This window comes from Argiope bruennichi, chromosome 7 (assembly GCF_947563725.1).
Source record: "Argiope bruennichi chromosome 7, qqArgBrue1.1, whole genome shotgun sequence".
Taxonomy (NCBI): domain Eukaryota; kingdom Metazoa; phylum Arthropoda; class Arachnida; order Araneae; family Araneidae; genus Argiope; species Argiope bruennichi.
Window position 1 is genome coordinate 110,567,243 of NC_079157.1, and position 72,089 is coordinate 110,639,331.

Here is a 72,089-nt window from a genome sequence, read left to right on the forward strand (position 1 = left end):
TTTCCCTTCTCATTATTAGTGCGTTTTTAATTGCGTATTAATGAGATGTGAAACACAACCAGATCCGGCAAACTTTGAGTAAATTTATTAATATTAAATTGTATGAACCATATTTAGTATAAAGTGACTGATAAATCTCAATGAATCATAATAGAAGTTTTAACTCGATTAAGTTTGGACAGATACTGTTCTACATTCCTTCAAATTTAAGACATGCTTGGAATCTGAAATATGGATAATTAATTTATTGCATTTTATTGGAGCAAGAGCTAGATTTGGATAAGCTGGACCAAAACTTCTGAAGTAAGATGATATGATACTATAATTACACTCAATATTTAAATCTACATTTATAGAGCGATTAATTGACAACGGTGGGATAATGAATTGTACTGTTTTTCTTACTAATTAAATTAAAATCCAAGGTTTTCAATTTTCACTGGACCGTGCTGTTGTAATGGCATAATCTTGAATTCGCACCTGTCACTGCTTCGGGAATAGATTTCACTAAAATTTAATTACTGCAAGCAACTACAGTTAATGAAAGAGTAGAAACAGGAATACCAGTTTAGATACCCTCCCTGTTATCTAATCGCTACTTTAAATTACAAGGCCAGTCCATGAAGCTTTGAAACGGAACTTTATTCTAACTTCATTAAGCCAAATGACATGTTTGAATAGCTACAAGAGATCAATAGAGAAGGCTTATCACAAGTTTATTTAAGACTTGTAAAGCTAATTTAAGAATAATAAAATAAAAATGCCTTATATTCATTTCTTACATAAAAATTCATTTCCAAATTAGTGAATAAAGAGTAGATGGCGATTTATGATTTTATGTTAAAGAAGGCAAATTAAATAAAAGTAAAGTTTATAAATTTTAAAAATTTCTTGATTTAATTTAATTAATTAAATTAGCTCTTTTGTATGATTTTATACAAAATAAGATCAATAACTGGCATAGAATGTTCACTTCAGGAAGCCGTGATTATCAATTTTAGATGATTTTACTCTACATAGGGCTAATACAAAACCAGTAAGAAGAGCACATCTACAAAATTCTTTGTCAGACGCCTTAACATTTCCTCCTCCATCTTTCATCTCACGCTTATTTTGACAAAATTAATGCTGACTAGCTTAAAAGGACGGAATTTCTTTTATCTGAAACTAGATAGCATATAGAAATTATGATAAAAATTCATATTCATACATTACTCTGCAATTGTGCAGTACTAATTTATTTTTAAAACTCATTGATCATTTAATCGCAACGGTAAAACATAAGAAACATGCAGCTAGATGTTAGAAAGTGTGCACATTCGCATATGTTCATATGATTTGAAATCACGTGAATTAACTCCATTACATATAATTGTATACCGTAGAAATCTTGCGAAAAATTATAACTGAATTTCGAATATTTAGTGACAAAAGTAACTGACCCTGCTTCTAATAGTAGATCGAATTTTTCTATGTTCAAAAGTATTATAAAAATATGTAGAGGACATTTTATTAAAAATAAAATCTATATTTTCAGTTTGAGCGTATTGGGATAGAACTTTGGGTGAACGAAATAGAAAGCCAAACATTTCACATGTTATTTTACACATTAAAAGATACAAAGAAGTAAAAAAAGAAAGTTTGTGTTGAAGATTTTTTTCAATAATTACTATCCTTTTCTCTAAATCCATATAAAGATATTTTGAGGTTAAAATTACTGTGGGATACATCACGTTTTCTTAGTTTTCCAGCAATCTCAAAAGGTTCTATTGTTACAATGTTTATTTAAAAAAATGTTTATTTAAAAAAATGGTTTTAATATTAATAATTTAGCAGTATCTTGGGTCAAAATTTAACATAGGGGTTGAAATGAATTGTATTTGTGCATTAATAACAATTTCAAACTGTACTTTTTTTTTCAAGTAGCACTCTACTGCAACATTAACCCAATCATATAATAAATTAATAGATTCCAGCCTTTTCGAATTTTGGATCTAACTCTCTACATATTTCATTTCTATATCATTTTCAATATATTTAACTTTTTAATTTTTACTATCTCGTACGCTAAATGTAAATAGAGAAAATATTCTAATCACCAAAATATTTGAACTCAGTATTTTAATGAATCTCCCCTTTACAGATCTCCTTCTGGTCTAAATTCTTACAAATATGACTGGAAATACGATAATTCAAAAACGTGGAAAACTACGTGAAAAAAATTGAGAAAAATAAATTTTGACGTGATCTTTAGCTAAAATTGTAGATATTTATGAAGGTTTTGGCTAAGAAAAATCTCCCGCATTTCCATTTGCATGTGAAAATAATTGAAAAATTGAGTGAACTAGAAGGATGAAATTTGGCATTAGGTTTTATCACCCGAATTGAGTATGTACTAAATTAATCGGGTGTCTGACGTATTCATCTTTAAGTGTATATGAATGGAAGGATTCAGAAGCTTAGTACACCACTTGGCTTAAAGGAAAGAGATATAGATTGCTCTTAATTCGCTATATAAAGAGATCAAACGCGTGACACTCGCCCCAATAACACAAAATCTTCAGTAATATCTCTACAATATTTTCACAATTTTGTACGACATTCGAAACATTGAACAACGTCATGAAGGAATTGTACGATATTGTGTGCAAATTTTTCCTTGAATTTATCATGACGATGGAATGCTCTAAAAGGAAAAAAAGGATTAAATTGTGAGATAAACTTAAATATTACGAGCAACATTAAATAAACTGGAGATTATACTTAAGCATAAAAAAAAAAGGTGTCAAGTGCCTCGTTAACTTTGTACAAGCTATTCCTGATTTAAATCTGAAGAGACAATCCTGTGTCAATACAAATCCACGCAACTTTCAAACTATCCAATAGTAATAAACTTCTAAGCGCCTCACAAAATTCATGTTGGCTCATAGCAGTCAGTTATTAGTATAAATAAATGTTTGTTTTGTTTAATAATCTACAGTTTACTTTTTATGAACACAAAAAAATATTACCACTAAATTTATCTTGTGGCCATCTGTTTGGAATTTATAATTTTTAAAATTATTTTTTTGGAGCTCATGTAATCATTATCAAAGATTTTATTACGAAATTTCTTCTGCATGATATATTAACTGTATTTGTCAAAGTTTTTCTGTTTGTTTTGGTTCCATTACTTGTATCGCTTTCCCTCCCTTCTCTTTGCTTACATCACTGCACTGAGACGAAGCATTATAAGATTTTATTCAATGGATAGTGTTTAAGGTTTGACAGACTTTTCTGGAATATACTGTATTAACAGGGAAAAGAAGCATATCAGGTTGGACATTATATGGAGTTTTAACTGCGACATCCTATATGAAATAAATACGTGTTTATTTCGTCCATTTCAAGTAAGTCGCTTATGTTTAACTACTTTTCCATACTGATTTCAGACCATTATAAAACTCATTGTCAACTCTACATATTTAGAATATTGAAGTTTAATTGTTTATTATATATTTTTATTTTTGTATTTTACAGATTCAAAGTTCTTGTAATTTGCATGAATGTTTAAAATGTCGTGTGACGGCTGTAGTTTACGTTTTACTATACTGAAAAGGAAGGTATGTACTATTTTTATTCGTAACTTATATGAAAGTTGACTGAACTTTTTTTACAAATTATTCTAGCAATTCTTAATTGTCATCTCTCTTAATAAATCTAAGCAATTGTTTAAAGTACAGATCGTACTTCTTAACTAAGCACTTTCTTGCTTAGTTAAGAGTTTAATAATTTTTCCCGGATAAAGAATTTTTAAATCAATATAAATAGCCTTCATTTTCTTATTATAGTTTTTATCCATTATTTCCTTAGTCCCAACCCCCTTCATCTCCTAAATGGGATGTTTTCTTACTGAAAACAGAATTGTTTTCTTTAGATTTTATGTTGTAAAGTATTAGATATTTTCGTTTCAATTTTAAAACTTGCTCATACTTTCAATAAAAGATGCTGGCCTCCAAATAATTTGTTTATTTACAATAATAAAAAGGCAAAAAAAAAAAAAAAAACTTCAGATATTTTAGTTTAACATACGTCTTGGCTTAGTTATAAACATAATGTTCTTAGGAAAAAAATGTGGTTAGTGATGGAAAATATTCTTCAATTTCTTGTTTGTTACAAAGTTGCCATTTGTTTACAAATTTTCATAACACATGTTAGAAAAGGACTTGAAATTTTACTGTTACCATATGTTAGCTGTTAGCATAAGAACTTGAATTTTATAATTGTTAACAAAGCTTGCTCTAGTATGTTTGTTTCTTATAATTTTCTTTTACATAAACAAATTTTTTATCTTTATTTCTTTGTAAAATCAATGAACCAGTTTATTGTACATATAAGTTACATTGATTTTTTTAAAAATATAAACTTATTTTCTTATACATATTTCAAAGTAATAAAGCTTGATTTGACATTCTTATTTTTCTTTTAATTTTTTCACAAGTTTATTTTGGTATCTTTAGTTACCAATGTATGATTTAACATTAATATAATTTTATAAGAACTGCTTAAGTTTAGAGTCTTGTTAATTCTATATACAATGGTAAACTAATTCTTTCTTCTATATATTTTTTCTGATTGTTTCCTTCATTGTTTCATTTTTATTATTTTGTTTTTTGATTATAGGAGTTTTGACTCTTTAAAAAATATGCATATGAAATTTTGAAATTGTACAGATTTTTCTCTTTATATGACATTATTTACTGTTAAAAGAATGTATAAGACGTCCTTAAATATCTGCTGTCTTTTAATTACAATTTTCATGAAGAGAAATTTTGATTTAGTAGCTAGCTTAAATGAAAATATCTATATATAGTATCAGAATAATAGTATATATAGTATGAGAAGTAAATTAAATGTAAAAGAAATTGCCATTTTTTGGGGAGGGGGGGGATAATGAGTTTGACTGAAATTGTGTCAGATATAATAAACATTCTTATTACTGTTTTATTAATATGAAATTGCCTTTTTATCTTATATTTTGCAAATATAGTTTTTTCAGGTATATATGAATTTTATACACTAGAGGATTGAAGAAATTTTCTTGATGTCACACTTAGGCTCAAATCTTGATATTTTAATTAGAAATTAACTAAATTAATAATTGTAGTTTGTTTTTTTATATAATTACATCTCTATTTTTAATTGTGCTTTTTTTTATTTGTTTCTTTTTTTCTTTTTTCTTTTTTTCAGAAAAAGTGTGAAGATTGTGGATACATTTATTGCTCTGAATGCACTACGACTAAGGGCAGGCTGTATCAGTGCTATAGATGTAAAATTTTTACACATGTGCCTTTAAATTCTTATGATGTTGCAAATCTGAAGCTAAGAGACTTACAGTGGTTTGTAGATCTTAAAGGAATAGATGTGCCCTCAAATGATCGTAGAGAACAAGCAGTTTTGGTAGACTGGATTATGAATTATTTCTCACGTCAGAGTAATGCTCAACAGTCTGTTCCTTCAAATTATCAACCTATATATCCAACTCTGCACCCAGGAGACAGAAATATTGGAGGTCTATTTGGAAGTCAAGCATCATCAACTCCTGTTAGTTTAGATTTTGTTTATTTATAAATTTTGAATTATTTACTTATTCAACCCTCCAATAAATTTTTCATAGAAGTGGACAAACACTACTAATATAACTTTGAAACCAAAATAAATAAATATTAATAATAATATTGGCCTGTGAATTCTGCATAAAACATATAAATAAGAGCGATTTCTTTAAGTTGAAATTGTAAAGGGAAAAAAACTGGTTTTTTAGCAGTTTTGGCTATTTAGAGGTTTAAATATACATTAATGCATGCTTATTTTATTTTTTATCTGAAGTAAAAGAAAGTTATAAATAATGATTATTTAATATAAAAATTGAAAAACCTAATTAAAAGAATTTTATTATATTTTAGCTTTATTTAATATTACTGGTGTTATATGAAATATCTACTTTATTTTATTAATTTCCTTAAAATATCAAATTTTATATCGAATGCAAATGTTTTTTGTTAAAGCCTATGAAAAAAAAAAAAAAAACTATTACTAAAAAATGTGAAAGTTTATTCTTTTGTTGCATAAATTTTGTAAGTATGGATGTCCATTTTATAAACTTTAAAAAAATATTTTAGTGAAATAATGTTTCTACAAGAAGCACACCAGGTATCTCTTGTATTAGAAAAGCAAAATACAGATTTTTTTCAAAAGCGAAATTAGAAGCATGTCTGGAAAGAAATTTAAAATTGAATTATTTATATTCACAGTTTATTTTGATAACAATTTTTGTTTTATTTATGTACAATATCTCAGAACACTTGTTCCCTTAAAAACACCTCAGCCATATCTAGGGAACGTAATGAAATATTGCAATTAGCCAGGACATTCTTTCAAATTTTTGAACATCTTATGTTAACATATAATAATTATGAACTATTAATTATGAAAATTCATTAATTATTAATAAATTTCATTTTAAAATAAATATATAAATTTTGTAACATATTGGCAATTATTGATGTAGGTTAAGCTTTAAATTCTTTGTAATTTTGACTCACATGAATTGACAGTCTTTATTAATTGTTGAGAAAGAACTATACTATATTTCTACATAATTCAGTTTTTAGATCTAAGAATAACTATAATACTTTTTAAAAATATTTCCCTTGCTGTAATAATCATAAATTGTAGTATCATATATATATATATTTTTAAACCTTTATAAAATGTGATTTTCTTCTTACTCTTATTAAATTTTTTTATTACGGAATTTTTATTTAAATTGCTAACGAATTTATTATTTACTATTTGTGTCAAGTGATTAGCTGATTTACCAAAAACATTGTTAAATTTGATTTCAGTTAAATTATTTGGATATAATCATAACTGATTCCACTAAAATGTCTGACATTGATGTTATTTTTTTAAGTTTATTTATTATGTTCATGAGCCTTTCTAATAGAGAAAGTCTTATAACATTTTAACTCTTACTATTGAAAACATAAATATCATGTTCATTTATTTTCTAATGTCATGATATTGTATCTTCACTTTTTATTTGTCTTGTAAGCTATTCATATATTAAACAGAATCCTTCTTTAGTTTTCAGCAAATGTTTGACAAAATAGTGAAATCAGTTTGAATTTCAGAACAATAATATAATCTATTTTTAGAAATGTGGCAAATATATTTCCAAAATTCAGAAGAAGAAAAAAATTTGCAGCTATTAAATTTGTGTCATTAAAAGTATAATCTTTGAAATGGTGAGAACTTAATTTTTGTTCAACAATATTTTCAGAAGTTATCTTGGGAAAACAGCAAAATATTGATTAATTACTAAATATCAAAATTATTTATTATATTATTAATTTTAAAAATTAATATATTTAAATATTATAATCAAAATACTTAAATATATTAATTTTCAAAAAATATTCCTATGAATTGCATGTTTCTACCATTCAAATTACATATTTGCCAAGCTGTAAGTAAAACAGTTTGGTCTGTAAAGATCCAACACATACACAGATACTAATTTTTATTAAGTAATAAGTAATTTTTTTGTGGTTATAATGCTTGAATTTTTCTTCAGAAGGTATCATTTTTTATTTTAGTTTTTTATATTAGGAATTAAAGGAAAAGTAAGCAACTATGATTAGTTTTTAGTTTTAGTTTTTATTTATATCCAATTGTTTCTGTTTTCATGATATAGATATTTTGATATTTTTCCTAGGGAATTATTAAAATATTTAATGCAGCTTATGAAATAGTTATTCACAAACTGAATTAAATATTTTTATTTTAATATTGCACAATAAAATGTTGCATAGTATCAGGCTCATAACATGTATAGAGTTAATTTAGACAGATTTTATTTGTAGGTAAAGTTTTATAATATTTTAAAAATAGACAATCAGTTTTCTTAGTCAAAAATTGATTCATTTTTAGTTATATAGCATATAAATCAGCCTTTCTTAATGTTCAAAATATTACAACTTCACTGAAGAATTTTTTTTTTTTTTAATTTTTCCCCCTTTAATATATACACTACTATCCATTTGAAATGAATGTGATTTTTTAAATGACTGGAAAAGTATAACTTTTATTTTATCACTTCCTTAATACTTGCAAAAGTGTACTATTAAAAGTGATTAAGGCTTCTTTAATAATAAATTTAAAATGCCTTCAATTTAAAACAATTTATAAGGCACTATTTTTCTACAGAAAGAAAGTAATATTAGTTTTGAACAGCTTCTTTTTTACTAAACTGGGCTAGGATTTTGAATTCTTTTTCATTACTATAAACATACTAACATCTGTATTTGCAAGTATATGGTAATATCCACTCTCTCTTCTTTCACAACTGTAATGTTTTGTTTTATAAAATTGTCAAGAAATTTTAAATTACATAATTCATTGCATTTTATCATGATTGTGAAGTGTAAAAATGTTATGTATAAAATGTGTTGTGTAATCCTATTACTTTTCTGCTAATTTCTATAGCTTTGTTAATTGAAATTGATCAGGATGTATAAAGGTTTTCATAAGCTATTTCCTATGTTTTTTAAGAATTTTTTTTTTAATCACTAGAGATTGGAAAATTTTCTTTTCATAAAATTACTTGTAAATCTTTTCTCAACATAAAACTGTTTAGTTTAAATTCAGTTCACTTTAATTTCCTTGCTTGTTTGAGTTTTGGAAGGTACTGCAAAATTATGAAAATAATCAAATTGAGTATATTTATATTGGAAATTAGATGCAAGTTTTCTATAGGAAATTTTGAGGAAAATTCTCTTTCCTCCTCTTCTTATTTTTTCTCGGTATTCTTGCTTCTATAGAAACATAATTTTGTTTTCCTTGTAAATTAATAATGATTGGATCTTAAAAGCAACTGTGACATATAGAGATCTCATTTTAAAAAGTTACGAGATGGAAATAAAATCAAAATAATTCAGTTCGTGTATTTCAATTGAGAAAACATTCTACTTAAAGTATACAATTAAAAATAATCAGAATCATTTGATAATTTTTTTTTTTTTTTTTTTTTTATTAGGATAACTGCGCAAATGTTAAAATAGAAAGGGTCATTTAGGTTTTATCTCTCTCAACTTCAGTAAATCGTCATATGATTTAAATTTCTTTAACATTTGCTTTGTGAAGTGTAAATGATTTATTTATCTAATTTTTATTATAAATGTGGAATTATATTTAGTTATTTTAAGTAGTAAATGTTTTGTAAAGTTTAATTTTTATTTTTGTAGACAATTCCATCCGCTGAGGGTATTCAGGAACAAAATGAAAGTACAAGCCATGATAAAAAAGAAGATAAACCCAGTATCAAGAATGGAACTGTAAGTTTTCTTCATGTTTGAAAGCATTTTTAAGTTTAGATGAAATGACTTTGTCATTATTAAAATTTCCTTTCCTGATTTAAAAAAAAAAGTGTTGATAAGGAAACCAATATCAATCTCTGCAAATATAATTGTATTTACTTCTTTTGTCTTAAAAATAATTTTAAGATAATATTATCATGCTGTTGCAATGGTTAGCCTATGTGCCGCATTTATGTGAATCTCATATCTACTGTGGCAATCTTATATACAATGACTTATTATTTCTTTATTATCTAAAAAGTTAATAAAGAAATTATGAACTTCCATATCATTTAATATATATTCATGATTTCATAATAAATTTCTTATAGTCCTTTATTATTATTATTATTATTTTTTTTTTTTTGTAAATGATAGTTTGAATTGATAGTTAGCAGGAAGAGAAAGTCACCAAAATATTACATATTAATCCATGAGATAAATGACATTTTTCAACTTTGGTAATTATTCTTTTTTTTAAATTTAGATACTTGTTCTCAATTAGTTATATTAGGATAATGATAATTGAAAATGGATTTTAGAATAACTGACATTTTAAATGGCTACCAGAATGTTCTTAACAGAAAAAAAAAATTGTGTACATTTTTTTATTTATTTTGTGTGTGTGTGCGTATTTAGAATAAGAATGAAGTATCAAAAGGCAGATGTACTTTCTTTCAGCAACAGCTTTTTAAAATTTATTTTGAACTTCGTCACATTATTTTATTTTATTTTTTGATATTTATATGGCTGTATTTGTTAATTTTTTTATATAGATTGACCACTGCCCCAACGATATGCATAATGCGAGAGGGATCTAACTGTAAAAATTCATTTAACATAAAGAATTCTAAAAAAATTTGTATCATTACTAATGGATTCCTATTGACATTGGCTGATATTAATAAATATAAATCAATACTTGTTCTTTTATAGCTATGCATTGTTTATGAGAAATATATTAAATTCACTATCTTCTTTCTTATATAAAATTTACTGAATCACAAATTATTTTCATAGTTACTTTAAAATTATTCAGCATCACAAAAGTATGAAAATAGGGTACAATTTAAGGTACTAATTTTTGTAAAATTTAAAATCTGTTTTGAAGTATTTATTTAATAAAGATTTTAATTTTATTTTTAAATTCATTTCAGAAGCATCAAATTATCAATTTAGACTCGGTTAATGACAGAAATCATATCTTTTCACTTACTACTATGCAGTTGAAAGTACTGCTGACAAGAAATTTTATATCTTTTCGTGGCTGTTGTGAGAAATCAGAATTGCAAGAGAAAGTGTGTTGGCTGTGGGATTTAAAGGAAGCAGCTAAAAACAAAAGTAATATTGTATTTCTCTTTTCTGTATGTTTAAAATTATGTGTTATTAAATGATGATTTTTTTTTAATTATTATTATTTAGATGTTTAAAATAAATATTTTCTTCAGATTTTTTTTTTCTTTTATTTCTTGAGTATTTAATTTTTTTGCATTGGAGTTAGATTTTTACTTTTTGAAATTTTTGTTCATATGCAGAGCTATTGTTAAATTTCAGACAAAAGATAAAAGAAAATTTTAAACTTCTTTGTTATATTTCAGTTCTGAATTTATAAGAAATGAGACTTTTTACCAGATGCTTTCAAATTGAAGAACTGATCGATTTGAATAAAGTTCCATTATTTATTATTTTAAAAACAGTTTCATATTTTAAATGTATAAAAAATTTATAAAGGTTATTTTTGAATTTTAAAAATTTATTTCCTATACATGAATAAATGTTTCATTTGTATAATTTTTTGATATATCTAAATAACTTCATATCTGAAAATAAAAAAAGCTATATTTACATTAATTACCTGCCTATCATTTTTCTATTAGATACCATACCAGATGAAAACCTGTGTAAAATCTGTATGGAAGCCACCATTGATTCCCTTTTCCTAGACTGTGGACATATGGTTACCTGTCATCAGTGTGGGAAATTGTTGCATGATTGTCCTATTTGTCGTCAAATAATAGTGCGAGTGGTTCGCGCTTTCAGATCCTAAAGAATGGGAACATTTTATCATACATTTACCAAAGAACACATTTTGATTCATTTTTTTTTAAGTTGAAGGAAGAAATGTTAAAGTTGTCTTAATATATTTGTAAATACTAATTTAAAATGTTATATTTTGTTAATAAATTTCATTTTTCTATATTTTGAAGAATATTTATTACTGTTTAGTTTTAAAATAGATCACTTTTACCACCGATTTGTTTGAATGCCTGTCACATTTTTAATGTTTTACAGTTGGAATGATTAAAAAAAAAAAAAGAAATAACCATTTATCTTATGAAATTATTTGCTCTAGATTGGTTTTTTATTAATTTCAAGCACAATTTTATATTACAGGATTTAGTCACTTATTTTTTCCCCTTTTATTTATTCTGGAAGTTTCATTTAAAAAGATACTCAATGTAATATTTAAACAAGTATTCATAATAATGTTATAGATCGTGATTTGATGTGTCAGAGTTAATTGTCTTTTTTTCTGATATATCAAAATCGATGTTGGTGCTATGTCTATGATCTTTGATGTACTCTATGAATGAAATATCATAAATGTTGTTTATTTGTGTATTGTGTTGTGATAAATATTATGTAGATGTTTGTGTTCAGTTATGAGAGACTTGGAAAATAAAATGGTTTTCAGAGCTTAACCATCTGTTAAAAATATAAAAGTAATTTTGTCCATCTCTGAAATCAAAGATAACAATTATTAAACTTGCATTAAGATAAAACTATTGTACTGTTGCTAATTTAAATTATTAATTGCATGAGAACTGTTAAAAATTTGAAATTTGTAGGATTATTATTTTAAAAATCAGTTTGAATTAGAAATTATTTAATGCATGTTCATTGTCTAATTGTTTTAATGTATAAATGTAGAAATAGGTGTTTACTTTTTGCACTACATTTAGCTTGATTTCTCGCTGATATTCTGTGTGAGTTTCAGTAGGTTAAAAAAAATGCATAAAACAATTTTTTTTTTTTCATTTTTGAACTTAATTTACAAAATGATCATTTGCTTATTAAAAACATAATGAAATACACTGAAATTTTAACTTGATCTATCTAATATTTTTTTAGTTTGTTTCTTAATTAAATTTATAATCTTTTTTTTCTCATATGGCTCTTATGTGCCTCATTGATATTGACAGAAATTATAAAAAAAAGATTAATAGCTATTAAAAAATAATTTTATGTATTTTTATGTGCATGACAGAGACATTTTATCATTTTTTTTATTGATAATCATGGATGTTTTTAAAATTATCATCATAACATTTTTAGAAACCCTTTAGCTGATACTGGATGTTGCAAAAAAGAAAAGTAGCCAATATTTTAATGGTTATTGTTTTATAACCATATATGTTTTTAGCTTTCATAATAAAGTTTATAAACGTATTTTTGCTGTATTTTGCACCTGTTTTTGAATTGACTTCTTTGATTGAAACATTATTGATAATGCAAAACAGTGGGAACACAAGCAACAAGAATAATTTCTTTTGGTTTCAGGCATATTTTCTTTCTGTGGCTGTTTGTAATTGATCAGCAATTTTTGATTTCGTAGCTATCTAGTGGTAGGAAGTTTTGTGAATGTGGAGAATGATCTTACTATATATAATCCCCCCCCCCTCTTCTATGCCCTATGTAATGCACTGCAAACCATCTTGTTTCAAATTGTTGTTAATTGTTTAACTAATGTAATCAGATTATAATTGTTTTGTGACTGCAGATCATATTGATTTGTTCAGGGGGGTGGAACCTAATTTTTTTTATTGTTTGTTATTCCTGGTAAAAAAAAAAAATGTGCATTTCTCCATTAATTTTTTATTGGAAATATTGTAATTTTAATAAATAAAACTTGCAAGCATGCTTTGTCAAGTACAAAAAAAGTTAAATTTTTTTACAAGTTGTAAAGAAATAGGAGTTTTGTTTGCTTCAATTAAAATTGCAGCTAATTTCTAAATTGATCTATAAATATTATGTTGGATAATCTAATGCAGGGTATTTAAATGTCATATTCAATTGTAAATCTGCTTAATGTATATTTTTTTCACTGTGATCTTTGTCATCTATATATTTAGTTAGTGTTCCGTAGTTATACAAAGCTGTTTGGTCTGTGAAAGATTTTATATCAGTGTTGTAAATGTGAAATGTTTTATCATGTAAATTGTTTTCGTACTTTAACAATTAAATGTTCAGCAGAACATGAATTCATCTGTTGTTGACTTAATTATTTTGGAACATCCATCTGAAGTAAGAAATTAATTACAAATCACTTTTTCTGATGCAAATTTAATAAAATAAAGTCCTAGATTTGCTTCACTTTTAAAGGTAAATGTTTATAAAAAAATAGTTATTTTAAAGAAAACAATATAGGATATTACTGATATTAATAAATTTTTTAACTCTGTGCATAAGTATAGAAGACATAAAAGTATCTGTATGTAAAGTATAGATCTGTAGAAAAGAAAGCTATGCACTCATATTAATATAAGGAAAGTGTTTTATAATACTTCTTTATTAATATAATGAATGAAAATTTAAAAATCTAATTAAACAAAATAAATGATTCATTGTGTTGCACAGCATATTTTTCAATTATAAGAATTGTGAATTTGCATCAATATTCATTTTCATATAAATGATAAAGAAAAGGAAAGATTGATTGATTTTAGTTTGATATAATTTTAGATTATCTTTTGATTTGAGATTTAGGAAACGAATACCTTATTTCATGAAGTTAGAAATGCTCTTAATGAAGGTATTTTTTAGCAGTGGCTAGTTCAGGACTATAACGCTGAATATCATGGATTTGAATAAGTTTTTTAGAATTCAGAAAAATCAAATTTCTTAAATCTATCCTTTGTAACAGAAATATTAAAAATATATTTATTATATTATGAGTATAATCTTTTTATTCTTATTATTTCATTCTTGATATGGATAGCAAAAATTACTTTTCTTCATCAAATTTTTTAATAGTTTTGATAATATTGATATAAAGGTTGATAAAAAAAATGGTGCTTCATGAAATAGCTTTTTTTTTAGATTCAAAATCATTTTCCTTCAGTAGTAGCATTTGTTCTATCCTTACTATCAGATAAGAAGTATTATAGTGAAGCAAAATATCATTCAGTGAAATTGTAGAATAATATAAATTTCAATTTAGATATTTTAATATAGTTCTTGGTTGAATTAACTTTAATGTCAAGTCGCTGTACATAAAAATTTGTGAGTGACTGCATCATTGTGAGAGATGTAATGAATGTTTCAACATATCTTGCAATAAAAAAAATCTGAAAAACATATTAATTTTAAATACACAATTTTATTAAATAAGATACTTATTACTGGCATTTGGAAGAAGAAAATGTTTGTATGCATTAACAAATTTGAAATACTATTGGTGATATTCCTATAATGATGTATCATGGAGCTTTACTTATACTGTTGACGTTAGTTAACACTGACTTATTTTCATAATAATTGTTTGCAAAAAATAAAGAATAGATGAAAAATGAAATTAAAGTAATGCAGCATATTATCAGGTTTGTTTTATTTCCTACTATTTTAAATCCAGTTATTTTAAAAAGTTTTTTTCAGAAACTTTTACCTTTTTCTAAGTGCACTAAGATACATAAATATCTAAACATTCTATGTATCTACCGTTTTTTTTCAGTTAATTCTACATGTATTAAATATCTTATTGAAAACTTTGTAATAAAAATTTCCGTGGAATAAAAATAGATTATTTAAGATTTGAAAAGGCAAATTGCGGGCATTGATTTATTATTTCTATTTCCCTATTGGGGAATGAATATGAAATTTGAATGACAATATTTTTAGGAAATTGAATTGTAATAATACACATTCGATGTCTCTTTTCAACATACTAAACTTTTTTTTATGAGAAATGTATTCATTCTTTTTATGAAATAGCAATGTTTCATGTTGGAATACTATTACAATAAAATATTTCCATGTAAAAATGAAAAAAATTGCAGAATTTCATGCATATGGTTGAAAATTCAGTTCTGTTATAGAGAAGCATTTTATTTTTAAAAAAAGTGAAATGAAAGCAATATAAAGACATAATACTTGTTAAATAATATAGGAAAAATCAGAATTATCCTTTATATTTTAAACTTGAATCTTATTAGGATGTGGAATTTTCTTTTACTCCAATTTAAATATAATGAAAATAAATTTTATTATTTTACGAAAATTTTCTAAAATCAAGCAAATTTTGCAGATATTCAAAGGGTGGAGGAGATTAGCAGAAGCAGTAGTTTCAGCATAATTTTTTATATAATTAGACCTTTATATATAAACCTTTCATTGTGTAAAAAAATTTGCTGAAGTTATTTTAATACCTATTATTTCAAATTAAAAGAAATACTTTTTTAAGATTTTGTAAAATTTAAAAATGTATTTTCTACATTTTAAAAATCTCTATAAATATAAAAATACACTTTCTTTAGTCTTTTTTTAAAAAAATAACTCAAAAATCTCGAAATTTTCATTTTATTTAAAGTAAATCAATACTAGAAAGAAAACAAGAAAAATTTTGAAATGAAAAAGAAAATCATGACAAATGTGTGCTATTAATCATCACTGTAATCAAAATGTACACATGCACTAATATATATATATATATATATATAGATATATTAGTACATAAGTTGCATTAATTGAAAATTAAAGTTCTCTTCTTCTGAATGCTACTTTAATGATCTTCATACAATGTTTTATGAATACATTTATGTTAGTTGGTCTATTAGTAACTTCTTCAGCAAAACATTTTTAAGCTTCAAATTTTAAAACTCATAATGTAACTCATAATCTTATAGAAGCCTTAAGCTATTCCATTCATTGTACTATCTCTCTAATTTTCTGTCAATGCTCACAAAATTTGAACTTTAAATAAAAATTGAAGTGATTAAATTTCAAATAATATAAAAACGTATTTTTTTAAAAGTACAAAAACGTTTTAAAAAAGATATATGAGTGCCTAAAGCAGAATCGTTCAGTATTAAAGCTTTATGTGCAATGCAGAACAATTTTCATAATTTATGTAATATCTCAAAGAATTATTCAATAAAAATTTCTCAGATTCATCATAAAATTCAGTTTTTAGTTTTATTTTCAAAAGAATTTAAATGACGTGAATAACAATATTTTGTTTTATTTCGGTCTATAAATTTATATCAAAAAATAATTTTTATACTCCTTATTATTTTATTAAGGAGTATAAAAATAATAAATTTTATACTCCTTTGGTCCTTGGGAATCATATTCTATGAAATATTCCTGACACTTCAACTTTTAAATAAATAATAAAAAAAATTTTTCTATCTTCTTCTATCAAATCTGACCGAATTATAAAGTTTTGAATATTACGATTTTAGAATAATCCCTCCTCCCCATCATAATCTTAGGCCAACGAGAATTAGAGAAACTGCATGCGTAGACTGACGTATCTTCTTTGAGACAGTTGATGGAGTGGTTTAAAATCGCGCATTTTTATTAAATAATAACATTCAAATTTTCATAACTCATTCAATTTTAAACGAAGTAGATTGTATCTTATTTTTTATATAAAACTATTTGCCTTTGGGGACCAGTTGGGTCCCAGGAAATATAGGTTATGTTTAATTTAGTTTAAATCAAGTCGATATAACTTCATGTTCATGATTCCGCCAAATTATCAGACATTAAAGTTGAGTTATTTTGTTTCTTACATATGCTCTGTCTACTGTATACATGAACCTTATCTAATGAAGATAGTTCCATAACATTTATTTCCATCAGTTCCATAACTATTAGAAACGTGTATATTCAGTTAATCTATTTTCTAAATTTCACGACACTGTAAATTTATTTTTTATATGTCTCATAAACTACACAACTATTAAATAGAAACTTTATTCTTTAAATTTAAACAATGCAAAAAAAAAAAAAAAGCAATCAATCAAATAATTGCGAAAAATGAAAACGGTTTGACTTTCAGCCTGCAATATAGGTCTTTTGTTAAAAATCAGGCAGAAAAAAAATCTTTTAAAAATTTTCCAAAATTTAACAAAAATTCGCACGATTATTAAATTGGTATTACGAAAACGGTAATTTTTAAATTTTGAAATGGTGGAAAATTTACTTTTTGTTGAGATAATATTTTCGGAAGTTACTGCGAGAAAACGTTGAAATTCAGCTTAATTTTTAATTAATTAACATTTTAAAAAATCGTCCCTAGGTACACATTATCGATCTCCGAGGTATACAAGTACCAAATTTAGTAGCTGTACATAAAAAAAATGTCTGGACTTTAGAGCGCCATAACGCACGCACGCATCTACATTTTTACACAAAATATGATTTTCTCAAAATTTTGAATAATATATATTCTTAAAGAATTTAGATTAAAGTTTGAAAATTGCGTACTCTTTGATAAGTAGGGCATATTTATTCAGAAATGAAATTATTTAATTGTGACTATTGATTTCATATCGATAGAACGCGAGTCTAGAAATCATTAAGAAGCATTTATTTACATAATATTGATCGATTAATAACGTAAGGATAATAAGATTCAATGTTACTAATTTGTTGTTATTTTATTTGTTCATTTTCATTTGTTTGATATTTCAATATTGGGAAAATGAATGATAATGTACAGTAGAAATACTTGCAATAATTAATCTGTAGCTAATTGTGAATAATTTAGGCTCTTATGTTTAACTACCAAAAAATTTAATAGAATGATGTCATAAAAATGAGTCTTAATTAAGATTATTTTTCATTTGGAAGAAATATGAAACTGCAATAATTTTACACTGTATAGTTAATGTAGCACTGTATAGTTAATGAAACTGCAATAATTTTACACTGTATAGTTAATAACTGAATAACAGATTAATTACCACAGATGCTTTCACCCTTACACTAAGAAAATAATTATCCAATGAAATACAGAAATATATAATATAAATAGAAAATAAAAAAAAAAAACGACAGCGACCATCTAAATCGTTTATTTATATAAAAATAACACATCACATATTAAATATGATTTTAAAATATCAATGATATGCTCTTCATAACAAAGAAAAAAATTCATAAACTGAAAAATGTCGTAAAAAGTTACATTTTTTGCCGAAAAAATATATAAATTTGTTTAAAAATAGATAATACATAATTGTAATAACCAATTGATAGATTATTCAATTGGTTATCACAATTAATTAAAAATTACATCGCATTTCCGAATAATAAAAAAAATAGCTACAGGTAATATTAAAATAAGAATTGACAACTTCTTTTTGAAATGCCTTGAAAAATGTCTATAGCTTTAAACGTTATAAAAAATCTTCAAAACTTTTATTCTAAATGCAATACATCAATTTTGCACCTATGGTAATGGTGCCCAGGCACGTACTTTACTTGCCCCAACCGAAGTTACGCCACTATATGGAACTATCAATCAATTTTCTTTCCTTTATACAAATTGCTCTAATTCCTATAGTGCATTCTCCATCTGTGTGCGTGTGTTTATATATATAAGAATTGAATATACTATTTAGTTAATCGAACATTAGTTCAGAAACTTGGAAAATAGTACATAAGCTTTCAAAATAGTATAGACATGCATTTCTAGAATTTCATGAATATAGGTTTGAATCCTTGAAAGGAATTTAAACGAATTCGATCGAAACTTTCCTTAGCATTAGAAGGATTAACTGCAATGTTAAAAGTTTCTATAATCCTCTAAAGGGGGTGGAATTGGTTTTTTACGTTTTCTTGCCATAACATCTAAACAAATAATTGCGCAAAAACACACACACACACCATCTTAAAATTTAAAAAAAAAAAAAAATCTTTATAGTGACACTAATTTTATTGTCATAATATTTTTCTCAGATTTTTAATCAGTTTTCAAAATTAACTAAAACAATATTTGTATCAGTTCCATTTTCTTCTTTATATACATGTTGAATTATTTCAGTTTTGATTACACTTAACATTAATTAATTTCTGTTAATGTTAATGTGTTTCTTAATGCGATTTTTATTTTAACTTTGAATGCTTAGAGTAAAAAGTAAAAATTTTAATATGCGTATACATTTAATAAACTCTTTCTTTAAAAATTATTGCTATTCTTTTAACTTTAATTTTAAAAAATTAATGCATTCAGTCAGTTTTCTTTTTTAAAACTGTTTTTTACTCTTTTAGTTTTTATAAAATATTGTAATACACATTATTATCTTATGTTCAGAAATTTAATTTTTACTTAAAATGAGAATATAAGTATTGCTAAATAACTTTTAAATTTCATAACTCTTCAAAAAGTTACTTATTATATAAATAATTTAAAAAAAACCTAAAAGTAGATTCTATTTCGAAAAAATATTGATACAAAATTTACCCAATTATGTAATTCCTAAGCAAAATAATAATAACAATAATATAAAAAAAATGATTAGATTTTACTCCATAAATTAATCTCTTTTATCTTCACTGTTGCGACCAATGAGAAACAGATGTTCAGAATTTTAATCTTTTTGGCCATAATACCCATACACGTACAGCAGATAGAATTTCATTCCCTTTTGAGTGAAGAAATTCTATTTTTACATGAGTTATTATAGAAAGATCCATTTTTAAATGGGATTTAAAATTCTAATTGATAAATTGAGTAGACTGGAAATAATCGTTTAAAATCAAACATTTTGTAGATGTCATAAACTGATGCTAAAAGATGGAATCCCAAACAATTCAAGAAGATGAAGCAAGTCAAAGAGGAAATTCTATCGATTCTGATTTGGATTAATTTGACAATAGGTGTCATGCAATCCGATAATAAAGGGAAACATAATCTGTATCCAATATATTTCTTTTTACCACGTTTGTTAGATGAATATCCCATTTTGAAGTAATACAAAGAGTTGATTTGAGATACACTATGTAATTTTCAACTGTATTTAAGTTAAGAAGGTGCCAAATGAACTGGAATTCTTCTTCAAACTTCCACCCTATACCAGTGGGAGCGTTCACCATAATCTAATTAAAAAAAAAACATTTCTTCGATGAGCATTCTACCATTTTTCTCAGGAGGATGAAATATTTACTTCAATGTAAATTCATAAATATATCCTACTATAATCTTGATGAAACCATTATTAATATTTTATGCTCTATGATTCAAGTCTTAAAAATCTATCGACTTATATTACTTTTTTTTCTTAAGATTTAGTTGCCTACAATTTAAAAAAATCATTGTTACTGCTTTAAAATATATTTTCTACCTATTTTTCCATTTTTTTTAACAAAACAATCCATAACTTTTTAAACATTGTTTTTTAATGTCATAGAAAAGAAGAATAAAATTTTTTTTTCATTTAGTTGATATAATGCAAATTTTTTTTTTACAAAAAAACTAATTAAATTTTTAATATAAATCTTATTCAATTTGCTTACCACTTTCATTCACGAAGTATGAAACTGAATATCAAATGCTTAAGATTATTTATTGAAAATGTATTTATTTAATTAAATAAAGGTTACAAGGTCGATAAAAAGTGTTACAAAATTAACTTTTGAAAATCTTCGATTTTTTTAAATGGATTTCTATTAATCAACTTTATTTGATATTTATCATATATTGTTGCAGGTATCTGCCATTTAATGTGGTTAATTCAAGACTTAAGTAATTTGATAATTTTAATCGGCTGATAACAATAACTGAATTAGGTAAACATTAACATTTTTAATAGATCAAATGAAAGGGAAAAGTAACATCTCATGGCTATGGATAACTTATTTCAAAAATGACAAAAAAAAAAAAAAAAAAAAAAACATTAATTTTTTATTATTAATTATTCTTTAATAATTCACACTTGTATTGCCTTTTAAAACTTGTTGAATAATGCTGTGCACTAAGTTTCAGAATATCAAGTGCTTGCCTTATTTTGGCTTCATTAGAGAGCTTTCTTCAATACATTTGACCTTGTCGGAATCACAATGTTTGGTCTCGCCCAGAAAAAAAAGCTCATGATGTTTCAAAATTTTAATATGAAAAGGCTTTGAAAATTTTAACTGCACCATACCATTCATTGTGTTGATTCATTTTACGTAAACTTTTGTACTTGTTGTGAAGTTCAATCTTGTCTTTAACACTGAAATCAGTTTTCTTTTCTTTCTCTTTTAACATCTCTTTTGATTTCAAATGACTCATAATTTTAAATTATAAGTTTTTATACACATCATTTTAAATTTTCTTTTCTTTTACACTGATGGTTGATTTATATTAAAATTTGAATTTGAAGTTAATAAAAAAAATATTAATTGTAATAAAAAATAAGTTTAGCAAACTATGCAGGAAAAATTGATTCAACACTATTTCAGGAATGGTATGGAACTAGAGTAAACAATATTGAGTGTATAAAATATAGTTAAAATTATTAATGTTATTAAAAACAATAAAATACTTTATAAAAGTAATTGTTACTATGAGAGTAAATTATTTTTATAAAAATTATTTTATAATTATATAAGGAATAAAATTACTTGGAACTGCAAAGTACATAAAATTTAAAATTTTCAGTAATTTTTTTGTTGCATATTACTTAAAACTTTCGTCATTCAATTTTATTAATAATCCTACTTAATATGGAATTTTATATTAAAGCAGAAACACAAAACTGCATTAAATCTAGCAAATAAAGATTAAGAACCATTTGTTGCAGCAGATGCACAAGAATCGCTTCATAGATCATAGCACTCTTAAAGAAACAAGAGGATAATCAATATCGGTGAGCTACTACTTGTTGTCTATCCATGGTATCAGAAATATTCCCAATCAAATTTCAAACATTATTATTACAACTTCAATTTAATCACATTTGTTTATAGGAGTAGTTTTAAAACAAATTCTTCTTCCAACATAAGTCTCAAGCATTTATACAATAAAAAAAATTCAATATGATTTAGAAATTCAATATAAAGTGTGTGATGCGTATAAACTGTTTTCTAAATATAGTAACAAAAGACAACAAATTTATTAAACAATAATGGAAAAAATTAAGCATAAATACTATAACTATTTATACAACATTTTATTTAAAAGACATTTTTTTTCAATGTTGTAACAGCGAGAAAACATCAAATATTTTAAAACCAATGAGTATATTATAATCTTTTTATACAAATTTTGAACTGATGGCTATAACTTTTGAAAATTCACCTCGACCTCTTAATGCAGAAGGAATAGGTACTAAAACTCTAGTACCAGCTGGGTTACCATGATCATCAAGCAACACAATATTGTTAGAGTCAAATCGTGGGATAAAGGCTTCTTGTTTTTTCCCTTTCACACCAACAATCAATGCTTTCTTTTTCAGTCCTTTAATAGCTACCAATACTTTATCTCCTATAGTACCGACACCGGTCTTTTTATAAACATGTATGCAACGAGGTGGTTTTCCGTCCAGCATAGCTTGCTTTCCAAGGTTACTATTATCAACTACTCGTAGTCTTGTTAGTTTCATGATGTGATTTAAAGTAGCTGAACAACTGAAAGATCTGAATTCATTTAATGGCGTTAATTGTTTAACTGGAAATAAAAGGTGAGAAAAAATACCACTCATTTTATTATTGCACGGTATCGCAAAAATGTAAACAAATAAGGTACTATTGTTGCCAAATTGGAAATAAATATCTTGAAACGAAATTGTAGTTAAGATTGTAGTTTCCCCTTTATTTTAGGAAATACATAAAACATTAAAAGAAAATAATATTTTAATGGTTTTATTGGGGAGATATTTCTATACATTTATAACGTGCTGAAAATAATTTTAACTCAATATTATTTTGGAAACCCTGAGGGAACAATATATTTATTTATTTATTTTTTAAATATCATTAGAAGCAAAACCTGCTGATAATTAGATTAGTTTCAACAAAGATTCCTGTTTCACCAAATTTTAAAATCTTGGATGTTTTAGCTATATTCTTCTACGTATGCTTTTTCTTTCTTTTATTTAAATATCCAATGTAAAAGTACTTTCCAAATCATTTGGCAATATAGCAGTACAAAGTTGATATAAAGTTATTAAAGTGAATTCAAATCTTAAAGTTTTCAAAATAAAAAAATCAAATGAAAATAGAAGCGCGTCTTACGCATTTGTTATATTGATAAATAAAGTATTTATTAAATTTTTTAAATATATATATATATATATATATATATATATATATATATATATATATATATATATATATATATATATATATATATATATATATATATATATATATATATATATAAATCCGAAATTCTGATCTAGAAATTGTCTTCGTTTTAAATATATTTATGAAAGTGGTTCAATTTTACTTTTCTAAATTATGTACCATTTATTGCTAAAATTATTTTACTGCATACTAAATGCGTCATTATTGATTGTATTTTGATCTATTTTTTATTTCGTTGAAAAATGAATTTAAAATAACATATATTCAATTTCAATGCAATGACATATTTGTGTTAACTTTCTACAAGTATTAGCTGGTGGATTATTCATTTGCCATTATTTTAATAATTAAAATCTTTTGAAGGGGCTCAATTATTACAAACATAGCTACTGGATAATTCTTAATATTGCAGTACAAATTTTACTGGGGTGTGATTTAATTTGTTTCTGTCATATTGAATTGTGAGTTTATATTCTTGTTTTACTAAGTTTTGATTGTCTTTACCTTCTTCTGGGGAGTTCTGAATTATGTTGGTTTGAAATAAAAGTCCAATGTAAAGCAGAATTATGCATTTTTGAAAAACAAATCTGAATTTGATAATTCAGAAATCCATGTGTAAAGCTAGCTATTGTTTTATTACAGTTACTTACAACTATTATTAGGTATGTGATATAAATCTCTTAATAGCAACAAAGTTATCATGTAAATTTTCATTTTCAGCACACATTGTCTGTTAATGCACGCCTATTATGTGTGTGTGTTTATCTGTTATTAATTTATATAAGAATTTATTTGAAAAAAATTAAATATATTGCTTGTTACTTAATCTCCCCCAATTTTAAATCAGCAGTGACACATCATTTTTTTGATTAAAATAAGAAACTGAAAATAAGAAAGATGGGAAAAAAAAAAAAAAAAAGATTCCAGAAACTGTTAATACAGAATTGCAACTTTTTCTTAATGAACTAAACTAAATTTCAAAGTAAATAAATCAATAAAAATTGTTTGATTATCCTAATCTCCATGTTTGAATCTGAATCCTTGTTTTAATCTTCATCTTGAATCTGAAAGAGCAATTTTTAGACTTATTCCTATCTATCTGCCAGGATGTGTATGAATATGATAACTTGAAAAGGAAAAGATTACTGGATGAAATTTATATTCAAAACTGCAGATCAGATTTTGGAAAATAGTCAATCAAAAGAATGAAGTTCAGTTTCAAAAAGCATGCTGATTTCTCTTCTGTAAAGAATAAAATTGGACATAATATGTTTATTTCATCTTATCCAAGAAATTTGAAGAGAGAGCATTTTATTATTAAAGTAAATATGCAGTTATATTATCAAACGGCCAAAATATATTAGTGCATGGTGACTCAACTACTTCTTTGGGAACAAATGAAATTATTTTTAGCAGCATTTTTAGAATATTTAATTCTAATTTACCGAAGGCATGAAATAGAATTTATTCAAATGACAGTCTGTTATCAATTAAATTTAAGAACATTATTATTTTTTTCGAGCTTACAGATCAGTGTAGCCTAACATTTTTTTTAAAAAGAGGCCAAATTTTTTGCTATAGTTTTTGGAATGTTTAAAAAAAAAATGCTGTATTGTTTTAATTAATTATGATATTTATGTAAAAACTGTTGAAATAAAATCTGATTTTGAAAGGGGACTACTAAAAATAATATTGCCTTAGTGTCTTTACAGAATTTAACCCAGTTCTGTTTAAAACTAAAAGGTCAAACTATATTCTTCTATAAAAATTATTGTAAATGAAATTTTATAAGCATTGTAAACTTAGTAATTTAGTTATGCATTTATTAACTCTGACAACCAATTAATTTAAAATCATTATTTAGGTGCAGTGTTTGCTATCAAGTTCTGGTGCATCTAAAATGAAGAGAATTGTTATTAATGCTATTTAATATCAGCATCATATAGCTCAAATCTGTGATAATTAAAAATAAATACATTAGCCCACGAAAATAGCTGGATGAGGGAAAAATAGGCCGACATCTAACTTGTGGAAATCGCTGAAAATGCAGTTGGAGGATTAATTATTCTTTCATAGAATAACTTCAGGCTATATGATGTCTATTAATAGCACAATTTGCTATAAATAGACATGAGAGCTTCAAGTAAATTTTGATTTAAAAAAATGCATGAATTTTTGATCTTAAAAAAAATGTTATAAATCTAATAAAAATTAAAAAAAAACATTCTTTTGTGCCCATTTTAGAATTTTCAGTATTAGAGTATTAGAAAACAATATTAACTTAGAAAAAAACCATGTTAATTACAATATTTCATAAAATTTTTTCAAAGGTTCATTTGATTTTGTCATTAATTAATTAATTAATTTCTTATATTTCTTTATCCTTGTCATATATTTGCTTGGGATTGCAAGAAAAGAAAATTTTATCATAAATGGGATTGCAAAGTTTTTGAAGCTGATATGTAATAAAGAGTCCAAAAGTTTTAAAAAATCAGTATTGCATCAAAGAAAAGAATGTTAACCTCTTAACCTATGCATTTATTCTAATTATATGGTCTGGATATCCTATTGGGTCTATTCTAATTATCCTATTTGGGACATGTATTATTTTAATTCCTATAATAATATAAAGGGAATTTGAGATATTGAAGCATTTCTAATTGATTTTTGTAGTTTAAATTATTTTATAGTTTCAATTGCAGATTTCTGTTTTTAAATCTGCAATTGTAATTGCAAATTTAAAAAGCAAAAAATTTGTTGTACATGTCAGACATGTTATTATATGTAAAGAGGTTAAGGAATCATTCTATGAATGTATTATGTGTAATTTTGTTCACAAAGAACAATAATCATAAATTTTAGCTTTGTGATTATCTGGGTGTTTTTGATGATTTATTTTATATGAATTTTAGGAATATTAACATGTCTACTCATTCATGGGAAGCTATTCCTCGCACCTATGATCCTCTTAAAGCTGGTAGTATCGATGGTACAGATACTATACCTCATGATCATGGAATTGTTCGAGCGATGCAAGTAGGGCCTTACGATTTTAATAATAGTTTTTCAGTTTTATATTGTATTAGGAAACTATGTATGACTTTTTTTGTATTAAAAGGGATAAATTTTGACAATTAAATATCATTTATGTATAACTTTGATGTTATGTTACTAAAATGAATATGAATGAAGTGTATTTATATAAAAATAAGTGAAGGCTAAAATATTGGAATGATCTATATGATCTATAAAACCTATTCATGAATAAAATTATTTATATTTATTAAACAAGGATATATTTTAAAATAATTCTATTTGCAAGATTTATTTATAAATTTTAGATTTTTTTTCTTTTCTAAATGTACTTTTAACTAGCTGCTTTGTCAACTATTTGGAATTTATGGTTGTTAAAATTTTCAATTGTTTCCTTAACAAAATATTTTTAAACAAATTTTGAAGTCTTATATCATTTTGTTCTTTTTTTTTTTTTTTTTTGCATTTCCCTAATTGTCTACATCTTTATACAGACAATTATATCACAGGAAAGAATAGCAATGTTTAAAAATAGTCAAACTTTAAAATATGTCACTGTTGCTTGATTCTGAGCTTAAATTTTAATTTTAAATATAGCAGAATATTAAAAAAATATTATTAAATGCATTATACTGAAATTTACTCAAATAGGAAAATAAGCCAATCTTCATATCTTGATCACAGTGGGTGGTTGTGTTGGGGAAACAGGATGAAATTTTAGTATCAACAGTTCAAAGTTGCAACTAATATTAGTAGTAACTTTGAATTTAGCTTCATCAATGAAATATATACTAAAATAAGCTTAAAATATTTTTTTCTAAATTTAATGAAAAATAAAAATAAAAATTATATGGAAAAAGTTTAACATCATTGAAAAAATAGGATTTTTTTTTTCAATTTTAAGAAACTATAATAATTTTTTATCTGTAATATTTCCAAAAATTATTGCAAGAAAATACCAACATATTGATTAACTTTCAATTAATTAATATTCTAATTGAAATTTCAAAAAAAAATTGCTATTTAATTTAGATAAAATAATATTTTTATTGAAATTGAAATGAATATAATCATATTTTTATATTGGCCATTGAATGATAATGATAATGTCTTACGGAGAAAAAGCTAAAATGTTAGCCATAAAATAATTTTTTAAATATAATTTTAGTTTTAAATTTTTTACATTTTAATAAACAGTACAATAAATCATTAATTGAACTTCAGTACTATTGAAGAAACAAAATAGGACAGATTACAGAACTAATTTATATAAGAATATGGGTGGAATATTCTGTGCACCAGATGAGATTTTATGAAACAGTGACAAAATGTAATAGGTTAAAATGCTGTTTTCAAATTTAAACACAAATTAGGAACTGAATGGATTTTGGAAAACTGGTTAATATGATGCAGATGTTAGTCATGTGAGTATTTTAGAATTCACCATTATCATTTCACTGGGTGGTATATGCAGTACCCTGTCTGTATTCTTGAAGATTAATTTTACATTGTTACTGAGAGATTCAAAACATTTAAACAGTTTCATAAAATATTTAATCATTTAATTGTTTCCATTGTTGAAAGCTAAAGATGAGAAATTCTGTTTATTATCTGTGTAATTTAAATGATGAATAAAAAAAGTCGTTATAATGTTCCGAAAGTTAATAGATGAACTAGACAATTACATTATTAATAGTACTATGAACCTTTTTAATGGATTGATTTCCATTAAAAAGGTTCATGTACATACTGACAGAACATATGTAAAATAGTATGATGCATAAAAATAGTTTATTATTGTAATCATGTACATGAAAGTTATGCACAAGAGATCTAATTGGAATTAAATTCAATCAGTATCCTCAGCAAACCAGTTGGCCACCAAAGATAGCTAATTTTAAGTATTAATGACTTGTAATTTAAATGTGCCCTTTATATTCATAACTAACAAATCAGAATGTTATATCTTTTTTTGTACAAATATAATTTAAAATAATACCGTCATATGATGTAATTCATAATGTTATTTGCCGTTGCCAAATTAATGTTAATGATATGCTGGACAAACAGCATATCATTAAAAACGCTCTGTAAAAATTGTCATAGGAAAATCTGTTGTTAAAAACTGTCTGTATATAAAAATTTTTTTAAATTTTTGTTACAGAAATGTTTGTAAGTAAATGAAAAGGTAATTTTTAATATTTTAATTACATATTTTGAGACAGTATAGATGAAAGATTAAAGAAAAGAATAAGTAGAGCGATAATATTTAAAGTAAATTAAGCACATAAAAAAAGAACACCTCAATCTATTATTTTCATATTAATAAATCTAGTAAAAAAAGTCTTTTCCATTGGGACAGCTTACGATGTAGTAATATTGAGTGTCTACCACCTGCAGAGTGGACTGTTCCATATTGTTAGCTTTGGGTTTGTAATAAAAGATAAAATTAGAATTGTTTTTTCTGTTATTTGAGAAAAAAGAATATTTAATAAAATTTATAATTTTTAATGGTTCTTAATGTTATTATTTTTTCAATTTGGGCAATAATAAAAAATAAAAATGTGAATTGCATTCTTTTATTGTTCATGTTGTTCTATTTTCTTGTAAGCTGTTTCCAAGTATAATATAATTTATGTTAATATATTAAATACTTGATAAAAATTGATTCATTATGTAGCAAAAGAAAAATTATTAATTGCAATTTTATTGTTTTTCAGGCTGAATATAAACCTAACAAATTAGTTATTGGAGATCCTAAAGCTACTGTGTTTATTGGTCGTTTAAATCCATCTACAGATGAAAGTACTTTGAGAAAGGTGAAATTTAAAATTTGATTTATTTTATGAAATTTTTTATGTTATAATATATGGAAGTTCTCTGATGGAACAATTGGTTAGTTCTCATAAAAGTGTTTATTTTAGAAGTCATCAGTATATTATACTTTGAAATACAGGAAATACATACTTTGAATTTTAATGGTTTTAGCTATTAAATGGTATATTTTTACATTTACGTTGATTTGGAGGAATTATAAAAATTGTATCACTTAAAAATATGTGTTTACATTGTATCAGAAAATTTTAAGAAGTTTCTACTTTTGTAGTTAATCAAATAATTCCTATGAAAGTTATAAATTTACGTTAAAAAAAAAGTTAAATTAATCGAAACAAGAATATTTGAAGAGTGAAATCTTAATTGCATCTACCAATTTCTGTTGTGATGCTAAAATAAATTATAAAGACTCATTATTTAATTGGTGCATTATATCAGTGTTTTTTCAGTAATTTGTATGCGTAATGTTTATTATATTTATGTAATTAAAACCATTAAATCCATTGTTCTATGTATAGCAAACAGTTCTACTTTTGTTTTATTATCTTGGCTCATATGTTCATGATAAAAGGAAATATGATAATATGATCATTGTATTTAAATTCTTATGATCAAAATATAATAATTGTGTGAAATCAAATCATTTGATTAGTTACAGATCTTTAAATTTTTAAATAAGTGTATCTAAAAGAACAACTAAATAATATGATTATTGCCTTTCACATTAAAAAAAAATGTTAATTAGGAAATATTTATAAGTTAGAAAAAGAAGTAATTTGCAACAATGTACAAAATAGCATGAATGGATTTCCATGCAAAATAATACCAAGAATAATATTTTAAAATTTTAAGTTTATTAGTTAATTTTATTTTAAAATTATAATGAAAGTTTTATAAACCTACTGATATGTGACATATTTCACTTGATAATTAAGTAGAAAGTGAAAATATTAATTTTAAAATTAGACAAATTCCTGATATTTTATCATCGAATTAATTATGACAAGCTGATAGCATATTTTCAATTTCAAATATTTGAAAGGAATTTTTTTGTAACTTTTTAGTTTCTGTTGAAAGTTCTTATTGGTTTTATTTCTTTTCAGGTATTTTCTCATTATGGTGAAATCAAAAGATTACGTCTGATCCGAGATATAGTGACTGGCTTTTCTAAAGGATATGCATTTATTGAATTTTATGATGAATATGATGCTGTGAAGGCAAAAAGAGATGTTGACCATACAATAATTGATGACAAAGAAGTTATTGTAGATTTTGAATGTGAAAGAGTACTTAAAGGATGGATACCCAGAAGATTAGGTAAAATAAAATGCTATAAATGCTTATTGTTATTTTTATCTCTGTTGTGTTGCATGTGCTGAAAAATGTAATTTGTATTTTTTTTAATGGACTGTAAGATGCAGATCACTATATGTAGATTTTTAATTTATAAGATGAAATCTGGTTATTTATTGCAATGTAATGTTACACTACAAACTGATTTTCCTTATTATTTTTCTTTTCAGTAATTTCATAATCATATACGTGTTGTATTTGTTTATTTATTAAAGAATATCAAAATAAAAAAATTCATTTGGCTCATTTAGGATTACATATTTCAAATACTTGCTTTGTTATAAAACTATATAATTCCTTGTAAATGCCAAGATTTCTTGAATTGTAAATTTCAGCACTAAAAAAAGATGGTTAGAAAAATATCAGTCATGGGAAATTTTATATCACTTGTTTATGCATTTTTAATACTTAGAATCAAAAATCAAAAAGCTTCTTCATTCAAAATACATACTGAAACCTGTTATATGTTTTTTTAAAATTGAAACTTTAAATTAAGTTTATTTTTGTTATTATTAATTAATGCTTTATTTTCATATTTATTTCAAATTTTGAAGAGGCTGTTATTTATTTTGAACTCATCTGAAAATGGCCACAGAAAGTTCAAGAATTAGTGTTTTAGATGTTTTTTTACTTAGATTTATGCAAGAGTGTTTCATTCCATTTTTTAGTTGTAAACTTGCAGTAAATTTTATACATTTTTTTTTGTTTTTACTATTACAGCAATTCTCTTTATGGAAATGTTATTATTATTCTCTTCTCTTTAAATATTTTAATTATTTGTAACTTAATTTTAACTTAAATATTTGAAAAATATTTAAAATATATAGATTATATATTTTTTATTTTTCAAATTCTATGTATTCTGGTAATAATAATCACTTTTTTATAATTTAACAGGAGGAGGATTCAATGGAAGAAAAGAATCAGGGCAGTTGAGATTTGGTTGTAAAGAACGTCCTTTTAAAAGACCTCTTGTGATACTCAAACAATCTTATGGTGAACGTAGAGAAGATTCAGACATAAATTCTTACAATGATAGAAATTATTCTAGAGACAAGTATTCAGATAGGCATAGATCTTATAAAAGAAGTAGACACCATGATTAGTGTGACTTTTAACTACATATTGTAAATATTTGGAAAATTGTGTAAAATATGCAATATATGGGTTTTGATTTTATGACCAAGTTTCCTTACATCAGTTATGAGATGATTGTAAAAACTCTCTTTTCAAGTCTGCTATATATATATATATAAGTATTATTTTTATTATTTTATGAATGATTCTGAAAGATACCATACTTTAATAGTGCACAAAATTTATAAGAAAGAGAAAGAATTCCTTAAAAAAATATGAAGTTATTTCTCTAACGTCCTTGTGGTCAGTCAATCAGCATATGTGTGATTGACTGACATTATAATATTTATAAATGTTGCTTATTTTGTTGAATATTGCATTTCTTATCAAGAAATTATTTTTTTATTAAATGCCAATTCAAGCTGCTATATTCTTGTTTATTTTATTCATTATTTGTTTTAAATAGTTATAAATATAAGTACTCTAAATTTCGTTAATATGGAATTAGTGCAATAAATGCTTTCAAAAGTTATTTTTTTCTCGTGTAGCAATGCAAAATTGTCTCACAAAATTTCTAAAACTATATTTCAAATTTACATTATGATCTGATTGGTTATTATAAAATTCATAAGAGTTTACATTTTTTTTTCTGATTTATTTTAAGATTATTTTTACCCTTCATCTAATTTTTTTTTCATATAAACATAATCACATGAGGAATAATCTTCTGTAATTACAGGATATCTCCTGCCTGACTGCTTTAGCATTAATATAAACGTTTTCTTTAAAACGAGAGAGAACTTCAATATCTAGAAAAGAAAGCAAAGAGGGTGTTAATGAGCCAAAATGAATAGGTTCGACAACTTTTCCTTTAGATGAAGAAATCGATACCTTTTTTCCAAACCGGCCATCATTATTTTCATATTGTTAGGTTTACAGTGTTTTACTTTCTCTTACACGAGGAATACAAAGAAAAAATCACATCGTCAAAAAATAAGAAATAAATATTTTAACGAATTTTTACTTTTAGATCTCTCTGAATAAGAAATATGTATTTTTGAATTATGTCTATCCTTTAGTCTCTTGCTTTGTTTATTTGTCTGTGAATACGGTGTCTTAAAAACGTTTTAAGCAATAGGGAACTAATTTAGTATATGGACTCTGAACTAAATTTGTAGATTTATATCAAATTTTGAACGAAATTCACCCTCGGAAACCGCGATGGGGGGCACCAATACCCCCCCCCCCCCGAATTTATAGGGCAACAATAAATTGATGTGGGAGGGGGATTAGTTAGCCTTTTCAACTGCAAAGCTAGCTAACTTGAAAGTGTTGGTCTATTTTAGTTATATTAACATCCCGTTTAAAGCAACTATAGGGCTATTTTGGGACGGTCCTCGTAATTTTGAACCGCGGCCAGATGACGAGGACGGCACCTGAGCATACACCCCACACTCCACTCCACACCACATCAGCGGGAGGACGTTTGGTCATGACGGATTTAATGTGCAACTGACCCCCTTATACGACGGTTCTTCGGTGGAATCGGGTCACGAACCTGAAACCCTTCGGTTCCGAAGCCGATACCTTACCATTTGGCCACAGCGGTCCCCTTGAAAGTGTTGGATGAAGTTCATAATCAGGAAAATGTGTTTCCACACGAGCAATAAGATCCTCAAAAGTTATTTTTAAGTGATGAACTTTCCTTAACCCTCAGACGTCAAAAGTTTTTTTCTTTCTTACTTCCATAAAACAAAAAGCACAGACACTCATTCTCTAAGTATTATGTATATTAATCCAAATAATCGATTATTATTTTCAATGAAAAGATACTTTATATCAACTTTTGCATTTGGAATATGAGGAATTCTAAATGTATTCAAAATTGGTGATTCACCAGTAATTGTAAACCTAGAAGGGCTCTGTCTATTTCATGGGTATAAATATATAAACTCTTTGTAATCATGAAATATGTATACATTCATGTCGTACAGTATGTATTTTGCGTGATTACATTTTCCTAGCTCTTCTACATCTTTAGTATTTTTTTCATAAATGTTTTCATGAGCATCATACCTTTATTTCTGTTTACTGATGGTTCAAAATTAGGAGATCACCTCAGTTCAGCAACCATTTTCCCCGAAACTGAAATTGCAGAAACTTTATAACTTTCTGTTCAGTTCAACAATGCTTTATGCAATCTATAGAAATCTTGTAAAAGTTGCTACTTCGAATTATTCAAAATATATAATTTACAAAGACTCCAAAAGTATTAATTTATTAAATTTTTTAAATTGTTAAATCAGTTGACATATTCAATTTTGCTACTTATATCAAATGTTATTAACTTTTCTTCTGTTGTGCATCGTAATAAAAAAAAAATTGGCACAATATGGCCATGTTTAGCTGTTGTGCCAACAAACCTAATCTGTGTAGTTTCAAATCATAAACCCTTAACAAGTACCAAATATAAAATTTTATTTATACAGCTTGTTCCATTTTTTAATTCACATAATTTTGAGTGATAATTTTTCAGATTCAAGAAAGCCTGAATTTAGAAGAAATGTTCAAATTTTAAAGTCAGAATTTTTTTGACTGTTACTTACATAGTATATTTCTGATACTATAAAATAATATGTAATATTCTAACGTATCACTTTCAGTTTTTTTGAGATGGCTTTCGAAATCTAATACCACAAATTCTACAAAAAATTTCTAATTGTTTTTATTTTAGTCAATATAAAATTTAAGAAAACGAGTGAATTTGCCTTTTTTTTAATATTTTATTTCAATATTTCAATACTTACATATACCCTCAATTTTTTTCTGAAAAGGCAAGTCATTCAAAGTTAATTAGTTTAATACATAGAAACAAGTTTTCTTTCCTCATGCATTGAATATTACTTTTTGATAGATATACTTCAGTTACATTTTCCCATTTGCTTCAGTTGATTCATATTATCATAAAGGCAGGTCTGTAAGAATAAAAAACGAATCGTTTAAGATTTATTACATTTATAAAATAAAGCAAAATCATACATCTATAAATAATGAAATACATAAATGAATTCCTATAATGTATTCATTAGTTCCAAATAAAAAAAAAACACATCTTTTCTTCATATATTCAAATTTTTAAAAATATTTTATAACATGCGTATAAATATATGTACTCTTTGTAATCATGCAAAATGTGTACTTTTCTTTCTTACTTCCATAAAACAAAAAGCACAGACACTCATTCTCTAAGTATTATGTATATTAATCCAAATAATCGATTATTATTTTCAATGAAAAGATACTTTATATCAACTTTTGCATTTGGAATATGAGGAATTCTAAATGTATTCAAAATTGGTGATTCACCAGTAATTGTAAACCTAGAAGGGCTCTGTCTATTTCATGGGTATAAATATATAAACTCTTTGTAATCATGAAATATGTATACATTCATGTCGTACAGTATGTATTTTGCGTGATTACATTTTCCTAGCTCTTCTACATCTTTAGTATTTTTTTCATAAATGTTTTCATGAGCATCATACCTTTATTTCTGTTTACTGATGGTTCAAAATTAGGAGATCACCTCAGTTCAGCAACCATTTTCCCCGAAACTGAAATTGCAGAAACTTTATAACTTTCTGTTCAGTTCAACAATGCTTTATGCAATCTATAGAAATCTTGTAAAAGTTGCTACTTCGAATTATTCAAAATATATAATTTACAAAGACTCCAAAAGTATTAATTTATTAAATTTTTTAAATTGTTAAATCAGTTGACATATTCAATTTTGCTACTTATATCAAATGTTATTAACTTTTCTTCTGTTGTGCATCGTAATAAAAAAAAAATTGGCACAATATGGCCATGTTTAGCTGTTGTGCCAACAAACCTAATCTGTGTAGTTTCAAATCATAAACCCTTAACAAGTACCAAATATAAAATTTTATTTATACAGCTTGTTCCATTTTTTAATTCACATAATTTTGAGTGATAATTTTTCAGATTCAAGAAAGCCTGAATTTAGAAGAAATGTTCAAATTTTAAAGTCAGAATTTTTTTGACTGTTACTTACATAGTATATTTCTGATACTATAAAATAATATGTAATATTCTAACGTATCACTTTCAGTTTTTTTGAGATGGCTTTCGAAATCTAATACCACAAATTCTACAAAAAATTTCTAATTGTTTTTATTTTAGTCAATATAAAATTTAAGAAAACGAGTGAATTTGCCTTTTTTTTAATATTTTATTTCAATATTTCAATACTTACATATACCCTCAATTTTTTTCTGAAAAGGCAAGTCATTCAAAGTTAATTAGTTTAATACATAGAAACAAGTTTTCTTTCCTCATGCATTGAATATTACTTTTTGATAGATATACTTCAGTTACATTTTCCCATTTGCTTCAGTTGATTCATATTATCATAAAGGCAGGTCTGTAAGAATAAAAAACGAATCGTTTAAGATTTATTACATTTATAAAATAAAGCAAAATCATACATCTATAAATAATGAAATACATAAATGAATTCCTATAATGTATTCATTAGTTCCAAATAAAAAAAAAACACATCTTTTCTTCATATATTCAAATTTTTAAAAATATTTTATAACATGCGTATAAATATATGTACTCTTTGTAATCATGCAAAATGTGTACTTTTCTTTCTTACTTCCATAAAACAAAAAGCACAGACACTCATTCTCTAAGTATTATGTATATTAATCCAAATAATCGATTATTATTTTCAATGAAAAGATACTTTATATCAACTTTTGCATTTGGAATATGAGGAATTCTAAATGTATTCAAAATTGGTGATTCACCAGTAATTGTAAACCTAGAAGGGCTCTGTCTATTTCATGGGTATAAATATATAAACTCTTTGTAATCATGAAATATGTATACATTCATGTCGTACAGTATGTATTTTGCGTGATTACATTTTCCTAGCTCTTCTACATCTTTAGTATTTTTTTCATAAATGTTTTCATGAGCATCATACCTTTATTTCTGTTTACTGATGGTTCAAAATTAGGAGATCACCTCAGTTCAGCAACCATTTTCCCCGAAACTGAAATTGCAGAAACTTTATAACTTTCTGTTCAGTTCAACAATGCTTTATGCAATCTATAGAAATCTTGTAAAAGTTGCTACTTCGAATTATTCAAAATATATAATTTACAAAGACTCCAAAAGTACTAATTTATTAAATTTTTTAAATTGTTAAATCAGTTGACATATTCAATTTTGCTACTTATATCAAATGTTATTAACTTTTCTTCTGTTGTGCATCGTAATAAAAAAAAAATTGGCACAATATGGCCATGTTTAGCTGTTGTGCCAACAAACCTAATCTGTGTAGTTTCAAATCATAAACCCTTAACAAGTACCAAATATAAAATTTTATTTATACAGCTTGTTCCATTTTTTAATTCACATAATTTTGAGTGATAATTTTTCAGATTCAAGAAAGCCTGAATTTAGAAGAAATGTTCAAATTTTAAAGTCAGAATTTTTTTGACTGTTACTTACATAGTATATTTCTGATACTATAAAATAATATGTAATATTCTAACGTATCACTTTCAGTTTTTTTGAGATGGCTTTCGAAATCTAATACCACAAATTCTACAAAAAATTTCTAATTGTTTTTATTTTAGTCAATATAAAATTTAAGAAAACGAGTGAATTTGCCTTTTTTTTAATATTTTATTTCAATATTTCAATACTTACATATACCCTCAATTTTTTTCTGAAAAGGCAAGTCATTCAAAGTTAATTAGTTTAATACATAGAAACAAGTTTTCTTTCCTCATGCATTGAATATTACTTTTTGATAGATATACTTCAGTTACATTTTCCCATTTGCTTCAGTTGATTCATATTATCATAAAGGCAGGTCTGTAAGAATAAAAAACGAATCGTTTAAGATTTATTACATTTATAAAATAAAGCAAAATCATACATCTATAAATAATGAAATACATAAATGAATTCCTATAATGTATTCATTAGTTCCAAATAAAAAAAAAACACATCTTTTCTTCATATATTCAAATTTTTAAAAATATTTTATAACATGCGTATAAATATATGTACTCTTTGTAATCATGCAAAATGTGTACATGTCATACAGGATATATTTTGCAGGATTACAAGCCGGCAGTTTAGTTATAGATTGATATTTTATAATATAATGAAATAAATGAAATTTGAGTAATAAGGAATTACAACGAAATTTCCTGCAGTTTTCTCTATATTTTTTGCATTTAAATTAAACAATCTCATCATCATTAAGGTATTGTGATTAATTAACATTAATCTTTTTACATATCTTTTAAGGTTATTTTCATTAGTTTTATCGTTTAAAATTGTGTTGTTGGCAGAACTCTGTCGATTTAATTTTTTTTTATTTTTTTTTTACATGTTTTAATCAATTTCAATTCTAACTCGAGGGAGAGGAAATTAATTGCTTATTTTTCTTATGATTTTCTTTTGAAATTTCACTGCTGATATGTGCTTGGAAGTAAGAGTAATATGAAATTGACTTCCTTTATAGCTGTGTAATCATTTTCCAAAGAACATTAATAATTAACAGCTTATTTATTTCAATGATTATATCCGAAAACTGATTTTTCTGCGCTTTTTTCTGCTGTTAAAAATGTTCTGTAAGCATTTATCGAGTCTTAAAGGCTAACAATTATTTTCATCTCTCCGTTCCTGAATAAACAAAGATGAAACGCAGCGAAATTTGTAAACTTTAAAATCACAACAATTTATTATGAACATTTTTGATGTATTTAATAACTTTTAATTATATTTTCACTCTCTCTTTTTTTTAATTATGGGTTCGACAGAATCTCAAATATCATCTTTAAACGAAACTTTCGTTGAAAAGATAGAAATTACCATTTGTCCACTTCATGATTTCGGAAAATAAACTTTTTCATTTATGGGCGTTATATATTCTTATCTTTCCTTATTATTGATAAACGGAGAAGGCACAAACAAGATAACTAAAGAATACGGAATAAAAATTTAGCTTGATTAGAAACTCCCAACAAAATAGCTCTTTGACGGGAATAATGCTAGTAATAATTTAATGCGCACAATTAAGAAAAATATTCATTTTCTTAATGTGAAATAATATTCATTATTCACATTAATATTCATTTTCCTTATGATTCTATTCTTTCATCTTTTTTTAATAACTTAAAGAGCCATTTTGCATTTTAATAAGAAAGATAAACTTTAAAGGGACTTCAAGAGGAACACAGCTGTTGTTGCTTACCCCCCTTGGATTGAACTCCAATTCAAGCCAAGTAAGAGATCGGGGAAAGAAGGGTACATTAGCTTCGGAGGGTAAGGACCCCTGATCATCCGAGGGCAGAAGTATGATTTTAGCTCATACGAAGATGACACTCACACACTTGCTTGCACAACCCCTTTTTTCAGGTCTTTCACACACCTCACAGATAGAACACAACGTAGAGAACAACGATGCCCAAAGCAGGACTCGAACCCGCCACATCCAGATCACGGGAAAGGCGTGCTATCCCTAGGCCAGGAAGCCGGCTACAGCTGTTGCTCAGACTTTATTTAATACTTAATTCCTATGAAAATATAGGCTCGAAAAGGTCTTAGGGACTAAGTAATTATAAATAATCGATGTGTTGAAATAATTTCAAGCTGAAATTATCAAGAAATTATGCTTAATAATCATTTGTCTTTAAGACAATGTTTTCAAATTATGAAGGCTTCGTAAAGCTTGATTAAAACCTTGCTTGATTTTAGCTTGATTAAAACCCTAATCACCTTAAAAAAGTCTTCAATTTCAATATGTAACTTTTATTTACAGCAGACGAAATTCAAAGATAATATAAATAATCGAGAGTGATAAATATAAAATTTTCGTCGAAGGTATCTATTAGTGGCATCTAGCATCTATTAATGATAGTTTAAAAATGTATTGATTAGATAAATTTACTTTTGTCACACATATGTAAATAGCAATAGCAATAATTGCTTAAAAAATAGCAATAATTGATTAAACTTATAAAAATAATGAATTCATTAATTAATAACTAAGTTATTAACTTAATTTTTACTAAATCTTTAAATTAAAAAAAAAATAAATATCTTACAAGGAAGTCGTCATCTCTTGAACAATCGTCTGTCTTGTCTGAATCGCCACAGACCTTCTGTAAAATATAAAATCATGTTGATAATCGGATAACTCCAATTTACTTTTAAATGTTAAGATGTGAAAATTTTAGCGTTATTTCTGTTTACTATTAATATTTTGTATATTTTTATATTTTATATATGAACATAAAACAAAGTTACAATACATAACAAAACACTATTTTTTTATTCATAAGCGAAATTATTTGAAGTTTAAATCCCTCAGATTATAAAGAAGTGTGTTTAAAGGAACTATTATAAATGTTAAAACGCTTTTTTCTTTTTTTTGTGTGTCTCAACCTTTTATGAGTGTGGAATCCTTCATTGGATTTTTAATAAAAACTTTGTTTAAACTATTTTTTAAAATAGAATTCTCAATATTCACAAACACACATAAAAAGAATATCTGATAACTATAAACATATTAATCATTGTTAATAGATTTATAAAAACATTCGAATGAAACTACCTAATCAAAAATTAGAATGATTGAATCGATGATCACCTAATTTTTACAATTTAAATAATAACCGATAAGAAAATTCATAATTTTTCTTTCTATCCTGATCATTTTGATCATTCCTGATACATATTTAACATTAATTTTTAGAAAGTAATATTTAATTTCAAATATTAATTTCTTAAAATTTTTCAGTCGTTTTAAAAATTTAACCATACACTTTGATTTTTTAAAATTCCTACTATTAGTTCACATTCTACCTATATATATTTATATATCTTGTTCAAATTTTCAATCGTTAATAAAATACTTTTTATTCATCCACTCAAGTTCAAATACATTTTTTTTAAACTTGTAGTGGATGACACTTGATGTTAATACAGTTTTTTTTTCAAATATTAATTCATTAATTATTAAATTTAATTAATTTTTAATACTTCAAATAGAGTTTTAGCAGTTTGTAATGAAGATTGAAGTCAACAGGCAGTAGCTCAATCGGTAAAATGCAAGGATTTCGGTATTTTTCACGTGAAGATGAGGAATGCGAGTTCAATTCTTGCGAAAGTAGGAATCGACTTAAATTTTTTTAAAAATATTATTTGTTTATTTGTTTCTCAATAGCAATTTTGTATATTGATATAAATAAGTGTAAACAAAATGAAAATTTTATATTGGATAATGAATTAAATTTCACTTGCAACAAAAATATTATTGCTTAAGGAATTCTTCTGTGTGCTGATTTAAAATTCAATAAGTAGACATTTTTTAGCTCAAAATAACAATAATCAAAGATAATTTAACCCCACCCCCCTTGTAAAGTATTAGTGATGAAAACGAGCAACAATAGGGTTAAATTGTTTTGAGGGATATGTCAAAGTGCATTAAAATTTTCTCCTGTTTTTTTTTTTTTTTTTTTTTTTTTTTTTTTTAACAATGGAATGTTAATGTTCTGTTGAATAAAATATTTTACCAATCTTTTTAAAATGTAATGTATATGTACAAATGATTCTAAAATGTAAAAAGATTATAATTCTTACTAAAATTAACTATTCAATACCACTTGACTTAAAAGAAATTTCTTATTTCTTTCGTGAGATATTCCAAATACTTTTTGGGGGAAAAAAATGTTAAAAAATCTTTTCCTTTAAATATCCAAAATTCTAATAAGTGATTTCATTTGTGTGATAAAGCATAGTTAGAGCAATACAATAAACTAGATACGAATCTTTTAATTCAATTAATTTTAAAAAAGGCAGCATTTTTATGTCTAAAAATATCTAAAGATCAGCAAAACTTAAACATTAAAATAATAAAGATAAAATCTGATGAGAGTTAAATTTAGATCATAATTTAGATGTAGATCATAATTTGGATTAATTAGCATTAGGCATTGACACTAGGTAACGCTTGATAATCGATTTCAATTAAACTTGTGTGACTTCTCATATGTTAATTTTTAGCAGAATCATTAATTAGAAAAGAAAAGCATATATTTTACGGTTTCTTACCTTACTAGTCTCAATTATACCATCTACTGTTTTGTTATAGGCATATTGCTGTAAATAAAAAAAATAATAATAAAAAAAGTCAAAAACTGCTCTTTTGACAATATAGATCCAAAATGAGTCATTAGTATCTGAGAAAAATTAAATTCACTACAGTAAATTTTTGCATATCATTACTAAAAGCTACCTTCCATTTCAGTTACTTTTTCAGACAGTTGCTTATTAGTATTTCAAAGACTTAAGTAAATAATAATGTGATATTTAGTGACACTTCATTATTTCTAAGTAGAACGTTGCGAATTTCTCACTTATGAAATAGTATGACTAAAGAAATAGCTTCTCATATTAAAAATACTTTTGCAGTTCATAACTATCGACAGATATAATTTTAACATCTCTTATTCTTTTGACTAGCCTTCGAAAATGAAAGAATTATCCTCGTTCCCTGTTTTAGCATTATTTGTCTGTAAGAAAATCATAAAAAATTGGAGCAAAATCTTTTGTTGACAATTACAAGAATGAAATCTGGTATTAATCCAACGATAAAGAAACTACAAATAAAACCCTGTGGTGGTATGTAGATTATTATGATCCATGCAGGAAGCAATAGGTTTTTAGGAGCATTTTTTTTAATAATCACATTCACACACTAAACAAACACAAAGACAAGAAATTCACGCTTGCGGATTCACAGTTCAGCGTCACATCTCATTCTAATTACAATCGCAATGCACTATGGGATGGCCTCATCAGGTATCGCCATCTAGTATCCAAAAGAGAAGATAAGAGTAATGCAACTGCTACAACCCTTAATAAGTCAGGTTTCTTCAGTATTTCTGTAAAATATATCAATGATAACTTAAAGTAAATTTGTTTGTTGATTGGTTTAATTTCTCTTTAAAATATTGTAAAGTTACTTTCACCACTGATGGCTGATAAAAGTTTTGATGATTGATGTTCTTTGGGCGTCTATTTCTGGAGATATTATTCAAAGAATTTGAATTTTTTAAAAAAAATCTAAGCATTGATTTAGAATGTTTTATAAAAAAATAACTTTCAAATTCGGCATAGTTTTAATACGTTTGTAAATAAATTTATAAGAATATGCTTGATTTTCTGAAATTCAAATGAATTAAAAATATTGAATAAGTTAATCAACAAAAATCACAAGGAAGAAAATCAAGTAAATATTGTACAAAGATCTCGTGAATGGATTCAATAAATAAATTGTTATATATTCAAAATTTCATTGATAGCAAATGCACAAAATGTCATTTATGTAGCTCAATAAATTCTATGCCATTTTTTTCTTCCGCATGGACAGATAAACATTCATCCATTTTTAATTTTTTAATTTCAACAATTCAAATACATTAATATTCATAAAAGAAAACCTTGAAGGTATTTTTTTTAATACTGCAGTTTTTTCCTCAGCATCTTAATTAATGAAAAATATATATTCATTTTGCGATTTCAAACAAAGAATGAATGTTTGACGCATGGTAAATAATTTGATGCATTGAAGCTGCAGTGATATAATTTACCTTGTCACATTTCAAAAATAGTTAAATTTCAAATTGTAACCGCGATTAAAATTCAGTAGCACTGAAGACCTATGTTAAATTTAGATTAAGGCAATCTCAGTCCCCTAAAATTAGACATTACCTTGTTTTTGTTGTCGAATTTATTACATTTTTGATTATGTTAATACATAGAAATAAAGCAAATGCGATCAATACTGTAAGTTTAACTTTTTCGATTTGCAGTTTAGTAAATAATCAAGCCATTTTATTTACAATATATTAAAATAAACAATTACTCTTATTACTTCTTATTATATTTTATTGTTTGAATATATTTTAAATATATATATATATATATATATATATATATATATATATATATATATATATATATATATATATATATATATATATATATATATATATATATATTTGTTAGAGCCGATACTGATTCACCTTAATATAGTACTGAGCCTATATCCTTACTAAGAAACATATTTAAAGAAAAAAATATTTAATAAGACAGCAAAATCTTATAATATTAATATATCAAGTTATTATATCAAAGCTTATACCGTGCTTAGCTTAGATACATTTTTACGATATATATTCTTTAATATTGATAAAAGAAAAACTAACCCTTTTGGCATCATCAAAATGGCATAATTCTTTTATTGCACCGAAAATATCATCACTTTTGTAATTGAAGTAATTATTCTTTATCAACTGGAAGCATGATTGTAATTCCTGGAAAAAAAAAAGAAAAGAAAAATACTTTGTTTTCTTAAGTTATTGATGAATATCATCTCAAATCAACATTTTAGCCAGCAAAGGTGTTCTTTCCATGACACTTTTTGCATATTAATAAAGTATTGTTCTTTCTGTTGAATTCTAATTTGTAAAAGTTAGAATCTATTTTACATACAGCAGAAGGTACTTCAAATATGCAAGTCATTGGCGCGCAGGAGGGATTCGAGAGACCTGCGGAATCCGATATGAGCAAAAGGAATGTTTTTTTTCGACTCCGGCCACAATTTGAACAATGGCATAATTTGACACGTTTGCGTTTTATAATAAAATGATGAAAACCCGAGCACATACAAGGTGGTAAAAATTAAAACACCCTTACTCTGAGCTCTCTATATATTAAACTATTTAGCGTAAAGGCTCCAAAATTTTTGAACATACTATTCAAGACATGGGGAAAAGGGTAGAAAAACCTGTAGATGGCGCTGTACAACAAAAAATATGCTGAAAAGACTCAAAATGCTCATTTGTAGCACATTTTATTCGAAAGCATCAAACATTCCATCACAAGGACCTTATAGATGCAAGAGAAAATGCTGAATATGGTTCTCTTCTTCCAGATGTAAAATCTGCGTTCTGTGGACAGCTTGTTCAACTGTGGATCGTAATTGGTCGATTGAGATGCTTCTCACATGCAGAGTGACACTGTCTATCAAATCTTCCAGACGTCCTCGATAAACAAGATTTTTTAAGTATCCCCAAAGCCAAAAATCACAGGGATTAAGATGTGTAGAACGAGATGGTTAGATTGCAGGAAAAGTAGACTAATTACTCTATCATTAGTAAAACGTTGGCGAAGAAACTATTGTACATAGAGTCCAATATGCAGGCTCTTCATCTTGCATAAAAGTAATTGAATCAAAATATTGGCGCTATGACATTAGGGGTATAACAAAATTTTCGAGCATGTTTTGGTACCTCCTGGTCTTTTGTATAAATTTTCAAGTCATTGAAACTCACGAAGTGCAATTGCAGTATTTCCTTTGTTTTCATAAAAAAACATCACAAGCAAAGTGTAAAAACATCGATGATAAGAATGACATTTTCCCAGCTTTATTCCTTTTATGCCTAGAACAGTAGCAGCAAACCAAGGGTTTAAACAAATTTTTGTGCTTACAGTGCGAAATTGCAGTTACAATGAAAGTTTCAGTTTCTTCACTTTTTTATCTTTTTTTTTTGTAATCTTTTTCATATCAGCAATAGAAATTAGAAAGGAAAAATTACATACCACATTATGTGGATTTTTTGTGATTATTTCTGTTTTTTTTAGTATATTTTCTATTGTATCTATCGGTGTTTCTGGAATTTTTTTTTCTGGTAATCCATTTCCCCACTTCTTGAATAACATGTTCAACAATTTTGGAGCCTTTACACTGAGAAGTGTGCTGTAAAGAGAGCTTAGAGTAGAGGCATTTTAATTTTGATTACTTTGTATATACTTGAGAGAAAACCGAGCACTCTGCTCTCGGTTTTGGAAGTTTTGTTTTTGGCTGACTCTGTTCAAAATTTCATGCAAGTATACTTTCTTCCTCACAAAACCATACACTAGATAGATTCAATCAGTGTTCCTTGCAATTTATATATTGGCATATTCTCATAATAGAGATTATAAAAAAAAACAGATAGACGTTTGACTCGACGCCTGATTAGGCAGAAAATCTGACAGAAATAAAAAATTTCGGTGCAGTGAAAAGACACATTAATTTTCTCTATCTAACCGAGATTTTCAAATAACAAATTCACAAACAAAGTAATAAAACATGGATTTGGTTATTCACTCAAATCACGAGATCATTTTTCTTAACGATTACAATATTATCTCCTCTCCATACACAAAAATGTAAACAGGAAATTTTCAACGAAATAACGAAAAAAAAAAAAAAAAAGCGTTTTTTTCTGTTCTATAGGTTATTAGAATACAAGATCGATTGATCTTTTCCGTTTTCGCCTTTATGCCACCTATTTTTCTTCAATTTATTTTGCGAAAAATTTAGACATGCTTCATGGAAATATAAAACAAAATAGTAGAATAAAATCCTCTAATACATTACAATAGATTAGAGCATAATTTTTATATGTCGAACTAAGAAGAAAGGCAAATAAGTTGTAGTAAAGTGAATATTTAATGTCATGAACCATAAAAATAATATTAGAGCAGAATATAAATTATTCAAATGGAAAGGTTTAAAATATAAATTTCAATTAATAACAATTTTCATCCCTTGTTTCCTTTAAAAATCGAAAAATTTGTCAATTTCTCTATGTTCACAGGAAAAATTAAATAGTTCAGATAAACTGTGAGTATATTTCAGGCAAACAGAAACTGTTATTTTTGCTATAAATCGTGCGGTTGCAAACAAGATCCTTTTATGGCGACAGTTAAGAATCGTTTTCCAATGAACTTTATAGAATTATTCCTTTGATAAGTATGCGATACAGAGGTATAAGCCATTAAAAATTTACAGCAGTACAGTCACAGAAATGTCTGAAAACAATATTCTGTATGGCATCCTGCACCGACGATACAATACGAATCAGGCATAGCATCAACGTAAAATTTAAAGTACATAAAAGAAATACTCATAGGGAGCCTGAAACAATATTATTTTCGCATTTTATTACTCATGCAACTGTGAAGGTGATCGATCGGCAAGCATATACCGTTAAATTTGTATTGTTTGTATCCTATCGTTTTGCTAATACATTGGCTAAGAATCCACTACATCACACATCACTGTCTGAACACTTTGTAACCTGCTTTTTAAGAAATCTATTAAACCGGAATTTTTTAAAATCTTTAATACATAAATTTTGTATCACTTAAAAAAAAATCTACCTTCGTTCCAGAGAATCGATTTATATTTCAGTGTTGCTTTAATGGGTTGTTCCGCCTGGTCAGTAACAGGTCTGACCAAAGCTTTCCTTCTAGGTCTATTATAAACATCTCTTTCATACCTCCCACTGCAGCTTACTTTTAAATTCAATAAAGTGGACGTGTTTATCTTTTATCGTCAGGAATTTCAGCTCCAAAATATTTGCATAAATAAGGCATCTCAAAGTGAAAGACTCCAAGAAACTTTCTTCTTTTAATTGCGTTGAAAATATTCTCTTCGATTTCAATTCCCTCGAAAGCAAAAGTGAAAAATATCTGGTATAGAACCTGTACAGCCGGTTAGTAATAATGTACTCGTTTTAAACGTATATGCTGCGATTCATTTGAATAATCGGAATGGGAAAAATGATCAATAGATTTATTTCATTGACCGGTTATTATTATCGATAGCCATGGTTACTACTGAAAATAACTCATTAATCACAATGACCAAAACCCATATGCATATTACAATTAATGTGATAAATAAGTAAATATCAATATTAACCATCTGAAGTGATTAATTAAATATAAATGAATCACTTAATATGTTTTGATTAACATGTTTTGGAAAGTAAGAATTGCACCTCGGAGCAGATTTTTTCAGATTTTTAATTAGAAATTTAAAAAATTAAAAATTAAGCCAAACTTTGGAGTTTTTCCGTAATAACATGCGAAAATATTACTTTATCATTTCTCTTTAAAATGTTATAATTACATCATCTGAAAATTCAAAAAATTATTTTTTCAATGCTACCACTTTTTAACATATGCATTAAGTTTCTATTTTTAATTAATTTTGAAAAAATATTTTAAACTTATTTTCCTACAATTTATTTCATACGAAATAAAAATGAAATTTAACCTGCACGAGCATGTTACGCATACATGTGAAAAAACTAGCTTTTATCAATGTGTTGTCATCATATTGACAAAAGGTCAAATTAAACTATTAAATTAAGAGTAATTTTTAGTATGTATCTGTACGCAATAAAATAAATATAAAATATGGTACTTTCTAGAAAATTATATGCAAGAAACTTTTTCTGTGGCTTTTATAATAACTATATTAACAACTAATTAATACCGTAACTTTTATAGGTAGCAAATTATATATATATATATATATATATATATATATATATATATATATATATATATATATATTAGATATTATATCCTGTATATATATATATATACAGGATATAATATCTAATGGGGTTCCGACACATAATTTCTAAACAATGAATATTAAGCATATGCATCAAACAGGAAAAATCTACTAAATGAAGAAATGTCACTAAAAATTGCGATAAGGATTTTATATTTTTAAAGAGATTATTTTCACAAAGAGGGAGTTACTTAATACCAAATTTAAACATGAAAGTGAAGAAATCCCGAGTCATAACAAATAAAAAAATATTTATTCCTTGAAAGTTTTCTGCCTTAGATTCGTTAACTTGTCTCAGATATTTAGAAGCTGCAAACTTCAGTATGACAAACGGACTATTCAATTTACAATTTAAAAAGCTGAAAATTTAATACTGAGAAAAAATTCTATGCTGAAAGTAAAGAAAAAGCTCCTTTGAAAAATTAAAATTAATGTTGAGCGGTATAGAAAGAAAATATTCTTACAGCACTTAAATATGTATGATGACTAATCAAGCTGTGAAATTAATACGAATATTTGCTTTCCGTTGCTTTTAGTAAGATAAGAATTTTAAAAGTCACTAAAATCAATTAAATCTAGAAAAACTGCTTTTAAAGTTCATAAAAGATTCGCTACATTATGACTCGAATTCTTTATTTTATTAGATTATTATTTTACTCTTGAAACTTGCATTAAACTTTTTTCCAATGATTTTCGCTTGTTTTAACATAATTTTGCTATAGGCTATTTAAATCGCAGAAATTCTTATTTATACAGAGTTTTTCCGTTGGAAAAACTAGATTTTCACAAAAGTTTTAGAATAAGGGTATGAGGAAAATAGATACGATCAGCATTAGTCTGAATTATTAAATAAGAAAATGAGCATTTTTCTTTATTTGGTATGTGTAGTTAAATATAAAATTTGAAATAATTGAAGGACTTGAAATAATTTTAATCCTAGACTGAAAAAAATTATTTATTATGGAAAATTATATTTGCAATAAAGCAAACAAAATTTTTGAGGCGTAATAACCTTCTTTTAAAACGACTCTTAATAAAAGCGATTTTATGTCATAGTAAGTTTTAATAATTATGATGAAAAATACTGAAAGAAAACTTTATAAAATTGCTAAAATATTATATTATTTCCTTTATTTATAAGGTTTCTGCTATACGACTGTTAAAAAAAAAAGAAGAAAAAAAATCATTTTTGAGATATGAAATAAAACTTCAGTTTTTACCTCTGGTGTTAATTTGTTGAAGCAGTTTAACAGTTTCCCAGCATCCGGCCCATCTGAAACAGCAAAGAAGTGTTGATTTTTAACTAATTTTCTTACTTGTTATAATGATTTTACACCATCTAATTTCTATGATTATTTTTCTTTCGTTCGTAAAAAATTTACATTTTTTTTAAAAAATTGCGATACACATGTAAAATAACTCTTTTTTTATTAATTTAATTATTTAATCAAAATTCTATGAAGAACTATATGTTTTGGAAATAGTAAAAATTAACAAAACTTAAAATGTAGGATTATTGGATTTAATGTTAAATTTTCGTTTTATAGATTTCAATAATTTAAAGCTTTAGACTTTCTTGTAAAACTTAAAATCGTTAAACGTGCCACCGCAATTTTTGCCTAACTGGTGTTTTCTAAAATCACTGGACAAATTTTAGGAGAAAGCGAGATACAAGGAAAAAAGAAAATCATGCGAAACATCCAAAACTTTAAATTGCCCCTGTAAATAAATTAGTTGGTGGTTGAATATTAAATGATGATATTCAGTCTTCAACTTGGAAAACAGATATTCTTCCATCTTCTACAAAATGTTTTTGAGCTTTTCTTTCCCCTTTCTTCTTTTTTAAACATGGAATGCTTTGTTTCTTTGAACTGCCGCTGTGTTAAAAATAAAATATCAGATTTGAAAGACATCAACAATTCTCACTATTATCTTTCAAGAAATTTATCTAAAGCCGAGAGAGCAATGGATTTTAATAGACTGGGGATGGGGAGCTTTGTTTATTTCGTACTCGTACCCATCATCCCCATTAATTTTAAATGTTTCCTTGCTGTCAATAGCTGTTCAGATTCATGCTCACAGTTTGTTGTCTATGTTTAGTGCTAAAAGAACCCGTTGATTAAACTAATATTATTAATCTCATATTTCAGCTTCTTGAACCTTTCATAATCCTTGGTGATATGAATGTCAACAGTCCCTTCTGGGATAACGGACTGTTGGTCCACAGACAGAATAATTCTTAAATGATTATAATCTTTGTTTTCTTAACAATGATGAATGTACATATTTCATGAACTAACTTTTCTTCCATTTATCTTGAAACATGTGTTCCGTACCTTATTTTACTGAAAATGTTGTTAATTATTTGTATAATAGCGAATAATTTCTTTTTATATTATATCAAACGACAAAATTCTTCTATTAATCAAACATCAAAATATTTATTTAATTCTATAGCTATCATAACTAAGAAAATGGCCTCAACAATTATATTAATACCACTGATAATAGTGACACTGAAGTCTTGATCACCACAGCTGACTATTCAATACGTAAAAGCTGAAACACTTTTGAAAAACAAAGGAAAGTTTAGTGGAATGCAGTTTGTTGTAAGATGCACAATAAACAAAGGAAGAAAGAATCAATGCTATATCCAACTACGCAAACTTAGTTGAATATAAAAAAGCCAAAGCTAATTAATGACGAAAACATGTGGGAAATGAGAATCTTAGGAACGGTACGTCAATAGCATTAATTCTACAATATCTAGAAAAAAATTAGGGATAGAAGTGAAAAAAACTTGTAGCATTTTCAAATTAACAATATGAGAAATCTACATTATAATGTTATGTTACTTCATGAAAAGACATTGTTAACTGTATTGCCTCTAAATTAGCTCAAATTTCAAGCAGTAATAATTATTCGCTTCCATTTTCACACCATAAAATTACAGCAAAAAAGAAAAAACTTGCATTTTATTTTTTTCCATATGCTTCCTACAACAAAGATTTTACTTTCTCCGAACTAAAAAGGTGCTTTCAGAAATCCATAAATTATCTCCAGGTTCCGACAATATCAATTATCTTATGATACAGAAACTGTTCAATACTTTCTTACATAATCTACATTTTTCTAGAATAGAAATTTGGAGTGAATATTCTTTCTTACCATCTTGGCATCAGGCACTAAAAACAAATGAGATTTTTAGTCCCTTTCTTTAGTCCAGTCTTTTTAAACAAATAAGATTTTTAGTCTCTTTCAAAGCAGTTCAGGCAGTGATGCTCGACAACTGATAATCGTGTATTAGAACCGGAAATCATAAATGCATTTATTCGCAGATAGCATACAGTAACAGTGTGTTTTGGCATTGAGAAGGCTTACGACCGTGCATGGGGATTTGGTATTCTTCGCGTTCTATACGAGTGTAAAATGCGAAGTAACTTAGCCATTAACTTGTTCACTGCGGTTTATAATTATCTCTCAATAAAATTCATATTTGAACACTGGCAAGATATTTGTAGATTGTCAACATATAAAGTTCCTCGGATGAAGGGTGGTAAATAATGCTTTAATTGACTAATTTATGGGATTAATAGAGTTACAATGAAGACACTTCCGTGGGGAAAAACCCTCAGCTAGGATAAAACTTTCAAATTAGCAATCTCCCAACAGATGATGAAAAATTCGAAAGAAAAATTCTTTAAAAATATAGGTAAATGACCTATAAAATCGAGATTAAAAAGTGTTTGGAGAATACCATAGTGTCAAACGCGATCATAAGCTTTCACCAAATAAAAAATATGGAGAAAAAGTGGTTATGACAAACAAATGCATTACGAATTTCTGTTTCTAAAAGAATAACGCGTCTAGAGTTTATCTTTCTTTACGGAAACCTTTCTGTAATATCGTTATGCATCCTTATTTTTCCAATTTATAGACAAAAAGTTCATTGACTATGTTCGGGTGTCTTACATAAGCAGCTCGTGAATTGAATAGATAACTTAGAGGTTAGTTGCATCCTTAACAGGTTTTATGATTGAAATCACAAAAGATTCTTACCACTAGGAAGAGAATTTTTGCTCAATCCATATTTTGTTAAATAAATGCAATAGGTTGGAGAGTGAAGCAACATCCAAGTAGCATGCTATACTTGAATCCATTTGGACCGGGACTGCTATCATAAGACTTAGCTAAAGTAATTGGCAATTCATTCAGCTTAAATTCGCTATTGTAGAGGAGAAGTATTATGGTAGAGATAATTCCAAGATGCCTAATGTAAGAGATATGATTACAAACCTTCCGGCCTCAATTTATTCTGCTGACTTTGAATCTTACTTATTGGCGACCCTTCCTTCGAGAAAATGCAGCAAAACACCATCTCAGGAATCTGATACTTACTAGAAAATTATTTCTATTGCATCAGAAAGAAATGTAATAGAATATAATATGCCTGAAAAAACTTACTACAGAAATCTTTGCTATCCTTTATGTTCTATCACAAATTTCTAATAATCTTCCCGACAGTTGTATCATTTATCCCCGATAGTTGTATATTCACTAAATGTCTTAGAATCCGTGCCGCCATCCCATGGTTTCAGTCACTATTAACTTTTATTATTTTTGAATTACACGATAGTCTTGCATGTAAATGTTTTTTCTACTCTTACGCTGGTTTCCCTCACACGTAGATTACCTGGCAATGAATGTTTGGAATAATAAATAAGAAAGGCAGCGTGATAGGACGGAATAAGAAATTAAGCTCAAAGTATTCAATTCTGGAGGTTTAGAAGTAGGAAAGACTGGGCTGATCTTTGAAAAATGTTTATATTTTTAAGTGCATTTTTGATTTTTTGATTATAACTTCTTTTTTATTTTTTGGCTTGATTAATCATTCATTATATGCGTAAAAACATTCAACAATTTTGATGTTTTTGTTACCTGAAATATTTTTTCGAATAAAAAAAATTGTATATTATTTCTTTTTGAACAGTACAGAATTATTTTTACTGAAATTTTTTACAATAAAATAAAGGTAAATTTATTCAACCAATCAGCATAAAAGTCAATGATAACTACACATCTAATACCTAAACTTTGCATATTAGATATTGAATCCATTTTCGTTCATGAGAATTGCAAATCGTGTCTCCAATGCCTTAGCTCCAGGTTCTCAAAGTCTCTTTTCGAAATCCGATTTCATCAAAGAATCGCCATGTAAGCAGGTCTGATGTACACTAAATCTTTTGCAACCATATATATTCCCACTGATGTGGTGCGAAAACTCAAAGAGGATATATCAGTTCTGGCACTATCATTGTAATCTGTTCGAAATCGCGTGATCTTACCACAGATATCACGGATTTCGCGACCTCGAGGTGTCCTAGTGAACTGGTTTGACTTCCAGATTCATCTGCTGCGTTTTACTTTCCTTCTTCCTTCCGTCCACCTCAAGCCAGGGAGCTCTCCATGAAAATCTGTCATCGCTCTGTTTCTTGTTTCTCGTAGACAGCGAAAACCTCACGTGTTGGCCGTACGTATAATATGACTATACGTATTATACGTATAATATTATTAACCCCAGGGACGACAGTGCATATAGGTTCTAATGATGGTTCGATGAGTTTCGATGTTTCGCTGACTCAAAAAACTGCTGTTATGGGTTATCTTCGATTAAAAACCTACCTTATGGGTAATATCTTAATGGGCCTCTTCCTTTCTTAGAATTGTCGCGAATTTCGATCCAAACTAACACCTTCTTAGTTTTCTTTTCAAGATATTGAAGATCCCCTTTTTTCTAAAGAAAAAATTTGAATTAACCTTAAAATAGCCAAACAGTTTTATTACTAGTACAGCCATATAATCCTCAGATATCTTGTCATAAAAAGATTATTAGTTACGAGATAGTTCTTATTTTTTATCTTTCCCTAAATTTTTTTATACAGTATTAAAATAAAACATTGAAAATTCTAAACTCTTGTGAATTTTATAGTAGCCAATCAGGTCACAATTTAAATTTAATACATAAAATTATAAATTTAGTGAGAAAATTTTGAATTGCTAGAGAAAATAAAATAACTCTTGAATGTAATTATACAAATTCCAAATTAATGAATTTTGGAATATTTATATTTATAACTATTTAATAGAAATAACGGATAAAAGAAAGAGGAATATATCAATTTTATTCGACATTTCATAAAAAAGTTATAATTTCATGTTAATGAAATGAGTAACATTTCTATATTTATTTTGTTTTATGGACTGAGAAAGACAGATTAATAATCACAATTTTCATTAACGTTAGAAATATAAAAAAAGAAATTAAACAATATTTTACAAATGGGTTTCCGATTTGATAGGGGTTTTGATAGTAAGAATATTAAATAAATTTTCATTAAAATTGTTAGTAAAACGGTAAAGGATTAATTATTATTTTCATGATTGTTACAGATATAAAAAACGAAACTAACCAATCAATTGCAGATGGGTTTTTGACCTGATATCGGTTTTAACAGCAAAATAACAAATACAAATCTTCATTTAAAATGTTGATTAAATAGTAAAACCTTAGCTAATTTGCCTCCATAGCTCAGTATTAATTATAAGTCATTTAAGTAGAAATTGCTTTTATTTTTAAGAGTATTTAAGAAGAATAATTTTTCGTTTCTTTATTAGACGATTTCTTCAAAATACCGAAACTGTTACCTGTAAAGCACACGGCATTGATCCAGCACTTATAATAATTGTGCAAGTCCTCTGGGTTAAATTTCAAACCCTGACTGATAAGAAACACACTTAAAAAGCTCAAAATCGCAAAGCTGAACTTGATTGCCATCTAGTACTGATTTAAGTTGAGGCAACCGTGATTTTTCAGGCTTTCTAAGCGTATTTATACCTGAATGAATCATATAAAATATTTGCTAATAATTTTGTTTTGCAGTAAAATTGTTTGCTCTAACGCTGGACAGTAAAATAAAAGGCATTTCACTTTTCATAAGTCATTTCTATTAATATTTACTTAACTCATTGAATGCCTTTCTATTTTCTTTTATTTAACCACATTTAAGTAATAGTTATTGTTTAAGAAACAAGATTTCGAGGATCACGTTTGTGGAACACACAGTGATATTTTTGAGAATAAACCAGGAGGAGTAGTCACCCTAAAACTTTCAACTCTAATTTTCTCGCATATTCTCTAATAAAGGTATTGTTACGAAATTTCCGGGGTTCGTTTGGATAGTGGAAGTTATATGGTGTGAAGAACGCTCAATCACCAGGCGGCAGTAGAAAATAAAACAAAGAGGTTTATTTACACGAAGACACACAGGATAGCACAAAGACGACAACTATATACAGCACAGAAGACGATTATCTGCAACCGAGACGTGCAGCATACAGCCAGACTCTACTGCAGACAGTAGCGCACAGCTTAGTTCAGCACTAGCTTCACTCCGTCGCTGCTACGCTTATCTCTGGAAGGCCAGTTCTTTACCGTCGATTCCGACTACTCTGTCCTAGCAGCTGCAGCCGCCTCCTTCTATAGGTCTCAGGAGGCGGGGCTAGAAGCCTTTCAACCAATCAGGAACGTTCGAGGCGTATCTCGGTTCCTACTGGACGGATCGGGAAAATTCTCGATGTTTCGGGTATAATCTATTTTGGCGCCAAAGTCTCCAAATTCGTCGCCAAGTCGCCAAATGGTCTTTAAGTTTGTCCCCAAGCTCTGGACCCTCTGACGCGAGACCGGGCTCCGTCCAATACAGATGACTGTAAAACATTCTTTCCGATGGTGGAACCAACTATGCTGGGAAGCAGCATTACAGATTCGTAACAGTATTATCCCAAAGAACGCCTTACAGGGCATTGATATACAATAGTTGCGAAATATTAACTTTTGGCGAATTTGTATTTAGCATTTTACTGAATCTATAGTGTGATCCTTGGCGATATTTTGGCATTAACCCCTGTCATACTAGTAACCGAAAATCGGATTTGTGCTTTAGATGTGTTTTTGATACAAAAATACACCGGCAGTCATAAAATTCCTTACCAAATTTGTTATATTTAAATTATTTCGTTTTTAAAGTATCGAGTTTACAGGTTTCTAAAAGTACAGACCAATAAGACAGTCCATGCTCTGATATATTTAACTCAAAGCTTTTTAAGTGTCTACACTGATGATGTTAAATCTGTGTACCGAATTTTATGTGTCTAGCTGTCACAGTTTTGCAGTTATCAAGTTAACATTAAAATTCGGACAACCAGACAGACAGACTCCCTCTAAATATATTGTTACGAATCTGTAATGCTGCTTCCCAGCATAGTTGGTTCCACCATCGGAAAGAATGTTTTACAGTCATCTGTATTGGACGAAGTCCGGTGTCGCGTCGGAAATTCCAGAGCTTGGCGACAAATTTGGCTACCATTTGGCGACTTGGCGACGAATTTGGCGACTTTGGCGCCAAAATAGATTATACCCGAAACATCGAGAATTTTCCCGATCCGTCCAGTAGGAACCGAGTTACGCCTCGAACGTTCCTGATTGGTTGAGAGGCTTCTAGCCCCGCCTCCTGAGACCTATAAAAGGAGCAGCCTGCAGCTGCTGAGTAGTCATGAACCAGTCGTAGTCGAGAGTAGTAGGAAGCGACAGAGAAGAGTAGTCGGAATCGACGGTAAAGAACTGGCCTTCCAGAGATAAGCGGAGCAGCGACAGAGTGAAGATAGTGCTGAACTAAGCTGTGCGCTACTGTCTGCAGTAGAGTCTGGTTATATGCTGCTGTTGTATGCTGCACGTCTCGGCTGAAGATAATTGTCTTTTGTGCTGTTCTGTGTGTCTTCGTATAAATAAACGTCGTTGTTTTATTTTCTACTGCCGCCTGCTGATTGTGCGTTCACCACACCATATAACTCCCACTATCCAAACGAACCCCGGAAATTTCGTAACAGTATTCTGATTAAAATTTATAGAAATCTAAAAATTTGGTGTAAATCTCGTATATCAAATTTCATTTGCCTAGCTCAATTCGTTTTTGAGTTATTTTTGTCAAAGACAAACATTTCCCCAAAGTGTATTTTTTGAACTCAGAGAGGCCTAAAACGAGAAGATTCGTCAAAATCTCAAGTTCGAATTGTTTGATGATTACAATACTATGCATAAAAAAGTAAAAGAAAGTTATGTGGTGATACAATCAGCAGTTTTCATGATATTACTTTCATTTTCAAAACTGAACAGATTTTAAGAGCTAAATTAATTGATGACTTTGAATGTCTATAATCTGGTATACAATTAAAAAATAAACTTTCTAATATTATAATTGATAGAGTGTTAGAACTTTTCTTATCTTTAAAGATTTTATTTCTGGAAATTTAATTCTTAAGACTGGCAGTCTTAAGCCTAACAAAGAGCCTCAGGATTCATTAAAAGCGATGTAAGTAGTAATAAAATTCATGTTTCATCACTTGCAAGCAGAGGTATATAAGACTCACGATTTTTATTTAAAAGTAAATTCATTTTCGGGTGCTTGGAATGCTTCAAATTCAGGACGCTTCTCAGAAAATGAATGATTTTGAAAGTAACAGCACATTGATTATGAAAGGAGAGGATAGGTGAATCATGTATCTACTTATTGTTAATGCAACACCATTTACTCAAATACAGAAAATTAATAGTGACGTAAATTAGCTTTTAATAAATTAATTAATTTGGACCAATACGCTGCCCTCATATTAGTTAAAGTTCAAATAAAAAAAATATGTTAACTATTATTGCAAATTAAACCTAGAAAAGTGTTATTTTTGTACATGTCTGTATCAGGAGCGGCGGCGGAGGTTTGCCGACGAGGGGGGCAAGACAAATCCGACAGGGGGCAAGCACAATTTCGCTAATTTGGTTTCGAAGTAACTCATAATAACTAATTTTTACATTTAATGAAATTAAATCAAGTGTTATTTAACCTTTTTTTTAATACAGATACTAACTCTTTCTTTGATTATTAAAATTTAGAAAGTTATTTGTATAAAATTGTTCACAGTTTCTTTTCCTGACCTTCAAAAGATTGTCAATATTTAAATCTATTTTTATGAGGCTCTTGATATTTACTCGCTCTGAGATCTAATTTTGGATAAAATATAGTTACATTTCATTGCAGATTGTATTATATAGATAGAAACACAGATTGCACCAGAATGCCGTAACATGTTAAATGAATAAATGTATAACTCTTACCATGTAAACTATATAAAATGAATTTAGAAACTTAATTCAAAAAGTTTTATAAAAGAAAGATTTTAGAAATCCAAAATAATAAATTAAAAAATCTTCGATGTTCTCGCCAAAAATTGTTTTTTTAGCTTTTCCTACCTAAAATAATTTTTATAAGAATTGCAACAACGAGCAGGAATTCGGATGTATTTCGAATCTGAGGCGAATAAGCGCTTGCGCACAGGAAATAATTTACTATAGTTTGGACACGAACAATATAAGATGCGGAATACATACAAAGGTACTATTTTCTTAAGAAGGTTGTAGAAAATATTTTGTAAATATATGTGGAAAGTTAATACTTTATGTGAGATATGAAAAATGTACTTGTGAAAATTGGACTACTTAAATATTAGATTTCCTATGTATTTATTTTTCAATGTATATTTGGGATTAAAACCAGTGGGAGTGGTTTCTCTAAAACTTTCTCGCACTCTGTCTAATAAACTTGTCATGCCTTAAATGGCCTTCGTGTAGAATAGTTACGAAATATTAATTTTTGGTGTGAATTTATCATTTTTAATGAATCTATGGTGGTATTCTTGGCGAGTTATTTGGTGATTTATCCCTGGCATGCGTTAATAGTAACCAAAAATCGAATTTGTGTTTTAGACATGTTTTTCTCAATCGATTGAAACAAAAGGCACATTTAGTCACAAAATCACATAGGAAATTTGATAAATTAATTTATTACAATATTTTAGTCATTGTATTTTTGAATTATGGAGTTTGTATATTTCTGAAAGTACAGATTGATGGATAATCCATCCATGGTTGGATTTTGATTAAAATTCGATAGAAATTTATACTATAGATGTTGAATTTGTGTACCGAATTTTAATCTATCTTCCTCCCTTCGTTTTGTAATTATCGTGTTACCTTAAATTTGAGCAGCCGGATAGACGTACTTCTCCCGAGCAGATTTTGCTCACAATTTGATAGAAATCTGCACATTTGATGCAGAGACCGTAAACCAAATTTCAACCGTCTAGCTGAAATTATTTTTGAGTTATCTTTGTCATCCAAAAATATGTTTTTTGAACTCAGGGAGATCTAAAAGGTGGAGATTCGTCAAAATCTCGAGTCTGAATTTTTTTTTACCTTTACCATACTTTCTCTGTATTACATATACGAGAAAGTAAAAATCAATGCATTTTATTAAAAAACAATTAGATCTCAAATATGAACTCCACTTTCTTCATTTTTAGGCACATATGGTTAAATACTTTTTTCCCCTCGATTCTATTGCAAGCATTCCTCCCAAAAAATGAATTTTATCTTCTCAGTTGCGTGCATTCGTTTTTCTTAACCCTTTCGTATAAAATGACGAGTCTGGATTGAGCATTGAATTGCTAAATTTTTAATTTGAAATGAAGGGAAAATATTAAATAATTTAAAATGTGAAAATCAGTTGAAAACGCATCATTACCTCAAATGCTTTTATATTATTCTAAGATTAAAATAATAATAATTGTCTCAAATAAGATGTGCCATCTAATCAGGAAGTTAAGTAAAAGGGTTCATGTGCTATATATGAATAACTATTTTAATCATCATTTTATCAAGACATATTAATACAAAATCTATTAAAAATTTAGAAGCACCTGAAATTATATAGATTTTGTTGCGAAGAATTTTTGAAAGAAAGAAATGAGTACGAAATTTTTTTTTAATGCGTTTCCCGATTAAACAGTTGCATTCTTGAATGCAGAATCTGAAGAATTTAGGTAGCAAATTATTTAATAAATTTAGTGCGTACATCGATAAGCTCTTTTAGTATAATTGAAAAGCTACCAAACCAGATCTATTTATTTTTTGTCGTCAATTGAAGTCTATAACATTTCTTTAGTGTAATAACTGCAGTCTGTAAATTAGATTGCAAAAACAGATATTTTAATTTTAAATAAACTTAATTCATAGTCATAGAATTTACTTAGTCCAGTGATTTATAATGAATTAACATAATTTGCAAAGCAAATTGTTACAGCAAAATAACTCTTCTTAGCATGCATATTGCAGAAGAGTATCCAGAGAAAAGAGTATTTTATTAAATTTAATCTAACCATTAAATAGATTTTAGTCGGAGAAATCTCACAGTGAAGTAAATAAAAATAATTTACCATTTCGTTATTTAGAATGTAACAATTAGTAGAAAAAAATTACGATTAATTTTAGAAACTATTATTAATTGAATTTTTAACTAGGGAAAATAACTCAATCGTCTTATTTATGCATAATCCATAGTTATAATAAAGCTCAGTGTGTGTGTGTGTTGGTGCTCTACAGGCCAGACCGTTCGACCTACAGCTACGAAATTTGTCATGTGTATACCTTGGAGGCCGCAAATGTTCACATCGGAGCGATTTTTTTGAATTTTTGATTAGAATTTTAATTAATTAAAAATTAAGCGAAATTTCAGCCTTTTTTCAGCTATAAGTTCCAAAAATATTATAGCACAAAAATAATTTTTACATCAAATTGAAATCCAAAAAGTTATTTTTTTTATGATACCAATGTTTTATTTACAAGTTTTAATTTCCATTTTTAATAAATTTTTAAATAAATATTTTAACCATATTTTTTCAACAATTTATTTACCATAAAATAAAATTTAATTTGCACGAGCACGCTTCGTGAGCATGGGAAAAAAATTAGCTTTTATCAAGGGTTGCCGTCACTTTAACAGAAGCACAAATTAAAAAATGCTGAAAATCACATTTTTAAATATATAAAAATATGATTTTCAGCACGTGTCTTCATTAAATAAAAAAAAAAAAAATGAAATATGATATTTTCTAAAATGTGAGTGCAAGGAAAAGCTTTCTATGACTTCTGACAATATCTGTATTTTAATTGAGTAAAATAGTTTAATTTAAGAAAAACTAGTTTAATATATATATAGAATAATCACTCTAATCAGCGCCCATCAGCTGATTTTGGGCATATATCAGCTAACAAAATGGTCTAAATGAACTAAATAATTATATTTTATGTAACTTGAGTCAATAGATAATCTGATGAATTACGAGTTTTAAATTTTCACAGTGGTAGTCTGCCTTTTGAATCACATTTAACCAAATATTCTTGAGACACCAATATTTTAAATAAAAATTGTTGAACTCCAATCGACTAAATCAATCACTAAAACTGAATAATTTTGAAAATCACTCTTCTATAAAAATTGGCGTTTTTAAATCACTTCAGCGACCGTCTCAAAGAAGATGCGCCAATTTTCTGCAAGGTTTCTCGACAGCGATTGGCCTATGATTATGAAAATGTTGATTGTTCTAAAACTGATCAATAAAAAATTTCATAAATGGGTGAGATTTGATCATAGAAGGTCGAGACGTTTATTTATTTATTTAAAAGTTGAAGTGTCAAAAGTATTTCTATGACTATGATTGTTTAAAAGACTGTGTAAAATTTAAACTTTTTCTAATAAACTAATAATTTTTTCATAAGTACATTTATTGATTGAAATAAAATAAAATATTTTTATTTACATCATTTAAATATTTTGAAAGTAAAACTAAAAACTGAACTTTACGATGAATAAGAGATATTTTTGTTGAATAATTCTTTGAGATATATAAAATATGAAAATTATTCTGCAGTGCATATAAAATTTCAATGCCAAACGCTTCTGCTTTCAATTTTCATATTAAAGAAAGGTGTAGTTGATTTTAGTAATTTTTTTTATTAATTGCTGTATTAATTTAACCTTTCCACTTTAATTTCAAGTAGCAATTTTAGGGCGCTGACAGAAAATTATATATAGTAGTAGAATTAACAGAACTGTTTAAGGTCTACATTATAGTATAACTGAATTATATAAGTATCAAAATCTGAAACTTATAAATATTTTGCAGAAAAAATTATAAAGAGAACAAATTACATAAAATATTTAAAATTGGAAATTTTAGACAACATTAATACTGGCGAACCGGCTGGTCGGAAAAGGCGGCTGGTAAGGAAATAAAGCCGAAATGAATATCATTAAATAGGGTGTCAATAAAAATTTATTAAAGCTCTGCTTCATGATTGTCATTATATTTCCGACTTGCTAAGAGCATTTCTATTAGCAATCAAAATTCTTACATTTTTGTTTTAAACCTCTGATTCTTAATAAAGCAACATAGTTGCTTCTTTCAAATGTATGAATTTAACTTCATATGCAATTTCCTAAGAAACTTTTTAAAATGTTGATTACTTAATAGTCTGAGAAAGAGAATTAAATTTTCATATTTATATACTTTTACAGTACAAGATATACAGTACAAATTACACTTATAGAGTACAAGTTACAGGTGGTTACAAGTTACAAGATATTTTAATTATATAATAACTGGAAATTTACTTAGTTATATTTTATAAAATACATAAAAAAATTACACAGTGAATTCAATGAACATTTCAATAAATAATGAGACAAAAAATTGAAGCCGAAAATTTTATTTGTGTGAAGGATCATGACAGGGCTATTGGAAATTTCGACTATTGCATAGAAAAGTCTTTATTTTATAAAATTATGAGGAAACAAGTTCTTTTTGGAGTAGCCCGGATGGTAATAGAAGAGCCATGATGACAGAGCAAGCCTGGAGCCATCGAGATGAAAGAATAAGATGATGAATCAGGAACCACAGAGGTGACAGAGCGTTTAGGAAAATCTTGCAAGACCGAGATGAGAAAACGAGATTCTAAGTCTGGAACCACCAATTGACAGAACGAGATAGTATGTTTTCAAACTATGCGAGATGGAAACTGTGGAACCATCGAAATAGCAGAATGAGTTGTTAAGTCTAGAGCCGCTGAGACGAGGAAACAAGACAGAAATCATGAGTCATCGAGAAGACATAAGCAAAATGGTAAGTTTGCAGCAATCGCTAGGAAATAAAGTGAAAGAGTGTCTGTAGCCATAAAGATGACACTAATGTGATGGTAGTTTCGATTCGCCGTCTTCTCAGAAATTTGCTGATGTCCGAAGTCGTAATCAGTGTTAACCTCAGTGAGGTATTAGTCATAGTAGGGAAAGTTTTCAAATCAAGTAACAGTAATAACAGTTGTAATTTGCTGTTATCATGCCATGCATATTAAATACACATAGCACATATCCATTATATAAAAGTCACAGTTTTAATAATAAATAAGAGTCTGCAGGTGAAATATAAAATCAAACACACACAAAAAATAATATATACAATATGTACAATATATACAATGATTACTCGTGCCCATTAGGACAAGGAGATTCTTAGCAGGTTGTTGAACTTGTGCTTTTAAATCCATAAGTCCATTCATTTCAGCTTTGTCAGATAGTATATAAATTCAGAAATCTTTGAAGAATATAAGTGTTCGTATATTTCTCGAAAAATTTGTTCGAAAATGATTTATATGGCTTTTTTAGAATATTGGTAGAACAGCGCAGAGAATCATTTAAGTGTTCCATCTCAGCTATTGAAGGACTAGTGATGATGTAAAATGTTTCTCCCAGTTCTTGAAAAGTTAGCTCATAAGTAATTCAATAACATTTCGCCATTTTTTTAAACTGTTTAAAATTGCCATAATTATTTCAACGTTATTATTGTCAGATTGTAAATATGTATAAAAACACCTGTTAAAGTAAATGTTCACTATTGTCCGACAATAATATCACTACTTTAGTTTCAAATAACATGGTGAATTGGTAACCATATTTCTTGACTTCAACCAAGACGCAACTTTGTTCACCTTTCGTTTCAAATAAGGGTTGGGACGTGATGCCACTAATGTAAGATTATCTTGCTTTGGACATGAGCAAGTGTTCAGTTCAGGCATTTTTTGTTCATTTGAAATAAGAGAAAAGGGATTGTTATTTGCGATGATTGCGTCTTTGAACGGGTTTTTATTTGTTAGTTCGAAAGGATTTCTTACCAAAAATGGATTAGTAGCAAAATCGTTTTCCGAAGGATTGTCAAGAACACTGAAGATATTTTTGGAGTTTTCAAATATTTCTATCAATTCAGGTTCGTCCATTTCAAACCAGGATGGATCTATTTCTGGAGGTTCATTCACTTCCTGGTATAAAAGCAATGTTTTCTCATTCGAATAAATATTAATCTTGAAAGGATTTGTTTCTTTTTTCACGTCTGCAAAATCGTCAAAATTGTCCAAGAATGGATTAGTTGCTTTTAATTTAATTGGGGACGCAACAAAATTGTCCAAGAAAGGATTATTATCAGGTAGAATGCATTTAGTCTTTATATCTTCGTAATCCGACTGTGCAGAATCAACATCAAACATATATACTCCAGTTTCGCCAGAGCCATAAATATCAGTCAAGGTTGAAGCATGTTTGATTGCTTGATTTTGTTGATAATCTGTCTGCACAGAAACATCAGTCTTTTTTCTGTTTTTTATGTTCGAGTTGCCCATGACGACGAGGTAAATTGCGTATTGAGTGAAGGCAGTTGAAAAATTCTAGGCAGAATATTTAAAGCAGACTTGGCACAAAATGGATAAAAGCACAAGGACCAACAGCAATCTCTGCAGTTTCAATAATTTAAATTCACTTGATGAAATCGCAAACAAATTCAAGCTCACCACACTTGAATGCGAACAAGCAAATAATATTATATTGTTAGATTATAATTCATTGATATATCATCAATAATACTTTCAAGTATTGTTAACAACAAATATTGAATTTTAACAATTACTGTTTAAACATAAGTATGCACTGTTGAATCATAACAATAACATAGTTTTTAATTCTTGTCTGAAGGATGGCTGTAGAGAAAATTTTACATTGCCGATAAACTAAAAAAGTATATCGAAGCGTTTTAATGATATTCATAGTTTTTAAATTAATAGAAAATAGTAATTTTAAAATTTCGATTAAAAATAATACTATTCAATTTTATATTGAAATATTTAATATATTAGGTTTTAGAAAATTGATAACAAAAACGTTTAAATAAGTATGATGAGATCATATTCACTATAAAAATATTTAATTTAACAAGCGGCCTTTGGCGACCAGCCGGTTCGCCAATCTTAATGTTCGTTAAAATTTTAATAATTAAATATTTTATGCAATTCCTACTTTAATAGCTTCTTCATCAAAATATTTTAAAACTTCAAATTTTGATATATAATTCACTCATAATATTATAAACGCTTTCAGTCATAACGTAATATGTATCTCTCTAATTTTCTGTTAGTTCCCGTAGAATTTATACTATAAATTAAAGTGGAAAGGATTAATCTGCAATTAATATAATAATATTTTTTTTACTGCAACAAAGTATTTTTTTGTCATATGATTACTGAAAACAGTCACTGAGCGTTTAAACTTTATAGCCACTAAAGAATATCTTTCCTAATTTATGTAATATTTCAAGAATTTGTCAACAAAATATTCTCAGATTCATCATGAACAGAACGATTAATTAACAATGTTTAATTTTAAATGCATCAAACACTAAGAAAATAAAACGAATCGTTTAAAATAATTGGTTGAAAACAGGTTAAAAAAAAACTAAAAAAAACGATGTACTTAAAACTATAAGCGTATACAAAAAATATATAACTAACATAAATACAATTTAATTACAAAAAACATGCAACTAACCTAAAAATAATTTAAATCATCCATTGATAATGGTTGTCATGTCAACAATCAGAGCACAATGCGCATGCGTGAATTTCCATCGCCAGTTACGGAACGCAAATGCGTGAGTTTTTCTACGCCAGTTGGGGTAACGCTATGCAGATTATATCATATTTTTTTCTTATGGTACCGAATTCTTATGAATTCAGTAATAAACAGATATAATTTGAAGAGTATTCACCTGTGTTATATAAATAGATAGTTACCTCTTTAATCTGAGCTTTATTTTGCTGCATTCAATCAATGGATTTATCAAAAATAAGTCAAATCATTTATGAAGGAATAGAATAGCATGTATTTGAGAAAATTGACTCTATATTTAAATTTAATGTCTTTATAAATTAATAATTACCCGAACAAAATATATCTATGAAAATTAACTTAAAGCTTATAAAAATCTAATAATAATTTTTATAGCCAATTCTGAAGCTATTTTCGAAAATAAGAATAATGTGCAAAATATTTTTGTTGCTGAAACTGATGGTAAGTAGTGTTGAATTTAAATTATAACAAACTTATGTTTTGAAAAGTGTAATCGATATTGTTCTTGATATACTGTAACGTTTCCTCTTTTTCTCACATGGCAATTCTCATTCCTGCCAGATGTAACGTCACCCGTTTCCCCGAAAATAGTTAAGTGCTTATAAAAAGTCAGATACCTATACTCTTCACTGTTTCGGCTGTCTTCCTTTCCATTCATCTTAACTCAAATAAAAATTGTTGTGACTATGTATGCATATACAAATTCACACATGTTCCGCATTCACTTCTAAGCAACTAGTCCAAATTCTCCCAAATTTTCAAAAGGTTAAAATTAATTAACTGTTCAATTAATTAGAAATTAACAAAAACTTTGGCATTTTTCGCCCTTTGTACTATTCTAGCAGAACTTTTTAAAATACCTCTTTTATTTTAAAATGTCTTTTTTTAAAAAATATTTTCATTGGGCTTAAGGTAGTGATTTAATAATACTTAAAACTAAGTCAATAGCTTAAACAAAGACAACCTTCCTTATACTTAAGTAGTTGTATTAATATAAAAGTGTATATTTCCCTAATTCCACTTGCAGGTAATCGAAATATTCGAAGAAAACATTTTTTCTCTTAACCAATGATAACAATTTAGCCGAAAGACTGTCAGCAAAAATGCGACATCTTATTCATTTGTCAGCTTATTAATTATTCTGCTAAATATAGCGCACATTATAAGCTGAATGAACGACATTTAAATCAGATGCCTAAAAATCTGTGGATTTAACATCGTCGGCATTCAGTCCATTGAGTTCTCAGTCGACCGATAAATTTTTTTTGGCAAATTGAGGTATCTCATCACCTGTAACCTTATCGGTTATAATGCAAAGCATAGTAAAAATTATAAGCTTAATGAACGATATTTGAATCAGATGTCTGAAAATCCGAGGACTTCCATCGGATTTAGTTCATAGTTGGCCGTCCAGAAATTGTCGGTAGAATGCGATATTTTTTTCACCTTGTCGGATATACTGCCAAAAGTAATGCAGATTATAAGCTTGCTGAACGATTTTTCAATCAAAAGCCTTAAAATCTGCGAATTTAACTTCTTCGACATCCACTGAATTGCATTTATAGTCAGCCGATCAAAAATTGCCCACAAAATGAGGCATCTTAATGACTTGCCACCTTAACAATTATTTTGCCAAAAATAACGTAACTGCTTTAAACTTTACTTGAATATTTCGACTGTTCGCAACATATTAAGTTTGAAAGGTTGTTTTTAAATTATTATATTCGATAATGTGCAGGCAGCTCTTTACAACAATACTGAGATGATGAAGATTTTTGCCGATGAAACTCTCAATTTCTCGCTGACTAAGAGTCAAGCGATTGCCGAAATGGGGGCAATTGCCCTCCTTACCCCCCCCCCCCTGCTAACGCCGCCTCTGGTCTGTATGAAATGAAATAAATTTGAAATATAATGTTTCCTAAAAAAATAAATGCAAGAATAATTTTTCTGTTATTTTTTACATATTTAGCTAGCTTATTAGTTCAATAAATCAGTTTTATTCAATGCAAATATAGTTTAGCATTTACAGGATATTCACTCTAATTAGGACCAATATGCTATTTTGTAAAGCTTTAATAATAGGCATGCATCTGTTAACAAAATAATCTAAATGATGTAAATAATAATATTTTTTTGTAACTTGAGTCAATAAATGTTCTGATGAATTGCTAATTTAAAATTTTACATAGATCCTATGCCCTTTGAATCATATTGAATTAAATATTTTTGAGAAACTCATATTTTAAATATAAAGAGTTGCGCTTCTATGAACTAAATCAATCACTAAATTTGACTGATTTATGAAAATTTGTTCACCACTGCTCTATAAAAACTCATGGTTTTAGACTTTTCCTTCCACGATTTTCAAGAAAATTCGCCAATCAATACCCGGAGTATCACCAAGGCTGATAATTAGATGCATGTGTTTGCGTGAATGTGTATGTTTTGGCTCTCTATACGCCAGGCCATATTACCTAGATCTAACAAACTTGGCATATATATATATACTGGTAGATTTAAATGTGCACTTTTAATGTAATGTAATGATTAAGTGTACTTTTTTTCCCTCTTAAGCTTTAAAATATTTATTTTACTGAGCAATACATTTTATAACACTATTTTAGTTGAATATAAACATATATTTTGGTGATGAAGCGATAAAAACAAAATTGCACATTTTCGTCCGTTTTTGCTTATTTCAAAGTCTACTGTCTCCTTAAAGTTGAAAAAATAATCTTTTCAATCATACCAGTATTTTTACCCATAAATTGTTTATATTTTAAATAAATTTTTAAAACTATTTCAATTACAATTTCCAATTACTTATTTATCAAAAAAAAAGAAAACAAGATTTAGCCTACACAAGCAAGTTATGAGTGCGTGGCAAAAATTAACTACTATCAATGCTTTTGCCATCATGTTCACAAAAACTCAAATTGAAAGATTAAGTTAACCCTTATTATGAACTATATCTAAGAAAATGCAGTGTTCAGCACATGCTTGTATGAAATCGAATGAAATATGATTTTTTAAAAATTGAATGCGAGAAAAAGTTTTCTGTGATATTTTAAAATAGCTATATTACTAATTCAATAGTTCAATTTTATTCAAGGCATACATAATTTTAGGATATCCACTTTAATCAGGGCCCAACAGCTAATTCACAAAACTTTATTAATTGACATATATATCTAATAAAGAATGGTCCAAAAGAAAAAGATAATTATAATTTATGTGGTATATATATACAATGATATTTAATAAAATATTTTTGAGACACTAATATTTTAAAAGAAAAAAAAGTTCAATTCTTTTGCAATTAAAACTGATTAAGTTATGAAAAATTTAATAGCTCTATTCTATAAAAACGAGCAATTTAATCCTCTTTATCTATCGTATTGAAGAAAATACGCCAATCAGTGCTTGGATTTTCCCGAAGACTGAATGTCTAAAATAATGAAACGATTGATTGTCTTAAAATAATGATATTCACAGCTTTATAACTCAGGCAAGCTTGATATCAGAAGATGGAAAAGTTAACTGCAAGATAATTTTACTGAATATGATTTATAGGATCGAAGGAAAATAAAATTCATTCATAATTGTTTTCAGAAGTACATTTATTGATTGAAATACAATAAAATATTATTTAAAACATTTGAATCTTTTTAAAGATAAAACTGAATTTTATGCTGAATCAGAAAACTTTTATTGAATAATTCTTGGAAATATTCCATAATTATATAAAAAAAGTTCTATGATGTACATAAGATTACAATGTTGAAGGACTTTATTTTCTGTAATCATATTTTTAAAAAATATATTTAGTTTCAGCAAAAAAAGTTCTTTTTTTATTTATTGAAATTTTATCTCTTTCTTTTTTTAAAAATTCAAATTTAAATCTCACAGGAGCCAACAGAAAATTAGAGAGATCTAGGTTTGAAATGTACTGAATATCGTAAGGCTTCTATAAAATTCATTTCCTATATTGTTTGCCGTATTCGATTCTAAGATGTTTTAAAAATTTGTAATGCATCTACTAAGGGGAAACAAAATTATCTTTGATACTTTTTTTTAAATTATGATCACAACGTCGCCATTGCCAATTTCTGGGAATCCAGTATGTTTCGAGATCTAACAATACGTAGTTATGGAATAATTTTTGAGTATATTTAGGAGATATAAATATTTCTGAATTAAGAAATGATTATGCGAATAAAACTTTTTAAAGCTTTAGTACTTTTCTAGGAATCTGCATAAATAATATATTTTTAGAAATTCAATATAAAATTTTTACAAGACCTCTGTAGTAGCCGTGATGAAGAAGAACAGAAAATTTGAAGTTTTCTATAATTGTAATATCTAGGAAAGTAACTTCTGAATCGACATGATCTCCAAAATCTGAGCTTTCATTATTCATAAGGATAAAGCTATAATTATTTTCTATATACTCAAGGAAATTTTTTTGAATTATTATATCAGATGTAGATTGTTTAGGAGCCGGTGTCCTGTCATAGAGGTAGCGCGTTTTCCCCGTGATCTGGGCGTCCAGGGTTCGAGTCCCGGTTCAGGCATGGTTGTTATTTTCCTGTGTTCTATCTGTGAGGTGTGTGAATGTGCTCGCCTGTAAAAAGGGGTTGTGCAAGCAAGTGAGAAGCAAAGTCGTACTCTTGGCCCTAGTTGGCGTTACTGTAAAAACAAGAGACTCTCCCCCTCCGGCTAAAATCACTGTCTTGGTAACAGCAGGCTTGTTAGTGGCAAGTACCATAGAAGCAACAAAGATTGTTTAGGAAAATATATAAAATCGTCAATTAAATTCAATTTTTTTCTCCTGCTATGGAAGGTTTGGAGGGCGGGGAATCCTTTCGATATTGATTATTAATAAGAAAATCGTCTATTTTAAATGTATTTAGCATTTGTCCTATTCGAAGTCCAATAGCTTTTGTAGAGAAATTTTCATGGAAAATAATGATCGATAAATTGCATCTATAATCCTACTACTTAGAGAATGAGAATACACTTTGTTGCATAAAAGTAGGAAAGGGAAAATATCTGATGTTTGCATGATAAGGTAGATTCAGCGTTTAAAAGTAACTAATGATGTTCTAAATGCGCCTGTGGAAACACGGTTCCCTGATTATAAATTGCATGCAACGTTTTCAAACTGGTCTTGTTGATGAATCGTGTATTAGTGTCATTTAATAGAGTTTTTAACATGAGCGTTTCGTTAGTGTTATTTTAATAATACCTTATTCGGAAATCTTCAAAAAATATTCAAAGCTTGAACACATATTATTGTCCTTTTATAATGTGAGATCAAATTATTCATTTGTTACAAAATATCGCTTCTAAAACTTTTGTCTCAGCAGCAGAAATAATTTGTACATTTATTTAAAAATGCACACATACGGTTTTCTAAGATGAGAAACAAAACCATTTTTTCCAGTTTTTGTCAGGCCGTCAAGAACTGTTTGAAGTTGTTTTTTAATAAATGCTGTGTATTCACTAGCGCATTGAATCTGCATGCCATTCTTAAAAAAGGAAATCTGAACATAATGAAGGATGGAAGTTTGGAACAATGTTATTGATTTTCTTTGATGAATAATAAAGCATTCA

At 27.1% G+C, this 72,089-nt stretch overlaps 4 protein-coding genes across 6 annotated transcripts; 2 read left to right on the plus strand and 2 right to left on the minus strand.

The window, feature by feature from the left end:
• Nucleotides 1-3,174: 3,174 nt before the first annotated feature.
• On the plus strand, nt 3,175-13,645 carry LOC129976625 (E3 ubiquitin-protein ligase RNF34-like). The gene is made up of 6 exons (XM_056090277.1): nt 3,175-3,389; nt 3,520-3,602; nt 5,230-5,583; nt 9,288-9,377; nt 10,556-10,739; nt 11,276-13,645. Exons 2-6 carry the CDS (start codon nt 3,546-3,548, stop codon nt 11,443-11,445), a joined length of 855 nt encoding a protein of 284 aa, XP_055946252.1. The 5' UTR covers nt 3,175-3,389; nt 3,520-3,545; the 3' UTR covers nt 11,446-13,645.
• An 8,898-nt stretch (nt 13,646-22,543) lies between these two features.
• LOC129976693 (39S ribosomal protein L14, mitochondrial-like) lies at nt 22,544-23,135 on the minus strand. Its single transcript, XM_056090399.1, has one exon. The coding sequence runs from the start codon at nt 23,087-23,089 to the stop codon at nt 22,643-22,645; it is 447 nt and encodes a 148-aa protein (XP_055946374.1). The 5' UTR covers nt 23,090-23,135; the 3' UTR covers nt 22,544-22,642.
• A 245-nt stretch (nt 23,136-23,380) lies between these two features.
• Nucleotides 23,381-32,412, plus strand: LOC129976691 (U11/U12 small nuclear ribonucleoprotein 35 kDa protein-like). Of its 3 annotated transcripts, none has more exons than XM_056090397.1 (5): nt 23,381-23,460; nt 26,606-26,729; nt 29,447-29,545; nt 30,665-30,878; nt 31,812-32,412. In XM_056090397.1, exons 2-5 carry the CDS (start codon nt 26,616-26,618, stop codon nt 32,018-32,020), a joined length of 636 nt encoding a protein of 211 aa, XP_055946372.1. In that variant the 5' UTR covers nt 23,381-23,460; nt 26,606-26,615; the 3' UTR covers nt 32,021-32,412. The 3 variants fall into 3 exon arrangements, with proteins under 3 accessions (XP_055946372.1, XP_055946373.1, XP_055946371.1); XM_056090398.1 differs by lacking the exon at nt 23,381-23,460 and adding an exon at nt 23,546-23,645; XM_056090396.1 differs by lacking the exon at nt 23,381-23,460 and adding an exon at nt 24,126-24,355.
• A 4,832-nt stretch (nt 32,413-37,244) lies between these two features.
• On the minus strand, nt 37,245-55,376 carry LOC129974847 (uncharacterized). The gene is made up of 6 exons (XM_056087611.1): nt 55,231-55,376; nt 49,746-49,798; nt 44,315-44,422; nt 42,156-42,203; nt 40,148-40,204; nt 37,245-37,904 (listed from the first exon to the last, which is right to left on the minus strand). The coding sequence occupies exons 1-6, from the start codon at nt 55,358-55,360 to the stop codon at nt 37,851-37,853; spliced, it is 450 nt and encodes a 149-aa protein (XP_055943586.1). The 5' UTR covers nt 55,361-55,376; the 3' UTR covers nt 37,245-37,850.
• Between the last annotated feature and the right edge of the window lie 16,713 nt (nt 55,377-72,089).

What these genes read in the sequence shown, in the direction of transcription:
- LOC129976625 (XM_056090277.1), top strand. Translation starts at nt 3,546, where the DNA reads ATGTTTAAAATGTCGTGTGACGGCTGTAGTTTACGTTTTACTATACTG. An exon ending in TTACTATACTGAAAAGGAAG is followed by an intron (nt 3,603 to 5,229) that starts GTATGTACTATT and finishes TCTTTTTTTCAG; the next exon opens with AAAAAGTGTGAAGATTGTGG. An exon ending in GTCAAGCATCATCAACTCCT is followed by an intron (nt 5,584 to 9,287) that starts GTTAGTTTAGAT and finishes TTATTTTTGTAG; the next exon opens with ACAATTCCATCCGCTGAGGG.
- LOC129976693 (XM_056090399.1), bottom strand. Translation starts at nt 23,089, where the DNA reads ATGAGTGGTATTTTTTCTCACCTTTTATTTCCAGTTAAACAATTAACG.
- LOC129976691 (XM_056090397.1), top strand. Translation starts at nt 26,616, where the DNA reads ATGTCTACTCATTCATGGGAAGCTATTCCTCGCACCTATGATCCTCTT. An exon ending in GAATTGTTCGAGCGATGCAA is followed by an intron (nt 26,730 to 29,446) that starts GTAGGGCCTTAC and finishes ATTGTTTTTCAG; the next exon opens with GCTGAATATAAACCTAACAA. An exon ending in ATGGATACCCAGAAGATTAG is followed by an intron (nt 30,879 to 31,811) that starts GTAAAATAAAAT and finishes ATAATTTAACAG; the next exon opens with GAGGAGGATTCAATGGAAGA.
- LOC129974847 (XM_056087611.1), bottom strand. Translation starts at nt 55,360, where the DNA reads ATGGCAATCAAGTTCAGCTTTGCGATTTTGAGCTTTTTAAGTGTGTTT. An exon ending in ATTTTGATGATGCCAAAAGG is followed by an intron (nt 42,204 to 44,314) that starts GTTAGTTTTTCT and finishes TTTTATTTACAG; the next exon opens with CAATATGCCTATAACAAAAC. An exon ending in GTATAATTGAGACTAGTAAG is followed by an intron (nt 40,205 to 42,155) that starts GTAAGAAACCGT and finishes TATATTTTACAG; the next exon opens with AAGGTCTGTGGCGATTCAGA.